Here is a 68708-nt window from a genome sequence, read left to right as displayed (position 1 = left end):
GACATTGGAACCTGGCCAGCCGGCCTGTGGTTGCTGCAAAGTTGGCTGAAAGGAAGCGGCCTTTTCCAGAACATTCTGGCTCTCTTGTCTGGTCCCGAATAGGAAGTGTCTAGCTGGGCTGAAGAATTGTTGACGAGAAATTCCAACCAGAGCGTTTTGGCAGCTGTATGTTTCAGGAAGTCAAGGACATCTCCTGGAGACTGGAATCTGTTTAAAATAGTCTGTTTTCATAAATCCACATAAATATTTTGTCTGTTCGATGCATTTAATGGCCATAGAACAACTTTCATTTCAACTCTATTCAACAAATTATTTAGTGAGCACCTAATGAGGGTCAGAACATAGAGGTATGCAGAAATTCTAACTGAGCCACGTAGGAATATGCAAAATCCACACAACTCGAACATCACCCACACCCACCCACATCTGCTGTTAACCCCCTTGTGGGATTTCAGGTACCCTCCCCTCCCCCCGGATCACAGTAACTCACAAGTTGCAATCCTTCTAATGCCCACATCCACAAGCAAAGGTTAAGTCTTTTTTCCAGGTAAAATGCCATATTTACTATAGTTGTTACGTATTTCTTTTCTTCTTTAATAATTTTTAAAACTATTTTGTTTATTTATTTTTAGAGAGGGGAAGGGAGGGAGAAAGAGAGGGAGAGAAATATCACTGTTTGGTTGCCTCTCATGTGGCCCCCCCCAACTGGGACCTGGCCTGGCACGCGCCCTGACTGGGAATGAAACCAGTGACCCTTTGGTTCGCAGGCCCACACTCAATCCACTGAGCCACAGCAGCCAGGGCTTAGTAATTAATTTTTTGAAAATTATAGTTGACATAAAATATTATATTAATTTCATGTGTACAACAGTGATTAGACATTTCTTGTTATGTATTTCTTAACCATGTTATGTGTGTAAAACTGTACTACTGTTTTTATTAGAGTCCCATCTTTTTTTAGGGTGTCACTGATGAATTTTTTTAAAGATTTTATTTATTTATTTATTTTGGAGAGAGGGGAAGGGAGGGCGAGAAATATTGATGAGAGAGAGAAACATGGATCAGGACTGGGGACCGAATCGGCAACCCAGTCATGTGCCATGACCAGGAATTGAACCAGTGACCTTTTGCTTTGTAAGAGGATGCCCAGCCAACTGAGCCACACCAGTCAGGGCACTGATGAAGTTTTGAGTATCATGTCCCCAACCCCATTTTCCCCCTCGTAAGCCTTGTGGTTCTGTTGCATGGTTTTGCATAGTACAGTAATTTTCAGGAATGCATATGTTATAGAAGAACTGACTATACCTAAGACAAAGAAACCAGCAATGGAGATGATTGCAGAATGCTTCTGGAAGTTATAAAGTAGAACAAATTGTGACTAACTGCAAAATAATAGAAAATACATATATTGGTCTCTACGCCTCGTTTCTGGCACAGGGCTCCTAAAACCCTTGTAAATTCCTAAGTGATAAGAGCACTAGGACCATCTTTTGTTCAATTGAGGCACCTCTGGGTGGGCTCCAGGATGGGGTCTGGTTACCAGAAAGACCAAGTCATGATTAGAAACTTGAAATTATTAGCCCTGTCCTCCATCCCCCCAGAGAGAAGAGGGGCTGGCAATGGAGTTAATAATTGGTCATAGGGTTTGTGAGGAAGCTTCCACAAATTCCCAATAGCATGGGATGCAGAGAGCTTCCAGGTTGGTGAACACATCCACAGTGGGAGGGTGATGCACCCCAATTCCACAGGGACAAAAGCTCCTGCACTTAAGACCCTCATCTTAAGTATCTCTTCATCTGGCTGTCCATCTGTCTCCTTTATCATATCCTTTAATAAACTGACAAATATAAGTTTCCCTGAATGTTGTGAGTTGCTCTAGCAAATTAATAGAACCCAAGGGAGAGGGTTGTGGGAACCTCAGATTTCTGATCAACTGGGTTAGAATTGAGTTAAATTATAGGACACCCAGCTGGTGTCACAGAGTTGCCTGGTGAAGAAAACCCTCACATATTTGGTGACCAGAAGTGTCAGAAGTGAAATGTTCCGTGTAAGTAGCAAAGGAGACACAAAGGGGAACTGTGGATTTTTAATACACTAACTTAGACCTAAGAAAGTTGATTATTAAGCCAGCTATGAGAAAGAAAGGAGCTACACAGAGAGAGCTTCAGAGATCTGCATGGGTTCTCCTGAAGTCTGCTGTTGAATAATGAGTCTCGAATGTGTAGAGTGACACTGAGGATAGGCAAAGAGTGACTGGGAATTGTAAACTGAATAATTTTCAGGGCTCATTCCAGTTACAATTAGTCAGAGAGGAGAGTCCTTAACGAATACCCAGAAGGGCCAGGCCCTAGTGAATGGGCTAAATGAGTCCAAAGTACAGACTACTCTAGACTCACCCTAACAGGGTTGCTCATACTGCTGGAGGACTGTGCCACCTAATCCCAAGACTAAATACAAAGCTACAGTAATCAAGAGTGTATAATATTGGTAAAGGATAGACATATAGATCAATGGAATGATAAAATCTAGAGATAGGCCCACATATCTATGGCCAATTGATCTTTGACAAAGGTGAAAAGGCAACTCCATGGAGAAAGAATAGTCTTTTCAACAAACGGTCCTGGAAGAATGAGATATCTATAAGAAAAAGAACTTGATGCATTTCGCAAAAGTTAACTGGAAATGGGTCATAGACCTTAACATGAGAGTTAACACTGTATAACTTCTAGCAGAAAACATAAGAGAAAATCTTTACAGTCTTGGGGTAGAGGGAGGTTCATTTGATAAGACACAAAAATCATGAAGCATAAAGGAAGAAATTGCATAACTTGGATTTAATAAAAATACAACCTTTTGCTTTTCAAAGACATCATTAAAAAAACATAAAGGCTAGCTATACTGGGAGAAAATAGTCATGTATTTGACAATGGACTTGAAGGCAGAATATACTATGTAAAGAACACTTGCAACTCAATATGACAAATAGCCCACTTTGAAAAGGGGTAAAATATTTGATGTACACATCACAGAATCAGATACATGAATGGCCAATAAGCACATGGAAATATGTTTAATGTTATCAATTATTGAGGAAATGAAATTAAAACCACTATAAGATCCACCAAACCCCCCATTAAAATGACTGATAATATCAAGTGTTAGTGAGTATGTGGAGCAACTGGAATGTGCACATACCGCTGGAAGAAAAGCACAGTTGCTTAGCTGCTTTGGAAGACCGCTTTGCGGTTTCTTATGACCCAGCAATTCTACTTTTAGATATTTATCTGAGAAATGAAAATATATGTCCATAAAATGCATGTATAAGAGGGTTTGTATCATCTACATTCATTATTCATAATAGCCAAAAATTGGAAACAACTCGAATGCCCACACAAGGCAAAAATTTAGCTATGTTCACATAATGGAATGCTACTGACCTGTAAAAAGACATGAAAATTGATGCATGCAACCAACAACATGGATGAATCTAAAAAGATTGTGTTGAATAAAATAAGCCAAACACTGAAGAGTACTTGCTGTACACTTTTATTTACATGAAATTCTAGAAAAGATAAATCTATTCTGTAGTGACAGAAAATAGATGAGTGCTTGCTTGGGGCCTAGGGTTGGGGGGATTGATTATAAAGAGGCATAGGGACTCTTTGGGGGTAGTGGCTATGTTCTATATGTTTATTTTGGTGGTGGCTACAGGAACGTGTACATTTATCAAAAGAGATCCAACTGTGTACTTAAAGTGGATGCATTTGATCACATGCAATTTGTCCCTCAATAAAGCTGATTTAAAAAAAAAAAAAAACCTGGAAGAGTGGTTGCAGGCTATTTAATCATACATTGAACCTTGGAATTCCCTCCTCCACTCAGAACAGCCGGACACTGTCCCGCCTCACCTCAGCAGAGGACTCGAGGTTTATTCTCTGGAAATGGTTAAACAGAGGGTCTTTATAACAAAGCGCAGTAGGGAATGTTACATTACTGAAAAGACGGGGAGTAAGAGAAAGTTTACAATCATAATGACGAGACCCTGGCCTTCTTCTCTCCTTTGTTTCCAGAATGCTAGAAGGCTGGCTTGTGGATTTCAGGGAGAGATTTGGAAGATTTTTCTGAGCAGCTGCAAGGGAAAGCCCAAGACGCTGACAGAAGGATTTTTCCACGTGAACAGCTCATCCGTCTCATGCCACAGCGACTCCAGAGTTGACGTGCCTTATCCACGCTTGTGAGCTCTGAACCAGTTTTTAGTGCTCCCCCTGGAAATGTGAGTAGGTAGCTGTGGAACAGCCATCTGAGAAGAGCCTCCACCATGAAAACTGGAGCTCAGACAACAAACAGGAAAAAAAATCTAGGGGAAGCAGAGACTAAGTAGAGAGATGAAAATATTAAAAGAAAAAAATTCCCCTCTTATTAATATTTTCAAAGAAATAATCCCAGAAAATTTCTTTAATTAAAATTTGTAGCCACCCTAAATCCCCAACAGGTATCACTAATTCATGTCACTGGGGGCATAAGTTTACAAACTTATGTAGAGGAGAAAAAAAATTCACACGAAGAATGGATTTGGGCTTCTCAGTAGTGACATTGACAGCTAGAAGATGGTGGATACCTTCAAAAATGTTTTTTTAAGATTTTATTCATTTAATTTTAGACAGAGGGGGAGGGAGAAAGAAAGGGAGAGAAACATCAATGTGTGGTTGCCTCTCATGCACCCCCCACACTGAGGACCTGGCCCACAACCCAGGCATGTGCCCTGACTGGGAATCAAACCGGTGACCCTTTGGTTCTCAGGCTCAATCCACTGAGCCACACCAGCCAGGGAAGATACCTTCTCAGAATTCTACAGCTGTGCAAATTATGAGTTGCTTTGATCATAAAGAATATTTGGACATGCATTTTCTCAACATATTTGCATCACCTTTCTCAAAAAGGTACCACAAGATCTGCTCCACCAAAACTAGGAGTAAACAAAGAAAGAAGAAGAGATAGAATGCAGGAAACAGGGAGTCCAGTGCAAAAGAGGAAAGAAGGGAGTTCCTTGGAAGATGGTGAAGGGAGATTCCAAGAGGAAAGCAATGTAGCAAGTCTAGAGAGCACCCAGTCCAGATGGAAGCCTGGGAGAGATCTTGGAAAAATGGTTTGAGATGATGAACTTGACAGAATTTTTGACATGTTTGGCCTTACTGAGTGGTTTAGAAGAGTGAAGGATAGTGTGGGATGATTTATGAATCTATATTTATATCTGTATGCCTATATATAGGTATATAGATCATTATTACCCTGCGAAAACCAGAAGTATGTTGCATGGTTCAAAAATAAGTGAAGTATACTACATGGCTCAGTTGTGAATAGCAGTTAAAGAAATAATTCTACCAGGAGGAAGGAGAGGAGAAATGTGGTGGCCGTGGGGTGGTCGTGAAAGAGGTAAACTTTCACTTTCCAGAGTGGGAAGTTAATATCACCACCTAATCCTGAAAAGACAAGAAACAGCAGTATAAACATGCTATTTAGAGATATGTATAGAAATTTAAAAAATTAAAAGTTTAAAACTTGAATGTGATTGCCTTTGGGGAGTAGAAATTTTGTGTGCCTGAGAGCTGCTATTTTTCATAAGCATGTGGTTTGTCTCTTTAACCATGTGTATGTATAATTTATAAAACTCTATCTATCTATCATCTATCTATCCATTCATCCATCTTATCTATATCTGGGGACTGTTGGGAAAATGGTGGCTGAACTGGAGAAGGGTGACTCTTTCCCCCTTTTTCTGCTGAGATATTCAACCAATAAGATAAAAAAGCTAATCAGCTAATGAGAGTGGGTGGGGAAGTTTGGTGTCTTTGCTGGAGCCCAGAGCAGGCACTTCAGAAGCTTCGAGTCCTGAAATCGAAGGCCTGGGGGAAACTTGTTTGTCTAGTAGAGCCAAGGCCCCCTGAGGCACCTGGGCTGGTTGATTCACTCCCCCAGGGCAAGGAAAGGTCCAAGCCTTGGACTTCTGCAAAAGGTCCGTAGAGAAGTCCCCTATATCTGCTGACAGTGGCTGCCCTACAGGGAATCCCTGTTTGCCTGAGCTGGGACAAAATTTTCCTTACCTGTTCGTGCCTGGAGTAGCCAAGGAACCTAGATGCTCTCCCTATTCTTCAGAGAAGAGGGACCTGTCTACCAGCCCATTTGCTGCCAGCCTGAAGGGAAGACGCCAGTGTGAACAATCCTCTTGTACTAAGAGAATAGGTACCTCTTCCTGAGGAAAATTTAATGAAACGGATGAGATATAACTTAAAAATAATGTACAACAACAAAAAATACTTTTATGGTGATTTAACAATATATTGCTAAGGAATGATCTGGGAATAAGAGAGAAGTTTTGGCAATTAGAAAAAATCCCAAATTTAAAGTTCAAAAGAAGAAATGAAAAGTAGAATATTGAGGTGGGGAGGTGGGGGTGGGTGGGGCAGGGTAAAGTGGTGGTGGGAAAATGGAGACAACTGTTGTCAACAATAAAAAGATGATAAAAAAAGAATAAATAATGCTGGATGATAGAGGAAGTCATTTAGAAGACCAAATGGAGGAATTATCTTGCAATATGGAACACAAGTATAAAGAAATGGAAATTATGAGTGAAAAGATAAGAGCAAGGATGCTAAAGCTGGGAGATTTTATCTGAATAATAGTTGTTCCAGAAGAAGACAGAAGAAAAGAACAAATAGAGGAGAACCAATAAAAAAAGAAACAATTGAAGAAAACTCTGAGCTAAAGAAAGACTTGAGTATTAACATAAAAAGCATTCTTCAGATGCCTAGCAAGATTAATAATAAAGACAAGATACATACCTAGTTGTCTCTTGGTGAAATTTTAGAACTTCAAAGAAAAAAATAAAAATCTTAAAAGCTTCTAGACATAAAACATTCAACAACAAAAACAGGTTACCTGAAAGGGAAAGAGAATTGGCCTGGCACTGGGGGTGTCATTTGCAACTTGGAAGCCCCAGGACCATGAAATGATGCCCACAGCTTCTGGGGGAAGGAACTCAGATCCAAGAATCTTGGCTAAAACGTTGTTAAGTGTGAGGTGGAAGACATATTTTCAGATCTGCAGGGATCCATGTACCATTTTTTCAGGAAACCATTCACGAAGGTAGTTTAGACAAATGAAAATAGGATTTTAAAAACAAAACCAAAAATATCTCAAGATAGGGGAAGACTAAGAGCATATAACACAGTGGAGAGCAATTGATCTGGTAAATGTATAGTAAATAAAGGAATGATGATAGACTGATTTTTAAACTAGGCCATACATTGCAAAGGATTTTGGAGATAGAAGGCAAGAGGTAAAATCCTTAGTAATAGGTTGAAACTAAAATGACAGATTCTTTTGACCAAACCAGGATGTGGCATGGAGAGACTGAGCGGCTGAGAGGAAAGAGGGGGCGAGGACTGGGAACTAAAAGGCTACAGGACTGTGCTGATTTTGGGGGGTGGGGTCACATAACTATATAATTTTGATATGTTGATAGCGAAGTGTGGGTTCAAATATAACTTGAAATATGAATGTAATTATTAGTAAATGTGAAATGGATAGAAAAACTTCCAAATACCAGGCAGGGAAACATGAATTTAAAATAGAAAAATACTGGAAGGATACCTGTAACAGTAGGGACCTTGGGGGTCAGGTAAGGGGGGTGGGATTTAGGGAAGTGAAGGAAGAACTTTCATTTTTTTTCCTTCTTTTCTCATCTTTAATGTTTGAATTCTTTTTTAACAATTAGGATGCATTAATTGCCTTAATGATTCTAGACAAGGAAGTAAGAAACACTAAAAAGTCAACAGTGTTCGGAGATGCACAGGTGATGCCATCCGCACTGTCTGGGGAAACTGCTTCCCCGACCCTCCCTTTCTGTCCTTTCTCCCTGCCAAGCGAGGGGTGACGACTGTCACTGGGCAAAAGGGCTGGACAGTGGTATGTGGCTACCTCCTGAGGCCCCACAGTAAACACTGAGGAATTATGCCATAGGCAAAGATGGCTATCTGTGTTCTGACCAGTTCTCATTTGTCGAGAAGAGAGGTGCTCGGGCATGCCCTGTGGGGGACACACTGTTCCCATCTTTAGGGAACTGGACCCCAGGTTGGAAGCCGCCAGAGCAGAGGCATGGCCTGGGTCTTCTTGACCTGGGAGTGAAGGTGCCCGAATTTTAGTTTTGTCTCTGCCCTTTGCATGAGCTACATGCCTTTGTGCAGGTCATCAAACCTCTCTGAAGCCGACTTCTCACTGCAGAAATACTATGTGGCTGCCCTTAGTCAACATCCCCTAAATGTTTGTTTTATGAATAATAAATAAATAAAAGAATGAATAAAGTGGGAGCTGGGCATGACGCCCACAAGTATCCAGCTTAACACACAGTGAGGATGGGTTTCTTTCACCTCCCTTCACCCCACCCCCACCTCACCCCTCAGCACTCTGCACACCTCCTGGAGGATCCGCTCCTGGTTCTCCACGGAGCACAGGACCAGGGTGCAGGCCACCACGTCCATGAAGCCATTGGCCACCTGGTGCATGTTCTCCCCGGCGGCCACCACAAAGCGCTTGAACTGCAGGTGTCGATTCTCAGCAACGCTCTTGATCAAGAACTACTCAAAGTTGGGGTTGGGGTCAACACAGGTCACCCTGTATCCAGGCGGATAGAACTGGAAGTTGGCTCCAGGGCCACAGCCCACCTCCAGCAGGGAGAGCTTCCCGAAGGGGCCCGCAAAGTCCCGCAGGTTGCTGAAGAGCTCGTGCTTCTTGCTCACCATCTGTTTGTTGTACGTCACACTGAACCTCACCAAGAAGTAGGGGAGCCATTTTTTGCAGATCCAGCTCCACAAGCCCAGAAAGCTCAGCAAGTACGAGGGACATACCAGGATGCAGACGGCCAGAAGGAGAGGACTGCCAGTGGGCAGGAAATAGAGCCCAGAACCACAGGGATAGGGGAATGGGAGAGGGGTGAGGGTGGTGAAGCCACCATGGATAGTATTGATGCTGTAGGCCTCCTAGGAGCACAAAGTCATCAAATGAGGAACATGTTGAGGGAGGTGACATCTTGGATCCCAGTCTCCTTGGGCTCTAACCAGCAAGGAGATGACAGGAGTCACACAGCACGACAGACATCCCCCTGGTCATCTGCCACAAGGCAACTTCCACCACAGAAACAACTCCTATCTCCTGACTCTACGTATATTTTATAACATTATCTTCTTCCATACTTAAAAGATCTCAGGGGATAGACACTATTAATTTCCCATGTTTCAGAAGAAGAATCTGAGTCGCTACAAGGCTGTGCAGCTGGGAAGCGGCAGTCTGAGTTGAAGCGGAGCCCTGGCCTCCTCCTCTGCTGAGCGGTGTCCCCGGCACTGCTGGGCCCTGGTAGGGTGTCGCTGCCATGCCAGCGGACCGAGGCCACAGAGCGTGCAGAGTGTGGAGAGTTAGGTTAGAACAGCCCCACAGAATGTTATTGTCTATGAGAAATAGCTATTCTAACCGTCTGTAGAACCTTCTCTGGTTAACTAGACTTCTGGCCCACCTTAGAATATCCTTGTCCACCCTTAGCTCCTTCTTGCCATCAAGGTAGAGGTGCTTCCTCTCTGCAGCAGGGTTGCTCTCACCTGGATCTTAAACCCACCCTCCAATCCCCTCTCCCTGCTCCATTACTTAGCTATGTACCCCCCCCCCTCCCCGCCCCATATATAACATCTCTCCTTCTGGTCTATCTCCTTTGCTGCCAAATTTCATGCTCAAATCTCTTTATCCTACAATGACCCTTTCCTGCTTTCCATTCAGGCTAACTCCCAGCGCACTTTCTTTCACCGCCAAACTTGACGCGAAATTGTAGTTGGCACTGTGTGTGTCATTCAAACCTCAGCCGGCCGACATCTGGCTTTTCCCCCCCCAGCTCCAAGGAAAGTGCATGTGGACCAATGAGAAAGCCGTCAGAGGGCGGGGTGGGGGGAGCAAGAGAGGGTGACAGTACTAGGAAGAGGTGACCAATGAGCAGAAGGGAATACTGCAGCCGAGGGGGTGAGTGAGGCTGAGGTCCAGGGCGCAGGTGCCCAGAGCCTATCCTCAGAGCCTGGAGGGAGGGGGAAGGGGCTGGTGGGCAGGTTAAGTTTGGGTGGGGGAAGGAATGTACGGGAGTTTTTGCCAGATGGCCTTGATTTTCTCAGTGAGGAAGAATGCTCTGATACCTTGTTGAGAGTGCGGGTGTAGGGAGTAGGGTGGGGATAGGAAGAGAGTGGAGAAGCTTTGCAGTAGCAACCAGGATGACTGGGAGAGGCTGCGGAGCAAAGGTGAGAGAAGTGCCCGTAGCAAGGACGATGCCCCTGAGCCCGGGGATCTGATTTGGTGGCGACCCCTGATCTACAGCAGGGACTTTCTTCACTGATGCTCCAGTTTGGAGCTTGAGCAGAGAAGTGCAGTGTTTAGGCTGAGTAGAGCTGGGGGGTTTTCCAGGTAGGGGAGACGGAAGGGTAAGGGGTCAGAAAGGGAGGGGTCTAAGCTGGAAAGAAAGCCTGAAGGAAGGTGATGGGCGGGGAGAAAGTGGAGTAGTCAGGGGCAGGACTAAGGCTGCTGGTGTGGCTGAAGAGCACATTTGCTGAGAGGGAGAGTTATGAACAATCTTGTAGTGTGAGATCAGAGTGCAAGACTCCAGAGATAAGGCAGTTTAGGGTATAGGCCATGGGCAGAGACAGGAGAAAAAGGATGGAAGTGAAAGTCACTGGAATTGAGGAGCTAAGGAATGATCAGATTAAGACGTTGGGCAAGTCATCTCCACGGAGAATGAGGGTGCCAGGGTGGAGAGGAGCACCGGGAACCAGGTGCCAGTGCTCCTGGTGAGGGCGAGGGAGTGGCCAGGAGGTCCGGGAGTGACTTGGGGTCACAGGCACCAGCTACAGAGGGTGGGGGTAGACGTGGTATAATTGGATGGCATGAACCTTGTAGGACTTTAAAAAATTACAGCGACTTATGCAATCAATATATAAAGGTAAAAACTCAATCAGTGTATAAGGGATTTTACTCTTTTCAACAAAAAATATTCCTCTGAATGTAACTGAGTGCAGGTCCGGCTGACTGTCACTGAGAAAGCCAATATTTGAGAGGCAGCCAGTATTTGTGCTGATGTAAAGGAAAGTGGTTTATTTTCAGGTGCTGGCCACCTGGAAGGAAGATGGAGGGCTCACGTCTCAGAGACTATCTGGGAAGATGGGAGACTCGTTTCTCAAGGCCTACCTCCCCCTCTCAGTGGAGGCAGAGGTTTTTATGAGGAGGTAGAGGGGAACAGAACAAGGAGATTAAGGCAGGCAGTTGAAAAGTTCCCTACGTGCAGACGAGCACAGTCCATTCCGATGAGGCAGGTGATGGTCTGGTGCGTCATCCTGGTTTAGTCATCCTGGCTTCACGTCATCCTGGATCCGTGGTTGAAGGTCAGCAGATCTCCCGGAGCTGGGATGCCTGAAGGTCCGAGTCTGTGTCTTTTGAAGTTAGTTACTAAGATTTTTATACAAACATGCTGTTTATCTATAACCTACGTATTAGTCAGAATCAGCACCTACAGAAACAATGTGAAAAGAATGGTGGGGTGGGTTCCAGTTCCCCGCTGTCACAATTTCCCACTGTTACATGCATGTACGTAGCTTGATTGATCTAATCGTTTCCCATAGATGGGCACTTATGCTCTTCCTGTTTTTCACTAATATAAACTGATGGCAGCAGAGACCACATGTGTCGTGCATGTTGATGAGAACATCTATAGGACAAGTTCCTAAACTTGGTTAAGGACACGAGTATTCGTTTTGTTTAGATAAGGACAAATGCCTTCAATTTTGATGGTTACTGCCAACTTTCCACCTAAGGATGAGCCAGTGATGACCCCACGACCAGAGGACAAAACTGCTCGCTGCCCGCACCCGAGTCAGCACTGTTGCCAGACCTTTTAGTCTCTGACAACGTGCCGGTGATCACCGATTTCCACTGCTGCCCTTGCTGTATTTCCCTCAGTAAGGTTGGGCATCTTTTCCCTGTTTGCTATAGTTTTTTCCCCTTTCTTTTTTTTTCTGTAACTACTCCAGAGGCTCAAACAGCCAAGGTTAAAATCCTGGCTTTTCTACCTGTTAACTTTGTGCACTTGGGCCACCTACTTAAATTTGTTGTGCCTTGGTTTCCCCTCTTAAAATGAGGATAATAACACACTACAATAGGGTTAGTGCGGGAATTAAATGGGCGAATAAATACTAAGTGTTTAAAATGCTGTCTGGCACATGTAAAGTATGCACTATGTAACCAATAGCTCCCATTCCTTTTTTAAAGTTTAAATACTATTTTTCAACTATGGTTGACATTCAATAGCATTTTGTATCAGGGTTAGGTGTACAGCACAGTGGTTAGATGATCGCGTAGTTTACAGAGTGACCTCCCTGGTATTTCAGGTGCCCACCTGGCACCACACACAGTTATTACAGTATTTTTGACATGTTCCCTATGCTGTACTTTACATTCACAACTACCAACTGGTTCTTCTTAATCCTTTCACTTTTTTTACCCAGTCTCCCAAGCTGCCTCCCCTCCGGCAACTATCAGTCTGTTCTCTGTATCTATGAGTCTGTTCTATTTGGTTTGTTCATTTATTTTTTTCTCTAGATTACACACGTAAGTAGAATCATATGATATTTGTCTTTCTCTGACTGCCTTATTTCACTTAGCATCCAGATCTACCCATGCTGTTGCAAATGGTAAGATTCATTCTCTTTGTGGCTGAGTAATATTCCATTGTGTGTATGAGCTACAACTTTTTAATCCACTCGTCTATTGACGGGCACTGAGTTGCTTCCGTATCTTGGCAATAGCTCATATTCTTCATGCCTGTTGCCCTCTTTTCTGTTGCAGTTGTTTGTGTTTTTCTCATGGATCCATCTATTTAGGAGAGTAGCTTGTTGGCTGTCACATATGTTGCCTCTTTGTCTTTCATCACTGACTTTTTAGTGTTACGTTTCATGCAGAAGTGTTAAATGCCTTGTAGAACAAGCTCAAAAGAGTCACAGGCTTTGGCTAGAAATAAATGACAAAAACTTATTCACGGGTCTTAAGGTTTGCAAATTGTAAATGCAACTAGGCAATACCCAATGTATTCCAGGAGAGAAAGGGAAGTTGGGGAGCTTTTATAGTAAAAAGCACATGCTTGGAAAAAAGTCAGACCTGCGTTGTTAGCCAGCGGATTGGCTAAGGCTGGTAAGCTTCCAGATGCCCGGTGGCCTGATTAATGGATGCCAGGTTGTCTGGATGAGTTTTTTCTTTAGCGTGACAAATGCTTATCTATCAGGGATATATACATCTCCAGCACATCAACATTCTTCAGGTTCCTCAGAGGTTTATCTGTGGAATTCAGGTATATCCAGGCACTGGCACACAACTGAAAGTTCAAAAGTCTAGGTTCTCGCGCTGCTTAAAGAAGAACAGAGTAATTTCTTCATGCCTAAACCTCCTTGGTTTTCATAATCTGGCCACTTGACTGTAATGGCTCCACTTTATTTCTCCCTTCTTTTCCTCAGGTTTTTGTTCTGATTTTGTAATCATCACAAGCATTTGAATTCCAAGATAATGCAAACAAATCATGTCTTTTTTTCCCTTTAAGAATCAGAGGCTGTATAATAGGGGATAGACAATGAGTGATGGCTCTGAAATGCAGGAGGGACCCCAAAACAGCGTCTCCCCTCCTCTCCAGAGAACAGGAGCCAGCCCCACCTGTGGGGACTGTGCGACCTGCTGTCCAGGCAGGTTTAGTGGGTCCAGCGAAGCCACGCAGGGCTGAGGACCTGGGCTGCTTGGTGCTTCATAGCTGGGTCCAGAGCCAGGGGGAAAGCCAGGCGGACAAGTGAGTGTGTGCTCGGCGGGTGTGTGTGTGCAGAACGTTACAGAGAGTGGAGCGAGTCTTGGTGGTAGGCCGAAGGCTGCATGGGATTAACTCAGCTCTGGATTTTGCCAGCATCCTCTGAAGGTGGGCTCGGCGAGGCCAGCAGAGGCATGGGCCAGGGTGGGAGCCTCAGCTGGATGAACCATGGGACGGTGCATTCTTGCGGAACAGGGGTTCTGATCCGCGGTCTCTCTGTGTTAACAGCTTCTCGTAAAGCCCTTCAGAGGGCACTTAATGTGTGTGGAGTGGGCTCACGGCGCTGGCCTGTGAGTACAGAGACAGGAGGAGAATAGAAGGTCAAGGACTGGAGCCACCAGGAATGCTTCAGGGAGGGGTTGGAGGGCGGACGCTGGGCAGGCCCTGGAATGGGGAAATGTCGCTCAAGGGGAGGCTGAGTCCTGGGCCTGAAAAGGGCTTGTTGTGAGGTAACAACCTGGCCAGCTCATTGGCTGGGGCTAGCAGGAGGCTAAAGGTGACAACAGGCTGGCCAGCTGTCTTTTCCAAAGGCTCCTCGGGGCTTATTCCTCTATCAGTTCTGAGTTGGGTTTGGAGAAAATGGCTATAGGGCCGTGAGGAGGGCCTGGCAGGTGTGGCTGGAGGCTAGTGGGAAGGGAGGCCCCAGCTTAGCCGTCTCTGTCCAGCACTCTCTGTTCTAGCCCAGTGTTAATGCCCATCTGCAGCTGGGTTTGAAACTGCTGGGAACTTTTGAACAGAAAAATGGCAGGGGTGGGGGAGGAGCGTTTGAGGGCAGATGGAAGACACACTCAGGCATGGGCACAAAAGGGGCAGCAGTGTGTCCACACACACTCCCTCCACCGAACATAGGCGCCCACTTGTGTAAGAAGTTAGCGGACAGGCACAACAGTATCCGTGTAGGCTGCACATGCAGAGAAATCCTGCAGAAGTGAACAGACATCCACAAAGTGTCCCGAATACACGCAGAGTCCCCTTCCCCTACAGAGGCACACGGTGGGCAGGGTAACCATTCCCACCTGCCTCTGGGCTTCACATGCCTACTGGAGTGGGGAGGAGAGCGGTGAGAAGGGGGCGTACCCCGCGCGGCCTGCCCTCTCTACAGAACAGGCGCAGGGGCATGGGGCCAGGGAAACCAGCCAGGCCAGGCACCCGCTGGGGTCAGAAAACGCAAGAACCGGTCTGTTTCTCAAGCACGAGCTGCGCCTGGAGGGAGGCTGTCAGGGAGCGCTTTTCCGGCTTCAGCAGTCTGGGGGTGGGGTGGGTGGGAGTGGACTCTTGGACGAGAGCTTTTTTGTTCACCTCTTCCGCCAGTTTTCCACCGCTGGATCTCTCTGCTCTGGCCTCGGGAATCTAGACATCTTCACCCACTGCCCAAGCCCCCTCTAGGAAGCTTCCCTGACTGAGTCGGGCTCAGGCCGTTGTTTCCTACCACTCTGGGGGACTACAGCCCTCCTTCCCACTCTGGACTGTTCGGGTTTGGACGGAAGGCTTGGGCTTGGCCGGGTGGGCGGCGCAGAGGGCGGAAGCACAGCCCTGGGAGGGGCGGAGGGGGCGAGCAGAGAAAGGTGGCAGGCGGCCAGCCCCGTCCCTACCTGTGTAAGGCAATCGGCCGGAGCCTAGCGGATAAAAGCGGCCAGGTACCCCGGAGGTCAGCGAATTCGGCTCCCTCTCGCCCACTGCTAGGTTCGCCCTGGTGCAGCCAGCATGTCCACCCACTTCAGCTCCCAGGTCTTCAGCTCGCGCTCTGCCACGTTCCCGGGGCGCGGTGCCCAGGTGCGCCTGAGCTCGGTGCGCCCCGGCGCCTCCCGCGGCAGCAGCCTCTACGGCCTGGGCACCTTGCGGCCGCGCGTGGCCGTGCACTCCGCCTACGGGGATCCGGTGGGCCCCGGCATCCACCAGGTCACCATCAATCAGAGCCTGCTGACCCCGCTGCAGGTGCACATTGACCCCTCCATCCAGCAGGCGCGCCAGGAGGAGCGGGAGCAGATCAAGACCCTCAACAACAAGTTCGCCTCCTTCATCGACAAGGTGAGCCGGCTGCAACCTGCCGGGAGCCACGCCACGCTCCAGGCCAAGCGGCTACTGAGCTAGGCAATGGGAGAACTAGTCTCTCTATTCGACAACAGTGGGATCTCCCGAGGCCAGGGCCAGGAGTTCCTCTCTTTCTGGGCCCCTTTCTCTGTGAGCGGCTGTGTGGAGTCAGAGGTGAGGTAGGGGTGAAACGCCCTTCCCAGCTGCGGAGGCCCTCCTCACCCTCACTCTCTACCTCCAGGCAGATGCTAAAAATTAAGGGCTGGAGGGAGGTAGGGAGGCGCCCGTCACACCCGCCCCACCCTACCTGGTCCTTCCGCTTCCATTTGGTCGTTGGAAGTGAGTAAGGTTACAACCGATTGGGAGACAGCCCATTTGGGGGCAATGAGGGGGAAGGGACATTTGGGAGGTGTTTTTCCTGGCTGTTTGGGTTCCAGAGGGGTGAGATTGGGGAGTGAGAGTGGGCGTTGGGAGGGAGGAGGCAGGCTTGAAGGGTGGGTCTAGATGGGGGGCAAAGTGGGGCTGGACCACGGAACTAAGGGCTAGCCCAGCTGGGCCCCACTGCCAGGGCCTCCGCCCTCAGGTGTAGACCAGGCCTTCTCTCTCTTGCCTTCGTGTATCTACCTCCCCACTTCCCCGGCCTTCAATGTCCTCTTCTCTTTCACCATGCTGACCGTACATGTCCTTCAGGTTCTGCTGAAGCCTCCCAGGCCCGAGTTCCTTTCCTCTGTCTCACTGTCTGCAACCCCCAAGGCCCACCACGCTGAGTTGCTGGTTCTGAGGAGGCCTGCTTCCCACCCACAGTCATACAGGGTGCTCCTTGGGAGCTTTTTGGGCTCCAGGTCTGAGCACAAAATAGGTGCTCATTTTACACTGAGCGGATTGTAGTGCCCTTTCCTGAGGCCTGGCTGGAGGAAAGGAGAAGGGGAGAGAGGATACGGAGGGAGGACAGACAGGTCCCAGCCTGAAGGCAGAAGGCTGGCCAGGCCCGGGACACAGGCAGAAAGGGGAACCCCTTCGGAGAGGGAGGTGGAGATCCCCTGTAATGGGATAGGAGGGAGGAGACCTTAAAGCACAGTGCCAGGGCACATGGCTGAACCAGGTACACTTGACCCCTGGGTCACCCTCTAAGACACTTGAGACAGAGCCCTGGAGAAGAGGCTTACCCAGGGTTATTTTCCTGGAGGAGAGGGCCAAGGGCTGGGCGCCCAGGTTGGAGGAACGGCCAGTGGGAGCGTGGGTTCTGCTGGGTGGCTGGAGAGCCTCCCAACCCCACTGTGGGCAGCACGGTCTGCCGCTCAGGAGTTTCCTCCTCCACTTCCCTTGTAGGTGAGGTTCCTGGAGCAGCAGAACAAGCTGTTGGAGACCAAGTGGGCTCTGCTGCAGGAGCAGAAGTCGGTCAAGAGCAGCTGCCTCCCTGGCATCTTTGAAGCCCGCATTGCTGGCCTGCGCAAACAGCTTGAGGCTGTGCAGATGGATGGCAGCCGCTTGGAGATGGAGCTTCAGAACACACAGGACACGGTGGAAGACTTCAAGAATAAGTACTGCCTCCCACTTTGACCTGGGGGGGGGGGCAGGGGAGGGGTTCGATCTGTCCCTTGCCTTGGGCCAATCAGCTGGACCTCTGCAAGTCCCCTCTGGGTAAGGGGGTGAAGCTGCTGAGTACACTAACCCATGAAGGGTCTTGACTAACACATTCCCTGCCAGTCCTAGTCCCTTTGTCCCTGGGGGTGTTTCCAAGTCTTTCTGGTCTTTTCTCTTGAGTTACTCCCAATAAAATACATCTGCCCAGTCCTGACCTACCCTTTTCCTTTCGGGTCCCTGACCCAGACCCCAAAGGAGGATAGGGCCGAAGGTATCACAGATGTACTTCAGAAGTTGCACAACTCTCACAAATTATTCTAGAACTTCATTTTGCTCAGGTGAGGAATTGGAGACAAGAGGGGTTCAGGGACTTGCCTGAGCTCACATAGCGATCATTGGGAGAGCTGGGACTTGAAATTTGGGCCCCTGATTCCCAGGAGGAGACATGGAACCAATCTGGGCTGGAAAGAAGCAAGGAGAGGGAATGACCATTGTGAGCCAGGAGAGGGGGTGCAGGGGCTGAAGGGGGGTGTGATCAGGGCAGGAAGGGGAAGGAGGCTGTGAGAAGGGGCCAGGAAGGCTGGGGTTTTGAGGACAGGTCTTTGAGATGCGCACTGAGTTTTCCTTTCTCACTGAATAGAAACCAAAGCTTTAGGCTTGGGCTGGTCCCCACCCTGGCATGCCTGCACCCTCGGCAGTGGGGGTAGTGCGTGAGTTCTGCCCTCTGCCTGGAGGTGCATGACTAAGCCAGAGCAGGGGCACTGCCACTGACTGGAGGCAGAACAAACAAAGGCCTCCGTGGAGAGTGCCCACCCCTTACTGCCCTGGGGCAACAGTCAACAGGATAAATCTCACGGTAGGTGGCATGAGACAGGTGCTCGGCAGGGAAGGCCTGAGAAACCAGCGAGCCCCTTTTGTTCTGTGCCTTCTCAGATGGGGGCACTCCTGCTTCCCCGCCCCAAAGCCCACAGAGCTTCCCTGTGGAGCCAGGCTGGGCGCTGGGCTGGGGCTGAAGGAGGCACAGGGAGGGCCCTGCATGCAGCTGCCCAGAAGCTCCCATCCGCTCACTCTCTGGGCCCTGCGGAACATTGCTGAGGCAGTGGTGGACAGACAGGCATATGCTCGAGCATATTTCCATGACTATTCTGCAGGACTTGAGGGGGCAGCACATTGAGAGCCCGGAGGGCCTCTGTCTGCCCAGACACAGACTGCTTAGTCACAGTTGTTCCCCAGCAGCTCTTGGGCACTGCTGAGTTTCTGTTTCTGACACCTTTTTATTTAAGTTTCCAATAAATTCTGGGTTAAGCCCACCTGCTCTTTTTGCTCTGTGCCCTGCTTTGCTGGTGTCCTCCTATGGGTGGGGCTGGCTCCTTGGGAGAAAGATGAATGGGAGGGATGATGGGGACAAGACCACCCAGCTGGGGCCTGGTTATTCCAGGAATAGCCACAAGATTCATCCCCTTCAGGCCCCTTCTTCCCCTCAGAGGGTAGGATTAGACAGTGGTTAAGGCATGGGCTTAGGTCGGACTTCCAGGTCTCAAGTCTGGGCTTTGCCACTTAGCAGCTTAGTGACTGGACAGATTACTCTGCCTCTCTGTGCCTCTGTCCGCTGCCCTGCTAGTCACCAAACCATTGTTGTAAGATTGTTGTGAGGATTAAATGAGCTAATGCGCAGGAAGCTCAGAACAGGGCAGGCCCCACATGAAGAGGTCCCTAGGCATAGCTTTTATTCTTCACTTCCTCCCAGAACATGCAACCTTTGTCCTTGAATTCACATGTCCCCTGCTCCCCCACCCCCATCCACTGCAAGACTCAAAGCCTTAGGAATGGAAAAGTCAGGGACGTTGGGTTTCATAGCCAACACCTGTTTTTCCAGACGTGTCATCAAGGAGAAGGTGAGGGTGATGCAGGGTAGATTTTCACACCTGCATCTGAGGGGGATGGAGGCAAAGCTGCACTGATGCCATGCCCGCCTCCTCTACTGCAGGTATGAAGAGGAAATTAACCGGCGCATGGCTGCTGAGAATGAGTTTGTGTTGCTGAAAAAGGTGAGGGGGACAGAGAGGAGAGAGGGGGATGTTGTCTGAACACATGGGACAGGGGATCACATGGCCCTCTGACCTGAGCAGTCAACAGGGACCTGTGGCCAAGGGCTGGCCTGGGGGACTATAAGAAGGGAGTGATGGGCTTGGAGGAGATCTGGAAGTCAGGCCCTTATAGTGGAGCCTGTCTTGTGTGTGTGCCCTTGTGCGTGTGTGTGTGTGTTGGTGTGTGTCTGGTTCATTGCTAGACTTGTTTCTGGGCTCGGAGGGGTTACAATTAATACCAAAGGATAAAGGTTAGAAGGGGAGATTCCATCTCCAAATAAGGACATGTTCAGTCATAGTCCGAACATTTCATTACAGACAAGGTAGCATATCGCAAGCCTGAGATATTTGATGAATGAATGGGACAGGCTGCCTTGAGGCAGAGTAAGTTCCCCCGCCGTCCCTGGAGACAAGCTGAAGTTGGAAGGTCTTGGAAATACGGGCTTGACTTAACATTCTGATTCAATGTACATTCACTGAGCAGCTGAGTTTTCTAGGACCATCCGCATAAATGCAGCCTGCCCCCAGAGTGCTGGCCCTTGGAGATTCAGGGACGGGTACAAGTGGGTGCTACCCATAGGAGTTTAACCAAAGGAAAGTGTGGCGGGGAGACATCCAGACATCGCCTGGACCTGCAATGTTATCTGTGGCCCGCCTATGCCAGAATCAGCTATACTGCAAGTTAAATACTCATCTGAGAGTGGTGCCCTGGAGTCTGAATGGTTTTATGCTCTCTTATTTGCCTGATCAGAAGTTGAAGGTCACAGAATCGAAGTGATTTGTTCAAGGTTATATAGTTAGTAGCAGGTGGCAGAGCCAGGGGTGTGTCCAGACCACCAAAGCATTTAAGAACTGGTGAAGTGCTGGGGTTGGGGCTTTAGGGCGCTCTGGGCTACTGGCACTAAGGGCATCTCTGGTCCTGGGGCTTCCTGGACATGATGCCCGTCATGCAGCCTAGGAGGGTCGAGTAGAGGAAACTTCCTGCCGTGGGCATATCAGGCAGCCTGGAGAAATTGTGTGTTTCTTGGTAGGGCAGTGGCGTTTGGCCCTGAGGTTGGACAGTGCTGCCTTACTCCCACCCCTGCTAAATGGTCTGTACTTCTCTCCCCCTTGCGCCCTCCCAGGATGTGGATGCTGCCTACATGAATAAGGTGGAGTTGGAGGCCAAGGCAAATGGCCTGAATGAGGAGATCAACTTCCTCAGGAGCTTCTATGAGACGGTGAGGACCTCAGGGCTGGGAGGCTTGTCCTGTCCCACATGTCCTAACCAGGGAGCCTTCTGGTCCACCCCCTGCCTCTGGGCTGGTCTGGGTGTGTGCTGACTGTGCGGGGGTGCCTTTGTCCTGCTCTTCATCCTTTCTGGGCTCAGGAGTCCTTGATGTCGGGCAGTTCAGGAGGAGCTGGCCTTGTCAGAGCAGGGTGGTAGGGTCCATCAGGATTGGCCTTTTACAGATGTGGAAGGACCATCTGTCTGGAAGCGTGTTAGGGAGGGGCTGAAGGAGCCGGGCGGATGTCGCGGGGCCCCAGGCTGTGACAGAGTTCCGTGGTGGGCTGGGTGGGGCCGGCGAGGTAGCCCGAGTCGGGCGAGACTGGGGAGCCTGAGAGTTTCCACTCAGAGGGGCTGGGCAGGAGGCCACTCACCAATGAGCCACTCTGTCCGTCCACCCTCCCATCTCATTCTCTGCCACTCACCCTTGCCCTGCCCTGGGCTTCCAGCTCTTTCCCTCACGGGACTTAACATCCTTTTCACTCCCATCATTGTGAGGCTGTGGCCTTAGGAGGAAGATAGGGTGGCCAGTCATCTGGCAGGACTGGCCTGGGACATAATTACCTGTGGCCCTACATACAGTTCTCATTTCTCAGGCCCGTCTGTGTCTGAATATTCCGCCTCCAGTCGCCTCTCAGAGTGAGTTTCCAAGGGGCTGGATCCTCGAGGCTTTCTCAGCATTTTTAATCTTAGTGCGGGTCTTCATGTGTCTGTCACGTGCCATATATATTTGTGTGCCTATCTGTGTGTACACGTGTATATATATTTTCTTCTCGTTATGAAATGTGTGCTCGTTGCAAAAAATCCAGAAAATTAAGTTAAGTATAAAATTTAAAAAAAGTCACTTACACCCTCTCTTATCATCTACCTCTTCAGATTTTTTCTGTGCATATATATACAGAGGTATAGAAACATATCTTTTAATAAAAATAGAACCGTACTCTTTCCATGTAACGGTATGTCATGGGTATATGTCCCTGACCATAAGTACAGCCATATCATCCGACTTAAAGGCTGCAGAGGGTTTCATTATTGGGCAGAATAGGACTTATTTTACTCCCCCCTCAGCGACCCCCTTCACAGTAGAGCTCATGCCCCCAGGCAGCACGTCACAGCGGGGCCACCAGAACTCCCACACCTTCTCACTTTTTTACCTGCTATAATCCCACCAGACTCTTATTTGAGAAGTTGCTAGTGGGCTCTTCAGGGAGCCCCAGTGGGATGGACTGTTTAGCAGGTGCTGGTCTGTGGCCCCTCCCTGCCTGGTGACTCACACCCACTCTGGCCTCTTTTCCCTTTTTCTTTCCCTGGTGTGTGGGGAATCCCAGGATGGGCCTGGGAACAGGGATGGGTCCTGCCCCAAGTCCTCAGGTTCTGTCTGGTCCCTACAGGAGTTGTCAGAGCTGCAGTCCCAGATCTCCGACACATCTGTGGTCCTCTCCATGGACAACAGCCGCTCCTTGGACTTGGACAGCATCATCGCCGAGGTCAAGGCCCAGTACGAAGAGATCGCCAACCGTAGCCGGGCTGAGGCTGAGACCTGGTACCAGACCAAGGTGTGCAGCCACCGGGGACACATTCCCTCCTCCTTCAGGGTCCTTGGTGGCAGTTTCCCTTACCCCTTACCTTGTCTCAAGCCTTTAGAGCCTGGTCCCACTGGTCTGACAGGCACCGGTGTTTAAGTCTGTGGTGTTCTCTGGTGTCCTGGGAAAAAGAAGAAGCAAAGGACAGGACCCTTCCCTCATGGGGGTGCAGGGCAGAGGAAGTGGGCATGGTTTAGTAATTATAATGGCCAAAATGTGGCAAGTACTCATAGTGCTAGGCAGTGTTTCATATGTTTTGCCTGTACTGACTCATTTAACCCACAGAACAGCCCTACTAGGTAGGCACTGTATTATCCCCATTTTATATTTCGACGAGGAGATTGAGGCTCAGAGAGGTTCAGTAATTTGCCTAACTCCACACAGCTAGTAGATGGAAAAGCAGGGTCCGAGGGCCGCAGACCAGGCACAGTGTGGAGGCAGCACAGCTGACTGTGCAGGTGCTGAGGGAATGGGTGGGGCTGCTGGGGGAAGGAGCCTGAGGCAGGTTTAAAGCAGCTTAGAGGGAGTCATCCATGGTGCACAGGTGACAACACAGGAATGCCAACAAGGAGACCTGGTCTCAGATTTGCTGTGTGGTCCTTGGGCAATGCCATCATTCCCTGGAATTCATTCTTGCAATCTGTGGAGGGAGTGCTTGATAGGTGAAGATCTCAGACTTCCGGGGATTCTCTAGCACTAGGGTGTGATGGGAATAGGAAGAGCCCCGGGATCAATGGCGATGGGCCCTGGGAGCCATCCTTGTCCTCTCTTGTCCCAGCTGGGAGGAAACTGAGTCCCTGAGCCACCCCACTGCCCTATGTCTGGCCTCTGAGCATTGGGCGAAGGTTGCTGGGAGTCATACTGTCTCTCCCTGGGAAGATAAGCTGAGAGGGCTGGCCATTCAGAACCATGGGCCTTCCTTGGGTGGGGAGAGGGACAAGTCCCCTGTGATCATCGCTCACCCGCTGCCATACCTCTCTGTGTGGCTGTTCCAGTTTGAGACCCTCCAGGCCCAGGCTGGGAAGCATGGGGATGATCTCCGGAACACCCGGAATGAGATTGCAGAGATGAACCGGGCCATCCAGAGGCTGCAGGCTGAGATCGACAACATCAAGAACCAGGTGGGCACAAGCTCTCCTCCTTGCCTCTCCCTATTTCTTAGGGCATGGGCAGGGTAGCCAGCTGACAATCAGGAGCAGGAGGCTGGGGGTGCGGGGGTGTCAGCTCTGCCCGTCTTCCGAACCGCTCCGCCCGCCCTACCAGGCACAGGCTGTTGCAGCTTATACCCACTTGTGAGAGCTCCAGGACAGAATGTTCTTGGCCAGGTTTTGGCTCAGGCCAAAGGGAGGAGAGGAGTCCTAGCTGGGCATACAGCTGTGGAAGAAGCCTCAGGCTCGATGGCCAGAAAAGAACCACCTTGTTACCACATTGGTACTGAGCACTCTCCTTGCACTTTGCTTTGGGTACAATATGGTATACCTAGGAGCTCACACTTGTGGGGAACAGTGGGGACAGTGGCCAAAAGAAACCCTTATTACGGCTCACAAGGCCTGTGCCAGTCCTGACCTTACTTTCCACCACTCCCTCATTCGCTGTGCTCCGGCCACACTAGCCCACTTCCTGTACCTTGCATTTGCCAGGTATCTGCATGCTTGAGGGCCTTTGCACTTGGTGTTCCCTCTACCTGGAATGTGGTTCTCCCAGCTCTGTACGTGGCTGCCCCTTTCCTATGTCTGGAGTTTAGGACAAAAGATCTCAGAGATAGCTATTTCAACCACTGAGCTAATCTGTTAGTCGTCTGTCCGAAGTTCCCTGAAGCACCTATCACTATCCGAAATGTTCTGTCTTATTAAATAGTTTGACTGTGCCCCACACTGCAATATAAAAAATGCCTTAGAGCAGAGGCCCCATTTGTCTGGTTCACTGCTCCTCCCTTCCTAGCACCTGGCACATGGTTAGGGCACAGGTCTCTGACAACAGACTGATGGGAGAACATGCTGTGAAACTAATGTGGGGGTGTTGATGAGGGAAGGGTCTCCCTAAGCCCTGGTGGAGGCACCGGTGGGGGTGGGGCGGGGAGGGGCAGCAAACCTGAGCAGGTGTCTGCAGTGGGGAGGAAGGGAAGGTGACCAGTGTGGCAGCTTCAGAGACCTAACTTCCAAATGAGCTGGGGGATGGGATGTGGGGGTGGTTTGCCCAGAAATGTCCTCCCCTCGAACCCCTGAAGGCCTGTTGATGTGAGGGTGGAGGCTGCCTCCTGGCACAGATGTGGGACCATGAATCACCAGGGAAGCAAGCCAGCCTCCAGGCCAGTGGGGAAACTCAGGATAATGAATGGCAGGTGCCCAAAACCCTGCAGCTTCTGCCACATCCGGGTCTCCTCTCATACAACAGGGCAGAACCAGGCCCCAGAGTTGGGGTGTCTGCCACCATTGAGGGGCCCAGAGGCAGTAGGATGGGCTTGGCCAAGGGGCACCAGTGTAACAGGGGGAGGCACTGCCAGGTGGTTGAGTGGCAGACAGCACCAGAGGGCCTCCTGAGGAGGATTGGGGGGGGGGGGGCACAGAAGCTGAGTGCATACGCTGAGGGGAGAGGATCTGAGGGCAAGCAATGGTGGGTGGGAAAGAAGGAGAAGGAGACTGGGGTAGGGCGTGGGGATGGTGGTCCTCTGAGCTGACAAGAGGAGGCCCAGCACTAGATAAGCTCCTGGTGGTGGGGGGTGAGCTACACACAGGGGGAAGGCCAAGGCCGGGCAGGAAGTGGCCGTTATTGCTCAGGTCCATCATGAATCTGATTACTCCTCCCAAACCCTGGGGGCTGTTGATCATGCATTTTGGGTCTGGGGGTACCAAGTAGTGTCCCTGCTCCAAGTCCCCCTATTCCAAACTGGTGCTTGTTTTGAAGGTGCTTTTGGTTCTTATCAGCTGCCTGAAATTTGGGAATTTAACTAGGATCCAGTGGCTTTGGAAGTGCTCTTGTGGGGGCTGGGGAGCTGGGCATTTGCACATCGTAATAGCATTTATTAATAATAGTAACCCTAATGGTATTTATTAAGTGCTTACTGTGTGCTGGACACTGTGCCAAGGATTTGTGTATTACCTCATTTAATTCTCACAATATCCATATGAGGTAGACACTATGATTATTGCTATTTTAGAAAAGAGGAGACTTTGGCTCTGGCTGGTATGGCTTGGTTGGTTGGAGCATTGTCCCATAACCGAGGGGTTGTGGGTTTGATTCCCTGACAGGACACATACCTAGGTTGTGGGTTTGATCCTTGGTCTGGGAGCATTTGATCTCCGGTCTGGGCACATACGGGAGGCAACCAATCGGTGTTTCTCTCTCACATCAATGTTTCTCTTTCTTCCTTACTTTCTCCCTTCCTTTCTCTCTAAAAGCAATAAAAAAATGCCCTTAGGCGAGGAAGAAAAAATAAAAAGAGGAGACTTTGGCTTAGAAGGGTTGATTTATCTAAGGTCACATAGCTGGTAAGTGACGGAGACAGAATTGGAACCTAGGCATTGGGTATTAGAACCCATTTTTTTATTGTTATTCAAGTACAGTTGTCCCCATTTCCCCCCACTACTCTCTCTGCCCTACCCACCCCCACCTCCCATAGGGAATCCTACCCCCCAGTTGTCTTTGTCCATGGGTCCTTTATACATGTTCCTTGACGACCCTTCCCCTTCTTTCTCCCATTATCCCCCTCCCCCTGCCCTCTGGTTACTGTCAGTTTGTTTTTTATTTCAATGTCTCTGGTACTATTTTGCTTGCTTGTTTGTTTTGTTGATTAAGTTCCACTTATAGGTGAGATCATAGGGTATTTGTCTTTCACCACCTGGCTTACTTCATTTAGCAGAATGCTCTCCAGTTCCACCCATGCTGTCACAAAGGGTGGGAATTCCTTCTTTCTCTCTGCTGTGTAGAATTCCATTGTATAAATGTACCATAGTTTTTTGATCCACTCATTTACTGATGGGCACTTAGGCTGTTTCCAGAACTTGGCTATTGTAAGTTGTGCTGCTATGAACATTGGGGTGCATAGGTTCAGAACCCATGTTTTTAACCCTTGGGATCCTTCCATGCTTGAGGAAGTAGGCTGGTGCCAAAGAAACCCCTTAAGCAAGTTGCCCAGCACAGGATGGGGAGGCAGCAAGACAGTGACTGGTGAGGCTGGCCCCCGCCTCACAGCTCCTCTACTGCCCACAGCGTGCCAAGCTGGAGGCCGCCATTGCTGAGGCTGAAGACCATGGGGAGCTAGCCCTCAAGGATGCACGTGCCAAACAGGAGGAGCTGGAGGCTGCCCTGCAGCGAGCCAGGCAGGACATGGCACGGCAGCTACGTGAGTACCAGGAGCTCATGAATGTCAAGCTGGCCCTGGACGTGGAGATCGCCACCTACCGCAAGCTGCTGGAGGGCGAGGAGAGCCGGTGAGAAACTGAGAAAGGGATCCTTCTAGGGCTCAGTGGGGCCTGGGGCTTGACATTCATCAGTCGACAAGCATTTCCTATGTGCCCTTTTCTGCAGGGCCCTGGAGGTGTGAGGTGCAGGGAGGGTACAGCTGATGCTTACTTCTTTGCCCTTGATGAGATGACCCAGAAGGAAAGACCATGTGGTGTAAAGCTCAGTGGAAAGTTGAAGTAGTAACTTCATTTGTGTGGCCATTAGCAGGGTCATCTTCTTTGATCCTTAGGACACATTCAGGTAAACAGGTCAGGTAGTGTTAATACAGAGGAGAAACTGTGGCTCAGTTTTATTAATTGAGGGGACAGGGCTGGTGCGCAGTCAAGCTCTGCTGATTTCTAGTTCAACCATCTTCCATAACTCCAGGCTGCTTCTCACTCTACAAAGTGCTAAGTCATGTGGTATTGACTGAATGTGGTGGAGGAGGTTAATTGCTCCCTGCCCCCAGAGATATCTGCATACTCACCTGCAGCCTGAGAGGTGGCTGGGATGGGTTAGTCTCAGGGAATTCTTCATGAGAGACAGAGAAGCTATGTCCATGAAGTTGTGCTTTCATTCTCGCCTTGGTGGGTTGGTTGATTCAATCGGCCGATAAATGGTTTTAGAGTAGGCCCTGGGGGAAGGTTAGCATTTGGTGAGGGTGTGTGGGAACAGCATGGGCAAAGGCCTGGAAGTAGGTCTCATCATGTTTGGCTTGTTGGAACCCAACAGAAATAGATAATATGGAAGACATGTTTCTGCCCTCAGGGAGCTGGCAGAGGGGTAGAGGAGACAAAATATCTTCAAAGGAAGCACTCAGAGACCAGTAACTCGGACCTATAAAGTGCTGAGTTTTCTTTGCTGAGAATTATCCCAGAGGGCTGGGGACAGAAGATGGGAGATGAATGGAGTGGAGAGGAAGGAGTTGGGGAACAAGAGAGTAATGGGGACAGGGTGCCTGAATGCTGAGGCCCGTCTGGAAGGAGCGGTGGGCAGGAGGAGGAAGGTTGGCTCCTAGTCTTTGTGGAAGAGGAATTGAACACCAAAGGCCTCTGGGAAGAGAGAGCAGCTGATCTGGGGCATAAGGCAGCACATGAGCCCAACTGTCCCAGCCAAGGTGCTTCTCTCTGCCCCTCCTCCACTGTGGGGGCAGGAGCTTTATTTTCTTGGGAATGTGTACCCTGGGCCTCTTTTCCTCCTATAATCAGAGCTGGGGGAGCCTCAGAGTGGGGCCTGATCTACTTTCTCCTGTGGGTGAATGAGGGAGCTGAACAAGCAGAGACATTCCTCCTGAAAGCCTAGCCTCAGACCAGGCTGCTGTCATCGGGGCTTAGATCCTGGCTCTATAGAGGAGACTGTCCCCTCTCCACTGCTTAGGGGACATGGAGATGGACACCTGGTTTTTATCCCTTAATCCCTCTGCCCTTCCCAGGGGCAGGTCTAGGATTTAGAAACTCATCCAATTTGGGGAAACTTTTGTTAGGAATACAGTTACAAATATAAAGTTAGGCACAAAAATGAATATTTATTTAGGATCAGAAAAGAAAAATCACGCAGATCACTGCAGCCTGAGACATTCAGGTTCCCTCCTTTCAAGTTCTTTAGGAATTGAATCCTTGAATGGAATTGTTGCCCCCTGGGTGCCAGTACTCCCAGCACTTGCAGGGACATTTGAACAAGAGGCCTGGAAGCCTCCTAGTATACCCTTCTCTCGCTCTTGGCCTTTGCTCAGCCCCCCGGACTTGGGGCTGCTGAAACCAGGTGGCTCCCCCACTCCCTCCACAAATGTGAGGTGTCCTCTCCCCTATACTCATCTTCAAGTCCAAGGGGCTTGGTGACAATGGGGCTGTGCTTCACAAAGCAAACACACCCAGCTGTCTTGGGTGAATTCTTAATTGCCAGTGCAAGACGTGTTTCAGCCCCACAGTCTGCTTAAAGCCAGCCCACGTACCTCCCCATTCCCTCCTCAGTCCCTGCGGCAGCTGCATTCACTCAGTCAACAATACACTAATTATTTCGATACATATTAATCATTACATGCCAGACCTCATGCAGGGACTGGAGATGCAGTAATCGGTAAGCTACCAGCGCACTTTGAGGATCTTGTGACCTGGTTGGGGGAGGCAGCTCTCTATGTTATAGTAAGAGTGACTACCATTTCCTGAATCCTGTGGGCCCAGAGCTTCAGGTGAATTATGTCATTTGATCCTCACAAACAACCTTGTGAGGCAGGTACTGACTAAGTTCGGCCCTATTTATAGGTGAGGAAATGGAGGTGCTAAGAGGTTCCCAAGGTCATGTAGCCAGTAGGTGGGAGGGCCTAAGTGAACCCTGGCCGCCATTCCTCCTTGCTCATTTTGCAGCAAGGCTGAAGGAAGGCTGGTAGTGTGGGGGCACAGGAAAGAATACCAATCCTGCTTGGGGCCTGGCGGGAGGGGTGCCTGGGAGTGCCTCCTCCAGTGCTGAGGAGAGAGCTGCTCTCACAGGTCTGGCCTCTACCCCCAGGTTGAACGGAGATGGAGTGGGAACCCTGAACATCTGTAAGTCTTTGGCTTCGGCCCACCCCTTGTGGTCACCAGACTGGGTGGGGTCTATAGGATGGCACATTGGCCTGGCCTCCTGGGGACCTGGAGCTCCCTTGCTTTCAATAGCTTCCAGCAGGCACCCTGGAGCCCCCAGTCAGCCAGACTCAAGGGCCCAGGGAAGTCTTGCAAGAGGTCAGGGTTGGGCAGGGTCAGGCAGGGGACATGCCCCATACCCCACCATCCGAAGCTCCTCCTGGGCTGGCCCAGGGTGAGTGGTGGGAGAGGGAGGTGTTGGTGGGGGCAGAGGGAAGGGCAACCACAGCAGGAGGGTGGGGTGGAGGGAAGGGATGGGGCCTCGGTGGTGGGCCCATGCTGACGGAGTCCTCCTCTCTTCTCTCCCAGCTGTGGTGAACACCACTGGTGGTGGTGGCAGCAGACTGACCTACGGGGGAATTGGTGGTGGCAGTGGGCTGGCCTTCGGGGGAACCATGGGCAGCAATGCCCTGAGATTCTCCAGTGGAGCCAACAAGGCCTATTCCATGAGGACCACATCTGCCACTCACAGGAGTGTCCTCAACTGAGCCCCACATATGGGGAGACCCACATCCCTTCCCCCACAGTCACAAGAAGATTCCCTCCTATCCTGGTCCCATCTGTGGTCCCAAGACTGAAAAGCAGTCTGAAAAATGATGTCAGAATAGCTTCCAATAAACAGTCTCTTTCTGAGGCCTGGGTGAGCCCATGGCATCCTGGCTTCATTTGGCTGGGCAGAGAGGGGGCGGGGAGGGAGGAGCCCTGGAGAGGGCAGGTCTGTTCTGATAACTGGAAACCTCTTGTGCAGGAGACTGGGGGTGCTGCTCCACGGAACTTGGCTCTTTTTGGGTGTGAGGCCTTGGCCCCCCTCCCAGGGCTGGGGCCAGTTCCAAGTCTTCTGAAGAAGCCCAGCAACACCCCAGGGAAGTTCTGGCTCTGCCAGGAAGTGGGCAATTGAGTCCTCTCCTGCTGAGGGGGCGGGGCTGTCGCAGTACATTCCTCAGGCCCTGGTCTCTGGGTGGACCAGTCAATGCAGAGAAATCACTCTCAGTCCTTCCTGGTGCTTTGTCTGCCAGGCCCCGGGGCCCTGGACAGCGTGTGTTTTGAGGCCCTGGAGGAGGCTTTCTGGGTCTGGGATTCTGCGGGGGTTGTGGCAGTGGGAGGAGGTCTGAGTGTGTGGGAGTGGGGTAGAGTCTGGGTCGCTGGTAGTGGCTCTGTGGGCTGAGGGAGCGCCTGTATATCTGGGCCCCTGAGAATACGTCTGTGTTAAGTCTGTGCTGAATGGGGCACCCATGCGTCAGGTCTCTGACCTGGGGTCTGTGTAACTGTGGGTGTTTTTGTGGTCTGTGCTTGGGAATGTCCATGTGGTGGGTGCTGGGGAGGTGGTGGGAGGTCTCTGTGTCTGAGCCCCTCTGGGAGTGGTGGTGGTATGTATGTGGGGGGGTGGGGTCTATCCAGGGAGTGTCGGTTTCTAAGGGTGGCAGGAGTCTGTATATTTGATCCATGGTCAGGAATTTTCACATGTTGATGTGGGGGTGGCGTAGGGGAGTGAAGGAAGTGGACCACTTGGTGTCCCAGCAGCCCAAGGTGTCAGGAGAGCCAGGCCCTCTCCCTTGCTAAGGCTCCTCCCTGTTTCCCTTCCAGCTCCTTCTGTGTGTCTGGGTTTGGGGGCTGCCAGCCCATGCCCCTGCACCCTTCAGGATGTGGAAGTGAGGCACCATGGGTAACATGCCTCAGAGATAGCCCTCTCTGCCTCGGGCTGAGAACAGCTCCTCTGTGGTCTCCAATGGGGGTGAAAACTGGGCCAGAAGTCCACAGGAGTAAGCACACATGTGCACAGGGAGCGTCTCCAGGGCCTTATATATGACCCCGAGCTTCACTGGAAATGTGGAGACCAAGTGCAGGGAAAGGGAGAGGGAGCCCAGGGCAGCCAAAGAAAGTTGTCCCCTGGGGGACACAACTTGCCACTGAGTGTGGATTTATTTATTTATTTATTTATTTATTTATTTATTCCTCACCTGAGGACATTTTTCCCCCCTGATTGCTTTTAGAGAGAGAGGAAGGGAGAGAGGAAGGGTGGGGGGTGGGGGAGAGAAACATTGATGTGAGAGAGGAACATGGATTGGTTGCTTCCTGCATGCATCCGGACTGGGGATCTGATGGACCTGGATGAGGGATGAACCTGCAACCCGGGTATATGCCCTGATCTGGAATCAAACCCGCAACCCTTTGGTTACAGGACAACTGAACCACACTGACCAGGGCTGTGTGTGGGTTTAGAGGGCAGGGGAGGCACAGCACCAGAAGCATTCACACACCAGTAGGGCCCTGGGGCTAGCCCTTAGAAGCCACAGGAGCTCAAGTCCAAGTCCAGAGCAGCCCAGTCAGGACTGGACCATTGCCTAAGGTTTCAGGAAGGCCAGTCATTCGGACTCTTGGGGATGGGGAAGAGCTGCCAAGATGTGCCAGCACAGAGAGCCCCACCTCCCTGGAAGAAATGAAGAGACAGGAAGAAGGGTGGGGGGTGCGGAGAGAGAAATTAAGACAGCAGTGTGGGCAGGTCAGGCCAACTGGTTCCCAAGGCTCGTCTGTCTGAAGCCCAGGCACTTTCGGAGCCCCGGGCCGGTTGCTGGAGTTGGGGCCCTTTCCCTCGCGTAGCTCTGAACCGTGTCTGCACAGGGTCGGAGGCACTACGCAAACCGCACCAGGCGGCCACTGGGGCAGCTCTGTCCGCAGGGCGCGCACAGTCCAGTGCTCACCGCTAGGTTCCCGCTGCAGGGGGCGCTGCAGGCGCTGCTGGTCACAGGCCGGGAGCCCGACACGCAGAGGTCCCCGCAGACAACCCCGCCCCGGGAGCTGCTGACACCTGCGAGGATGGGGGGGGGCAGGGTTTAGTTCCTGTGCGGGCAGGGGTGGGGGCAACAGCTTCTGCCTGCTGACCAGAGCCCACTTCTCTTGTTCAGAGCTCCTCCCCTTAGTTTTTATTCCTGGCTTCCCCTCATACCTGGGCAGTCCTTCCCACAGTCTAACCTCAAGGATCATCCTTGATAAACTGTTAGCCCAGGCCCTCCCTATAGGCAGAAATAGCTATTAAAGTTATAATCATTCACTGCCACATTCCACTCCTTCCTTCCATGTCTTCAAATTGTGGTTATATATTTGTAAATAAAGTTTTATTGGAACCCAGCCAGCCCTATTTGTTAAGTATTGCTTATGGCTGTGGCTACTTTAACCTTACAACGACAGAATTTAGTTGAGAGACTGCATGACCCACAGTCTAAAATATTTACCATCTAGCCCTTTAAGAAAAAGTTTGCCCTTATTTCAGAACCCATAGTAGAGATTACTTACAGACATTTACAGCACCAATGCCTTCACACAACCTTGTGGGGACAGAAAAAAGACAAAAATTAATTGGGGTAGTGCAAAGCTTGCAAATTCTCTCCTCCAAGTAATCCTGATGCAGATTAGATGAAAATAACACGCACACATGTTCCTGGCTCTAAGCACAGTTTGGAAAGATTGAAGAGACACCATTTCCACAGGTATGGTCCCCACCTCTGCTCCTCGCCCTCCAGCAGGCGCCTGTAGGTGGCGATCTCGATGTCCAGGCCCAGCTTAGAGTTCATCACCTCCTGGTACTCCTTGAGCAGGCACGCCATGTCCTGCTTGGCCTTCTGCAGGGCGGCCTCCAGCTCGGCCAGCTTGCAGCGGGCATCGCTGATGGCAGTCTCACCCTGCTGCTCCGCCTGGGTCACTGCAGTCTCCAGCTTGGTGTTCTGGGGACCCAGAAGAAAACAAGGTGGGTTATGGTCCCCAGGTCTCTCAGCCTATTCCTGGGTGTGTCCAGTCTCTTGAACCCTGTTGGGATCATATCAGGAACAGGCCTCTCACCTTCATCGCCTAGGTCTCCCTGAGTGACCACAACCCACAACCCTAGTCACGTAAATGGACTAGAGAATGAACGGTGAGGTCCACATTGCCTGTGGGACCCTGGCTAGGCCCCCAGCCTCTCTGCTGATCTAGGACGCAGAGGTCCCGTACCTGGCACTTGGCGTTCTCAACCTCAGCTGTCAGCCTCTGGACCATGCGGTTCAGCTCGTTGATCTCCTCCTTGGTGCGGCGCAGGGTCTCCCCATGACGGATCACTGTGGCCTTCATCTCCTCACACTGGGCGGAAGCAGAGACATGGGACATAGGATATGTCATTCCACTGAGCCCCACAGCTTGTTCATCTGCCACCCCATCCTGAGAGCTGTATGCCCTTCCCTGGCCCTTTTAGCATCCCTCCTGCTGGGGTGCTGGGCACTCACCTTGCTGCGGTACCAGGACTCGGCCTCGGCCCGGCTGCGGCTGGCGATGTCGTCATACTGAGCCTTGATCTCGGCAACAATGCAGTCCATGTTCAGGTCTCGGCTGTTGTCCATCTTGACGACAACTGAGGTGTCTGAGATGTGGGCGTGCAGGACGCGGATCTCCTGTGGGGGCAGGGGAGTGTAAGAGCTTCTTTGACCAGAACCCTGCTCTCAGCAGCCCACCCCCTCCCTGTTCCCTTCCTCTGCTTCTTCCCCAGACTCACTGTCTGAAGCCCCAACCTCCAAGGTGAGGTCTGCCCCTCCACCCTGGGACCTCTCCGTGCACCTCAGACCCAGAGCCCCAGGCTGAGAGGATCCCATGTCTGAGATCCGTGCCTGACTCCTGTCAGGGCCCCCTGTCTGGATCCTTGGAGTGTAGGACCAGAACTTACCAGTTTGTGGTCATTGTTACCACAGTAACCAGGGACACTAGCTTGTCTGGGCCATGGCAGATAAGACATCAAGCTAGACTTCTTTACTTGTGACAGTAAATCTGCCTCAGGTATCTCACCTCTGCTCCGCACTGTCCCAACCCATGAGGTTCAAAAGCCAAATGGCAGCAAGTGCTTCCCACCGTCTAACTCATATCCTCCTTGCTGCTCCACCGTTCTGTGTTCCCTCTCACCTCTTCGTACAGTCGCCGCAGGAAGTCGATCTCCTGGGTCAGGGCCTCTGCATTGGCCTGTAGGTCTGACTTGCGCAGGTAGGCGCAGTCCACGTCCTAGAGGACAGAGAGTGGCACAGGAGCCTCACTGGGGGGACAACGCAGAGCTCCTCCCACCAGGGAGGTGAACTCCCTGGAGACCCTCCTCCACTGGTCACCCCAGTGCCTGGTATCGTGGCGTTGGTAAAGTCCTTGTTGCAGTTAGAGGGGTCAGGAGCAGGTCTGGGTGAGGGAGGGAGACCCCGAGTTGTCCAGGCACAGCCTCTGGTACCCACTGGGGTGATGCCTCTAGAATCCACATCTTGTACCATAGCTGAAGCTTAAGATCCAGTGTAAGCTGAGTGAATTCTAATGATGCCCCACCCCTCTCTGCTCTGGAATCTTGTGGAAAAAAATCTAGATCAGTGGTCAAAGAGGTCTCAGGGATTACTTCTGTTCCTTTTAAGCCACTGTGACACAGGGCAAGACCCCTGGCCTCTGAGCCTCAGTTTCCTCACATGGAGGCGGTTGGGAGGACCCGGCGAGAGTCCTCATGACGGCACGTGTACCCAGTCAGGTCTAAAAGGTGAGGCACAGCGGCCCTGTTTATGCATTTCCCAACTCTCGCTGGTCTGAGGATTTAATCTTCCCCTTGCATTAGTGTGCTTCTTCATCCATAAATATTTTTTGAGTGCCTACTCTCTGCCAGGCACAGGCAGAAGGAGGTGGGAAGCCATCAGCCAGATGGGAGTTGCCTCGGATAGAGAAGACTGCCCTGCTTGAAGCAGGCAGTGTGCTCTGGTGTCCAGGGCCACCGGGGGCATTGAAGCATTTGGGAAAAAGAACAGAGGAAAGGTTGGGGTATGGTATTCTGGGGGAGTTGCTCAGCCTCTCTAATTACAGAGAGCTCGCTCCTGCCTCTGCCCTTGATTCTGAGTGGCAGGATGAGTATTCTGGGGTCACTCACCTTCTTTAGGGCTACAAATTCATTCTCAGCAGTGGCCCTTAGTGCCACCTCCTCTTCATACCTGGGGACAAAGAGCACAGGTTCAGTGGCTAAAACTTCAACAGGCTGGGATTTGGAGAGAATAAACGAGAATTAAGGCCTAGACAAACACACTCCAGGACACGGATCATTGGGAGGTGGTCATAGAATCAGAGTGTTGGATTAGGACGAACCTTGTTCATCTCTTTCTTCTTGGTACTCAAACCAACCCACGTCACCCAATGTTCTCCTGATTCGGGAATTCTTACACAGGATGTGGGCACCTTGCATGCTTTCCTAGGCCTTCTTTCTGCTTCTGGACTGCAACTCCAAGGCGGGGCAGGAGCCCTGCCCTAGTTCTGGTATCCGCCACCCCCATTACTTTCTTACCCCTCCCCCACCTCAGGGCCCAACACAACACCTTGAATATAGAGTAGATGTTCAACAAATGTTGGATGGATTAATGAAATAAGCACATAATAACGAGGTCACTGGGGTGACTCTCGAAAGTTTAAATTCTCATCCCAGAAAAAAAAATTTCCCCGCAAACTTCCTGTCACTGTTTTCTTCCTGTTGGAAAGTTCCTCTTGTGGTCTAATCCAAATCTACCCTGCCTTGACTTAATCCCATTCCTCCTTCCTGATGCACTCACTTCTTCTTGTAGCCCTCCATCACCTCCTGCACGTGGTTGAGCTCGGAGGCCAGCCTCCCGCTGTCGGCCTCCACGCACTCAGCCTCCCGCCTCAGCGTCTCCACGTAGCCCTCAAACAGCGGCTCCAGGTTGCTCTCACAGCACTTGCGGTTCTGGTAGAACTGCCACTTGGTCTCCAGCAGCTTGTTCTGCTGCTCCAGGAAGCGCACCTGGTGTGGATGTGGGAGAACAGCCGGTGGGAGGAGTCAATATCCCAGACCATCCTCAGAGAGCAGGCAGAGTCAAGACAGAACAGGAAACAAGTTGTGCAGAGGCGAGGGGTGGACAGCACAGGGACCCTGCTGGGCTTCCCTGGCCTGAGGACGCCCAGGCAGAGTCCTCGTCTCGAGGTTGCTTGTTCAGGCCTGATTGAGGGTCTGTTCGGGTGGGCCTGGATGGGATGAGCGAGAAACTGAGGGGCATTCGTACTGTGCTGGATTACAGTTGGGCTGAGGTGGCAGGTGGGGGTGGAAGGTAGCCATACTCGGGAAAGGCTTCCTGAAGGAAAAGAATGTAGAGCAGGGGTGGGAGGATAAACTAGGACTAGGACGAAAGCCTTTTATTCTGAGCTTTCCCAGGGCGGGGCCTATGTCTCCTTTAACTATGTCCCCAGGGGCCAGGCTGGGGCAGGGTGAGCAGTAGTTTGAATGGATGGTCAAGCTGGGAAGGGCTTCCTAGTTGCGGAGGTCAGAAGGGAAGGCTGTCACCAAGCAGGGTGGCTGAGGCTTCTGGTTTTAACTGGCCAAAACTTCCTGTTGGACACTCAGATGTCTCTGGAAGCCAGGCAGGTAGTGTGAATGGGGGAAGATTTTGGGAAGTAGGGAGGGTGAGAACTGTAGGGAAATTAAGCATGCAGGCCATTAGTGGAAGTCATTCAACCTGGAGAGCTGCAATGGCAACCACGTGTACACTGTGCGGGCCAGAAAGGACATCCGCAAACAGGACTAGGTGCCTGGCCTCCAGGTTCCTGTTTCATATATTTTGCTGGAGTTGAAACATTACCTTGCCTTTTGTCCTGGTATCCTTTCATCCAACTCAATAGAGTGCAGCTGGAAATTCCCTGGTTGGAACAAACCTCCAGAAATAGGGAACCAGGACTGCTGATACTATAAGGGATCATTTTAGGTGGTCTTAGCTGATGGAGCTCCAGCATGGTGGGGAGTCTCATGGCGGCCTTGTCTCTCACCTTCCCTTTCAAAGTCATGGTCAGCTCCCACACTGCACCACACACAGCTCTGGTGTGGAGAACACTGGGGCCAAAAGGGGATACTGCTGCCCAGAGTCACACAGCAAATCAGCGGAGAAGCTGGGTGCAGAGCCCAGGCGCCTGCTCCTAGGCCAGGAGCTTTTCCAAACTCCATTCCTGGCCACCTTTCCCAGGTGTGAATGCCAGCACACTCAGGATGCAGTGTCTGCTGAGGTGGAGCAGCTCTTGAGGGAGGGGAGCGGGGCACTTGACTCCAAGCTTTGGGACCTTTAGCTCCTGGGGCCTGGGGAGCTGGAGAGAGCCTGGGCTTGGAGTCCTGCTCTGCCACCCAGTCTCCGTGGGCCCTTGGGCAGGCCCCTGGCCCTGTCTCCTTTCTATTCTGTCTATACTCTAAGGGCTGGACTGGGGGTGGCAGCAATTCTCAAATATGAACCCTTCACAGGCTGACTTCAAAATTTTGCCCTCCCCCTGTATTATTTTACTCATGATTTGTCTATAAGTGGATTTGCTTAATATTCACACTTAAATAGGGTTAAAGGAGTAACTTTATATTACCATTGGAGTTGTAAAACCATTATCACTATGCATTTGTAAAAGGGAATCATAAAACAAATTGTTGTTGAAACTGTTGCCCCGCACAGCTCTGAACCCGAGGCTTGCTCTCTTTATTAAAAGTGGGAGAGCAGCAAGTGTTAGAGGGATGTTGAAGATACATTAGCACCCAATGGGATTTTCTCCGTTAATCTAAAGGATTGAAACATTTGTGAGAGGAGAATGTACCACTTAAAATTACCACGTAAAATATCAGCACTTCCCATTCCTATTTCTAGAGAGACTGCCTGCCTGGGAATTCCCAGGTCCTCCCGGGACTTCCAGGCTCTGGAAGGGCGAGCTCAAGAACACCCACCTTGTCTGTGGCGACCCTGCCTGCCTGGACAGAGGTTGTGTATAACAGTGCTGTCAAATCGAGAGCCCTGCCGGATACACATCTCTCTGTGTCTGCCTGTGCTCTGGATCTGTGTCCATCTCCTCCACCTACTGGGAGCCCACTTGGACCATTTCCCTCCTGTCCCTGACTCCCCTTCAGTGCCCAGCCCAGCAATGGAAGGTTCAGGAAAGGGCTGATCAAGGACACGCACCTTGTCGATGAAGGCAGCAAACCTGCTGTTGAGACACTTGATCTGCTCCTTTTCCTCATGCTTCACACACTGCGCGTTGGGGTCAATCTCCAGGTTGAGGGGCGTGAGGAGACTCTCGTTGACCGACACCGTGGTGATGCAGGGCGGGCTGGGTCCGCACACGCCGCCAGAGCGGTATCCGAAGCTGCGGCCACAGGAGCCAGAGCGGAAGCCCCCGCAGAGGCTCTGGCTGCCAAAGCCCCCTGTGAGGCCGCGGTAGCAGGAGACGCCGCGGTAGGGGGCGGCGGTGATGCAGCAGCGGCCGGGCCGCGGCCCGCAGGCCGAAGCGCAGCCGAAGGCGCGGACCCCACAGGGGGCTCCCAGGCGGGAGGACAGGCAGGACATGGCGCGGCGGCGGTGGCAGTGGCGGGCGCTGGACCTCGAAGTCCGCGTGGCGCCTTATATCGCTGCCTGCTGGCCCGGGGAGGGAGCGAGCAGCCAACGCGTTTACTAGCTTGGAGGTCGGCCCTTGCTCCCCGTCCCGCCCGGAATCAAAGCGGGCCCGCCGCCCGCCCGGCCGCCTCCATAAAACCGCGTTTGCTACCCGCCCCCCACTCCTCCCTTCGCTTTATGGGGCCGGGAAGTGCCTGGTCAGCTCCGCCGGCCCTGCGCCCCTCTGCCGGGCTAGGCCCGAGTAGCGCTGGGTCTGGCTCCACGCCGGGGCTGGGCAGCTGGGCAGCTGGGCATACCCGGCCCCTGCTTGGCGCCCAGGCCCACGAAACCACCCTTTAGGCTGCAGAGCCTTCGTCTTAGTTATCTGTGCTTCTCCGTATGGTGTGGGGGCGTGCGTGTTTGTGTGTGTTGAAGGGCAGGGTCTCTGAACTCAGTCCTGCATTTTGTCGTCATAATGGTGCGAGGCGAGTATTTCCTCCAGTGCAAAGTAGGGTAACAGTACCCATCTGAGAGCTGTTAGGAGGACTCATGAGGTAATGGAAGGGAAAGCATTTAGGGCCCTACCTAGCACTTAATAAGAGCTCTATAATTGTTTGCTTATTTGTTTGTTCTGTTTATTGTACTATTATGAATTTGCCATTCATCCTGCCTCTCGTTGGGAAAGACTCTCTCTTCTCTCTTTGTCAGAACTCAGCTTACAGCTCCTCTCCTTGTAAGCACCCCACCGTCCCGTCCCCCTCTCCACTCTGCCAGGTGGAGGGGAGGGAGTTGCAGTTATGGAGTGCCTGCAGTGTGTGGGGACTTCAAAATGCATTATTTCATCTAACCTCCAGCCATCCTTCTGAGGTTTACCTGGTTGTGAAGGTGAACTCAGGGTGGTCCAGTGACTTGTTTAAGGTCACGCATAGAAGGGTCCATACAGAGGCAGAGTCAGAATCTGACAGGCGGCTCCCAGCCCTCCCCCACACCGGCCCCTCTCAGGGTTTGAGTCTTTGGGGGCTGAGGAGGGTTGGGTTCCTCTGGGAGGCAGGAGCTCAGGACTGCCGGGCTTTGGGCCCTTAGAGAAATCAGTCTGATCCAAAGCCTTTCTTTCAACTGGTGCTTGGTCATGGCCACCAACTCTTGAAGGCCAAGCCTATCATAATGAAAGTTAATTATGTGTCCAGTTACAGACAGAGGTAACCAAAGTATAAACTCAGCAGTCAGTATTAAAAAGAAACATGTAAATCATCCTCAGCTTCCTTTGTTTTAAAATATGAGTTATTATTGTGCAAAGAGTGATTAAGTCCTGGGATCCCAGAGGTCGTGATGGCCAGCTGTGCCTGGCTTTGGGCTGCCAGGCATACCATTTCCAGGGAGTGCCCCACTGCCCCCTTTGCTGCCCTTCCAACACTCCTGAGAGCCCAAATCCCTTTGATCCAGCCTTGGTTAAGCAGGAATTTCAGCCCAACCTTAGTTCTGTCCTCTGTAGAAGACAGAGCCCAGCTCCACAGCGTCTTCTGCTTCTAGCTGCAACTGGAGTTGCCAGCTATGTGACCTGTGGCTTTAGGACTATGTATTCTTACTCCATGTTTCTCCAGGGAACGCTGGTAGTAATGGAGACGTCCCCCTTTGCTGTCCCCCTCATGCGAGGAAATGAACCTACCCTGAAGCATGGAGGACTTAAATTAGTCCTATGGAGGCACTTACATGATGCTTGCTTGGACCTCTTTCTGGGTTCAGGTGGGTAGATGGATCAGACTTTCTGTGCTATCACAATCGATGAGGGGGTTACTAATCAGCTTTTGTCCACATAGATAATTAAATGCATTAAAATCCAGAGAAACCAGAGGGCTGCAGGTTGATCTGTGCCCACTAAGAACATAACCCGGAGGGGAGGGAATTGAAAGTTTCGACAGCTAGAACACAGTGTCCCCCAAAGTGTTAGTACTAGTCTCTGACCTAGCCTCAGGGAAACACACTCCCTGGTGTCCTCTTTATCATTCTTGGAACCCAAGCGAGAGAGAGATCGGCTGCAGCATGAGAGATCAGACACAATCAAGAAGAGATTTCCCCCAGAGAGGGTTGGTAGTTACCCTTCCTTGGGGGAGAGGAGGGCTGCTCCATTCTTGGCCAGCTCTTCTAGAAATCATTCTCTTATCCCTTTTATCACCAGTCCACCAGTCTATTGATGGAAAGCAAATGCTCTGTCTTGGTTGTCAGGTTTCCTGTTAACTCCCACGCCCTCCCAAGGGGCCCCAGGAGCCAATTCAAGGCAGGGAGCAAATACCTGCTGAGCACTCAGTAGGAACCTGGCTGAGAGCATGAAGGAGGAGACTGCATTCCCCAGGCAGGGCAGGCAGGCACAGAGGGCCTTAATGCAAAGCTGCAGGGTGTCTGGCTCTAATGGAGGAACACCATGCCAAGGGGCTTGGGGCCAGAGGTCAGGGCAGGGTCTTTGAGAAGATGACAGTTTGATTGGGCCTGAAGAATGGTGAAGAATTGGATGTGCTGAGATGAGAGAGGGAGGGGGAATGATGTCAGCAAAGACACAAAGCAACAGAGGCTGTAGATGTGAAAGGAACAGCTGGCAGTCCACTTTAGCTGAAAAATAGGGGATGAATGAGGGCAGGGGAAAGGAAGCAGGCTCGGGCTAGATGGTGGATATGGCGGATGAACAGGGCACGCTTGGAATGCCAGGCTGAGCACCGGAGGTGCTTGGCCTGGAGGGGCCTGTGACCAGAGGTGTGCAAGCCAATGGGACATGGAGGGAGTATATGGAGTAGATGAGTGTGCAAGTGTGGATGTGTGTGAAAGGGTGGATGTGTGTGTCTAGTTTTGGTAATCCAAGGCATCATTATGAAACATCTTGAACATCACAGTGCCCGTTTTGGAAATCTTTCTTCCTTCTAAATGCTGTAGTGGTCTGGAATCAGACACAGTTAGGTTCAAGCCTGGGCTCTGCCACTTACAATCTGGGTGAAAAATCCCACAACCTCTCTGAGCCTGTTTCCTTTCTATCTAGAATGAAGCATAAAACTCACTCAGGGAGGTGGTGAGGATAAAGTGAGGTGTGTATGTAAAGCGTTAGGAGAATTCCTGGTGCATAGTAAGTGGTCAACAAATTCTAGCTGCTGCTATTATTGTTGTTACTATTATTTCCCTTCTACTGTCCACTGGTCACTCCAGGTACTTGCCCTGGTAACCATCCCCAGCCTCCCCCCAACTCCCCATGTCAACCTGATCTTCCAGGTCTGGGTGTGGCTTGAGACCAGCTCCCCACTCCCACCAAAGGTTCTGAGTTATTATTATTGTTCCCATGCCAGTATGAGCAGCTCCCAGGATGGTGTTGTTTGTGGGGACCTTTCTGCCACCTGTACCTGTGATACAGGGAGATGGGAGTCTGTAGCAGCAGCAGTAAGAAGTGTTAAGTTGGCAGGGCTTGAGGAAACACCTGAGTCCCCAGCCTTCTCCCCCCGCCCCACTAGAACCCCAGCTGGCCCTTGTGCACAACCCAACCATGTGCAGCCTGGTGGTGGGTACATCTGGCTGATCTCACCCTGAGCTGTCTTCCCTGTTGTCCACTTCTCATTTCCTGTCATGCGAGAAACTCACTCCTGGTCCTGACTCCCCCAGGCCAAGAACCACTACAGGGAAGAGTGACATGTGGATGTATTCTTTTTTATTTATTTTCTTTAATTTATTTTACATTTTTGGTTTTAATCTTTATTGTATTTTTTCCATTACCATTTAGTCCCCTTACACCCCCTCCCCCCAGCAATCACCACACTATTGTCCATGTCCATGCGTCCTTTTTACTTTTTGTTCAATCCCTCCACCCCCCAACTAGCTGTCATCCTGCTCTCCATTTGTGAGTCTGTCCTCACTTTCCTTGTTAGTTCAGCTTGTTCATTAGATTCCACATATGAGTAAAATCATGTGGTATTTGTCTTTCTCTGACTGGCTTATCTCACTTAGCGTAATGTTCTCCAGGTCCATTGATACTGTTGCAAAGGGTTAAATTTTCTTCTTTTTTACGACTGAGTAGAATTCCGTTGTGTAAATGCCCCATAGTTGTTTTATCCACTCATCTACTGGTGGACACTTGGGCTGCTTCCATATCTTGGCCATTGTAAATAATGCTGCATGAACATAGGGGTGCTCATGTTCTTTCTAATTAGTGTTTTGAGTTCCTTCAGATATATTCCCAGAAGTGGGATCACTGGGTCAAAAGGCAGATCCATTTTTGATTTTTTGAGGTATCTTCATACTGCTTACCACAGTGGCTGCACCAGTCTGCATCCCCACCGACAGTGCCCTAGGGTTCTCCGTTCTCCACATCCTCACCAGCACGTGTTGGTTGTTGACTTATTGATGATGGCCATTCTGACAGGTGTGAGATGACATCTCCTTGTGGTTTTAGTTTGCCTTTCTCTGATGATTAGTGATGTTGAGCATCTTATCATGTGTATTGGCCATCTGTATGTCCTCTTTGGAGAAGTATCTATTCAGGTCCTTTACCCATTTTTTAATTGGGTTTTTGGGGTTTTTTGGTGTTGAGTTTTGTGAGTTCTTTATAAATTTTGGATATTAATCCTTTATCAGATGTATTGGCAAATGTGTTCTCCCATTCCTTTGGTTGTCTTTTCTCTCTTTCTTTCTTTCTTTCTTTCTTTCTTTCTTTCTTTCTTTCTTTCCTTCCTTCCTTCCTTCCTTCCTTCCTTCCTTCCTTCCTTCCTTCCTTCTTTCTTTCCTTCTTCTTTCCTTCTTCTTTCTTTCTTTCTTTCTTTCTTTCTTTCTTTCTTTCTTTCTTTCTTTCCTTCTTCTTTCTTTCTTTTTCTTTCTTTCCTTCTTCTTTCTCTTCCTTCCTTCCTTCCTTCCTTCCTTCCTTCCTTTCTTTCTTTCTTTCTTTCTTTCCTTCTTCTTTCTCTTCCTTCCTTCCTTCCTTTCTTCCTTCCTTCCTTTATTTCCTCCTTCCTTCCTTCCTTCCTTCCTTCCTTTCTTTCTTCCTTCCTTCCTTCCTTCCTTTCTTCCTTCCTTCCTTCCTTCCTTCCTTCCTTCCTTCCTTCCTTCCTTTCTTTCTTCCTTCCTTCCTTTCTATTTTTCTTTCTTTCTTCCTTCCTTCCTTCCTTCCTTCCTTCCTTCCTTCCTTCCTTCCTTCCTTCCTTTCTTTCTTTCCTTCTTCTTTCTCTTCCTTCCTTCCTTCCTTCCTTTCTTCCTTCCTTCCTTTATTTCCTCCTTCCTTCCTTCCTTCCTTTCTTTCTTCCTTCCTTCCTTCCTTCCTTCCTTCCTTTCTTTCTTTCTTTCTTTCTTTCTTTCTTCCTTCCTTCCTTCCTTCCTTCCTTCCTTCCTTCCTTCCTTCCTTCCTTTCCTTTCTTCCTTCCTTCCTTCCTTCCTTCCTTCCTTCCTTCCTTCCTTCCTTTCTTTCTTTCTCTCTCTCTCTCTCTCTCTCTCTCTCTCTCTCTCTCTCTCTTTCTTTCTTTCTTTCTTTCTTTCTTGATAGGTCTGTAACGCAATGGATTTCCCTCTTAGGATTGCTTTCCCAGTGTCCCACAAATTTTGGATTGTTGTGTCCTCATTTTCATTTGTTACAAGGTGTCTTTATTTCTTCCTTGATCTCGTTGTTGACCCATTCATTGTTTAATAACATGTTACTTAGCTTCCATATCTGCGTGCTTTTCAGTGGTCTTGTGATTGATTTCTAGTTTCATAGCATTGTGGTCAGAGAAGATGCTTGAAGTGACTCCCATCTTCTTAAATTTGTTGACACTTGTTTTGTGTCCTAACATGGTCTAGCCTAGAAAATGTTCCATGTACACTTGAAAAGTATGTATATTCTTTTGCTTTGGGATGAAACGCTCTGAAGATATCAATTAAATCCATATGATCTACTGTATCATTTAGGGCTGCTGTGTCCTTGTTGATTTTCTGTCTGGAAGGTCTATCCATTGAAGTCAATGGGTGTTAAAGTCCCCGACTATGACTGTATTTCTGTCGATCTCTCCCTTTATGTCCATCAATATTTGCTTCACATATACAGGTGCTCCTGTTGGGTGCATAAGTGTTTACTAGGGTTATATCCTCTTTTTGGATTGTTCCCTTTATCATTATGTAGTGTCCTTCTTTGTCTCTTATTATAGACCTTGTTTTAAAGTCTATTTTGTTGGATATAAGTACTGCTACTCCAGCTTTTTTTCCTTTCCATTTGTATGAAATATCTTTTTCCATCCCTTTACTTTTAGCCTGTGTGTATCTTTTGATCTGAGATTGGTCTCTTGGAGGCAGCATATATGTGGGTCTTGTTTTCTTATCCATTCAGCTACCTTATGTCTTTTGGCCGGAGAATTTAAGCCATTTACATTTTTATATTTTATTTATTTATTTTTAGGGAAAGGAGCAGGGAAGGAGAAAGAGAGGGAGAGAACCAACGATGTGCGAGAGCTACTTCGATTGGTTGTCTCTTGCACTTCTCCAACTGCGGACCCAGCCCATAACCCAAGCATGTGCCGTGACTGGGAATTGAACCAGTGACCTTTTGGTTTGCAGGCCAGCACTCAATCCAGTGCGCCACACCAGCCAGGGCATCATTTACACTTAAGGTGATTACTGATAAATACGTATTTAGTGCTATTTATTGTTAGACTATTTTCTTCTGTTCTTTTCTTTCTCTTTTCCTTCTCCTTCTTAAAGCAAGCTCTTTACATTTGTTGCAGTACTTGTTTGGTGTTAACAAACTCCTTTAGCATTATCTTGTTTGTGAAGCTCCTTGTTTCTCCTTCAATTTTAAATGATAGCCTTGCTGGGTAAAGTAGTCTTGGTTGTGGATCCTTGCTTTTTTAATCACCTTGAATATTTCATGCCCCTCCCTTCTGGCCTGAGATGTTTCTGTTGAGAAATCAGATAACAATCTAATTGGTGCTCCCCTGTAGGTAACTATCTGATTTTCTTTTGTGGCTTTTAGGATTCTTTCCTTGTCTTAAAACCTTGTCATTTTAATTATGATGTGTCTCGTTGTCAGCCTCTCTATGTCCAACTTGTTCAGGACTCTCTGAGCTCTCTGGACTTGTGTGTCTTTTTCCTTCACTAGATTAGGGAAGTTTTCAGTCATGACTTCTTCAAATAGGTTCTCGATCCCTTGCTTGTTGTCTTCTACTCTGGTATTCTCATGATGCAGATGTTGTTTTGCTTCACGTTGTCCAAAATGTTTCCTCAGCTCTTCTCATTTTTTAAAATTCTTTTTCTTGCTCTGCTTGGGTGTTTTTTCTACCTTGTCTTCCAAAACACTGATTTGATCCTTTGCTTCATCTATAACCTACTGTTTATTCCTTCCAGTATATTATTTATTTCAGATGTTGCATTCTTTATTTCTGACTGGTCCTTTTTTATGGGTTCTATGTGTTTTTTCATGATCTTGAGTATCCTTATAATCATTACTCTAAACACTCTATCTGATAAATTGTTTGCTTCCATTTCATCTAGTTCTTCTGGACAATACTCTTGTTTTTTCATTTGGGGTCTGATTCTTTGTCTTCCCATTTTGGCTGCTTCCTTGCATATTCTGACTTAATTGTTAAACTGTTCAGTGATATAGCCTCAAGCTGTAATCAGCAGCCTGGCTTAAGTACCAGAAGGTGGAGCAGAGTAATTCCTGGGGGTAGGGCTATGGCTTCCTTTCAGCTGCTGCCACTCACAGAGGAGTGCTCTGCCTGAGAAAGATGGCCTCTGCAGTATAGGGAATGACTCAGCACAGGGGTCCTGGCAGCTGTTTGTTCAGTTCTCTCTCCAGAGCCCCCAACCCCAGACTCTCCTCAAACATCTCTAGTCCACTCTGCCCTCCCTCTGCTGGATGGAGCCCAGGGTAAGTGGCTGCAAATGAAATTTTGTGTGTTGGCTCTTTAAGAGGCTCTCTGGGTCTCCAACCATTTATCTCTGGCAGACAGAATCCCTGCTGCTTTTCACAGTTGGATGTTATCTGGGTTCCTTTCTGGCTCTGGTGCTGTAGGCTGGGGAGCCCAGCTTGAGATTTAGACCTCATACCTCTCAGGGGAACCCCCTGCCCCAGCTGCTGAATTATCTCTTTGGAACTTAAGCTTCCACCAGTGGGAGCCCAGCTAGCGCTCTTGTGCCTCCCCTGAATTCCTTAGGAGGCTCGTTGTGGTGAAGTGGTTTCTACTGTCTGTCCCTCATTATAAGGCTTCTCTCCAACTAATGTTCAGTTGGTTATTCAGGATGATTTCTCTACAATTCAATTGTAATTCCAGATTGGTCCTGGGAGGAGGTTAGTGTAGCTTCCACCTACTCCTCTGCCATCTTGGATCCAAATGTGGATGTGTTCTGTTGAAGATTCTGGGCTGCCTGAACCCACTAAGAGGGCCTCCCTTCAGCCCCGCCTCCCGACCTTCCCCTTCTCTTGCTCTCTTGCTCCTCCCTTCCTTTCCCAAATCTCCATTTCCTCCTTGCTCTCTGTGCTTAAAATAAAGTCACACAGTTCCAGTCATACTTGTCACTCTTTTTTGTCCATTATTTCAGGCCTGGAGGGAGTGGATGGGATCTCCAGAAGGGCATTCAATATGTTGGGGACTGCTAAGGTCATGCCAGCTATTTATTCATTCATGGCCTTAGGGCTGGGAACACTGAGGTTGGGTGCTTTCATGGCTCAGGGATCCCTGGGGTAATTCTCAAGTGCTAGGAAGTGTCTGGCACAGTGCTGGCTCATAACAGGCACTGAGCAATGTTGAAAGAATGAATGAATTCATCTGTAAGCTTTCCAATTTCTCATAGGCCAAAAAATAAAATTGCTTGTTGTGTTGGAGAGGATATAATTTTTTACATATTGCTGATCAAAGTATAAATTATTATTATAATGACTTTGGCAAATATATATTTTTTGTGTTGTAACATTGAACATTTGGCCATTCTATGATCAAGAAATTCCACTCCTAGATGTATATAAAAAAGAGAAATCCTCACATGCATATGTCATAAGACATTTAGAAATATGACCATAGCAGTAGCTTCGTAAGAGGAAAAACAAAACAAAAAAATAATACAATTACATCACGTGTGGTATATTCACTCATTAGAATACTAGGAATCCTAGTGGAGGAATCTGAGTTACACAATTTAAAAAAAAAAAGAAAAGAAAGTGCCTTTTTTTGTTTAAAAAACAACCAAAAACAAGAACAACCCCAGAAAATATTATTAGGTATATGCATGTTTATGATAAAACTAAAACAAACAAACAAAAAGCAAGGGAATGATGACACAAATTCAAGGTAGTGTGTAGGTAGATATAAATTATTAGTAATGTTGTGGTTCTTGTGTCAGCAAGTGGGCTCATGGGTATTTAATTTTTGTTATATTATTAAATAAGGAATAAAATCAATATGCTACTTATAAAAAACTAACCTAAAATGTGAGTTCATAAGTTGAAAGTGAAAGAGCACGTTAAAGTAATTGGTTAGAGGATCAGAGTGCATTGTACAAAGTAGGGGTGAGTAATTTTTCATGAAACTTATTTCAGTTTATCAGCATGGATATGTATGTAGATACTGATTCATGATATAAAATAGATTTCTTATTTTGAGTTGTGGTTAAAAAAGTTTGAGGGACTTCTGATCAAGGTGGAGGAGTAGGTAAATGCCCCTTACCTCCTTGCACAACCACATCAAAATTACAATGAAAATATAGAACAAACATCACTCAGAACTGTCCAAAATTGAGTTGAATGAAAGCCTGACAACTACCGAATTAAAGAAACCACATCCATCTAGATGAGTAAGAGACAAGGAAATGAGATGTGAAATGGGTGGGCCCATGTGTGATGGATAAAAATTTGGGAGGGATATCTCAGGAGTGAGGAGTCCCAGCCCTATACTATGCCCCCCAGCCCATGGTCCCAGTGCCAAGAAGATAAGTCCCCATGACATCTGGCTGCAAAAACCAGTGGGATTGAGTTGGTGGAAGAAATTTCTGGAGTCCCAAACAGTTCCTCTTCAGGAATCTATACATGGACTTACTTGGACTCATTCCCTCTGAGCTCCAGCACTGGGGTAGCAGCTTGAAAATTACCAGTGGCATATGGAAAGGAGCTGAAGTGTCTGGCATCAAGGTGAGAGCAGGGAGACAGCTTACTCCCAGACAGAAAAGCAGGCAGAAACCATTGTCCCTTTTCTGAACCCTTCCTCCAACAGAGCCACGGAGCCTGCAGGTGGGTACCATATCTGAGACTCCATCAAACTGGCTAACACTGCCATGCCCTGGAGATCACCTGAGACTCTGCCCCACCCAACTTCCAGGCCCACCCAAGCTGTTAAGAGTGGCTTTTCCATATGAATGGCTGGTCTTGGCTCATGCTTCACAAGTTCCTAAATCTTCTCAAGCAAGCAACAGCCAGCCTCTGAGCCTCTAGCCCCCACACCTCTTGCTAAGTGGCCCCAGGTATGGCACTAGTAGCAGCCAGGCTAAGTTCACAGCTTGGCCTTACCTGGGAAACTTTAAGCCCAGCACAAGTCAGCAGCCATCTCAAATTGCTTTATAGCTCATGCAGGGTGGCCCCAGACAGAACATAGGTGGGGGCTGACCTTGGCTGCACCACCTGGGAAACTCCAGAGCCTACAAACCCAGCGGACAACTATAAACCATGTTGGCATACCACCACCCTGACCATGAACAACTGATTCTCCACAGAGGTAGTTGTTGGTGGTCAGTGGTCACAGCCAGTCCTTGAAACTGACTGGCCTAGGTAATTCCCTCCCATTGATCTGCCAACAGCAATCAAGCCTCAACTACAAGAAGAGGGTGTACTCAGTTTACATGAAGGGCGCATCTAAAGTACCCAGCTCGGGTGATAGGGGAGGCTACCACTGGACCCTACAGGACATCTAATGCATTAGTTCATGTTACCAAGACAGGAGTCATAGCAGCTCTACCTAATACATAGAAACAAACACAGGGAGGCTGCCAAAATGAGGAGACAAAGAAGCATGGCCCAAATGAAAGAATAGATCAAAACTCCAGAAAAAGAACAGAACAAAATGGAGATAAGCAATCTATCAGATGCAGAGTTCAAAACACTGGTTATAAGGATGCTCAAGGAACTTAGTGAGGACCTCAATAGCATAAAAAGATCCAGTAAGTAATGAAGGATACACTAATTGAAATAAAGAACAGTTTACAGGGAAACAACAGTAGAGTGGATGAAGCCAAGAATCAAATCAATAGTTTAGAACATAAGGAAGCAAAAAACAACCAATCAGAACCAGAAGAAGAAAAAGGAATCCGGAAAAACGAGGATAGTTCCGACATTCTCATCATAGGGGGACCAGAAAGAGAAGAGCAAGAAATTATCAATCTATTTGAAAAAAATAATGAAAGCAAACTCCCCTAATTTGGTGAAGGAAATAAGCATGCAAGTCTTGGAAGCACAGAGAGGCCCAAACAAGATAGATGTTTGGCCCACTGCAAGCTACATCATAATTAGAATGCCAAAGGTTAAAGAGAAAGAGAAAATCTTAAAAGCAGCAAGAGGAAAGCAGGTAGTTACCTTCAAGGGAGTTCCCATAAGACTGTCAGCTGATTTCTCAAAAGAAACTTTGCAGGCTAGAAGGAATTGGCAAGAAATATTCAAAGTGATGAAAAGCAAGGACTACAACCAAGATTACTCTATCCAGCAAAGCTATCATTTAGAATAGAAGGACAGTTAAAGAGCTTCCCAGACAAGAACTAAAGGAGTTCATTATCACCAAATCATTATTGTATGAAATGTTAAAGGGACTTATTTAAGAAAAAGAAGATCAAAACTATGAATGATAAAATGGCAGTAAATGCATATTTATCAGCAATTGAATCTAAAAGACTATCTAAGCAGACAAGAAGAACAGGGACAGAATCATGGATATGGAGGGTGTTTTCATGGTTGCCAGATGGGAGAGGAGTGTGGGGGAATGGGTGAAGAGGTGAGGGGATCAAGAAGTACAAATAGCCATGGGGATGTAATGTACAGTATAAAAAATGGAGTAACCAAAGAACTTATACACATGACTCATGGATATGAACAATGGTGTGGGGATTGCCTGAGGGAGTGGGGGGTGCTGGGTGGAGGGGGCAAAGGGCGAAAAATCAGGACAACTGTAATAGCATAATCAATAAAATATAATTTTTTAAAAAAGAAGTAAAAAATGTTTGATAGGCTCCTAAAGAAACTCTTGCCAAGGTATGCCAGTAGATATGTACCAAAAAGTTCATAGCTGCATTGTTTGTTACAAGAACAAAAATACACAGATGCATACCCATAGGAGAGTGGAGGATTACTCATACACTAGAATACAGAGACTAATGGGCAAATCTCACAAATGGGATGTTGAGGAGGAAAAGCAAGTTACAGAAGCATACAGGGTAATTTTACTTGTATAAAACATAAAAGTAGTCAAAATTAAATGATTGCTTAAGGGTTCATTCGCTGTGGTTTCTGATAAAATAATACAGAAAAGCGAGAGAATGCTTAACACAAAAAACCAGGATAGTGGTTATTTTGGATGGGGTCACAGGGGGCTTTGAAAGTACTGGTGGATACACAAAGATGTTATTATTTTTGCATTTATATTATTAAATGTATGTTATATATAACCTTTTGACATGTATGAGAAATTTATAAACAAAAAGAAATGCCAACAGCAGCTGTGCTCTCTAGTCCTGTGGTTACTTCAGTTTAGAGTTATAACCCCAGATTTCTTATGTAGTCTTGAAACTGGAATCCCCAGTCCCAGTTTCTCTCCCTCTTGTCTGTCTTCCACATTGCTACCAGAGAGGCCTCCCCAAATTGCATATCTGGTAGCAATGTGGCTGGTCTGCTCATATACATTTTGTGGCTCCCCACTGCCCACTACATAAGCCCAAACTCCTCATCTCCACACATTTCTCCTACCTGAATTACCCTTTCCTCCCCTTCCTTCTCCTTCTTTAGGCCTATTTCAGGCCAGGGACCTCCACTTTTCCATCTGAGCTCACAGAATGGCCCTCTTGTCCTCCATGTCAGAACTCTGCAACTGTAACAGGGTGAGGTCACAAAGCCCTTAAGAAGGAGAGACCTTGTTCTCAGAGGCGAGGATTCTGGAAGCTTCTTGGACTGGAGCTTGGCTCAGTGCTCACGGGAGGCTTGGAGACTATAGCTCTGATCATCATGGTAAGACTTTCCCACACGGTTCATAGGCTCACATGGGATGAAGGGTCTTGGACTTCATCCACGTCTGGGACAAGCTTATCTGCTGTGTCTATAGCTTTTGGGAATGGGAGCAGAAAATGGTGGGAAGTGAGGGGAGGATGAGGCAGAGATTCATGGGAGATGATGTTTCTTAGCCAATTCATATCTTTTCCTCCGAACCTCATCTTCCCTAGAAGGAAGTTTGCACTGAGCTGGTGTGAATGGTTCCTATTCTTTGGGTGGAAGAGGGGTGTGACTTTATCCGTCCCTCAGAGTGTAAAGAGCATGGGCTTAAGATTTGATCTGGCTCAGCTGTTGATTTGCTGGGTCATTCATGTCCCTCTGCGTCCCTGCTTCCTAGTGTAGTAGATGTTATGAACATCAGCTTGCCCAAGGAAAGGCAGTGGAGACAGTAACATCTACCTGGCCCACTTCACAGGTGGTTGTGGGCCCCAGTGAGGGGGTGGAGGTAAAAGACTTTGAAGAGGGTAAGGCATTGTGCCAGTGCCACTTACTGTGCCTGGGCTGTTTATATGTTGGTCTGTGGAGACAGGGTGCGGGAATGGAAAAGCCACTGATTTTGTTCCTTGTAGACAGCCCTTCCCATCCACATTCTGGCTCCTTCCCTTCGGTTTGCAGGAGGAGCCGGAATCTGGATCCGTCTCTTATTGACATTCATCAAATTAAGGAAGTTTATTCATACTTAGGTTTTTTAAAAGTATTTTTAAAATTAGAAATTATTGAATTTTGTTAAAAACTTTTTGTATTCATTTAGATGATATATAAATGGTGAACGCCAATTGATTTCCTAGAGTGGATTTCCTATTCCTGGGATAAGCCCTATGGGATCTCAGTCCAAAAACAGAGCTCAATAGATCGTTGCCCTGCATTGTTGCCCCTTGTCCCTGAGTTCATGCTACTTCTGGATCTCCAGGCCTGGTGGAACACCCACCACTATGCCAGCTAAGCTCATTTCATCTTCCCAACAACCTTTGCGGATGGGAAATATTATCATCCCCATTTAACAGATGGAGCAGCAGAGGCCCAGAAAAGTTAGATGATCAACCCATGTTAGCAGGTGGGCGGGTGGGTAGTTGACTGTTTTATTGGCCTCAGTCAAGTGCCCTTATTTATTCTCCTCACTTCGCTGATCCTCCCCTCACTGTGCTGCCCCTACCCCCAGTGTGAAGAGACAAAGGTGACCATGCAGAGACACACGCAGAACCTGAGGCACAGCAAGGAGGAGCTGAACAGTCTTAACCAGGCCATCCAGCAGCTGACTGTGGAGGTGGACAGTTTGAAGAGTCGGGTGAGGGGTGCGAGTGGTAGGGGGCACCATGGTGGCAGCAGGGGTGTGTCCATTATTTGTGACAGCTAGACTCGGGCCCCCCATCCTTTGAAATAGAGTTTCTATTTGTAAATGTCTGAGCAAATAGGAGTGTGGCTGTATGTGTTATGTCATGCTTACATTTGCCTTGCACTCCCTGTAGTTCATGTGGGTAAGTGATTAACATGCAGATAAATATGTTTGAATAGGTATGCTTGTTTGTATATTGTTTTTTATGTATTTGTACATTTTTATGTCTGTGTGTTTTGTTTGTCCTACGTAGCATTAAATCTGAGCTCATCTTCGGAAACTGCAAGATTTTACTTGTAAATTCAGTTTTCTGGGTTCTCTAAAAATGTGCAGACCTGGTGATATTAAACTATGATCCCACATGGTAACATTTGGCTAGAGAAGAGAGGTCCCTGTCCCCCCACCACATGGGGATATGCCTCAGCCCCCCACTCCGGGCTGCCTCCTTTGACACCCAGGCAGAAGGTTCTTCGCCACTTATCTCCCCTTCCCTGTAGAAGAGAACAGGTGCTGAAGCTATGTCTCTTCCCAAGGTTGAGAAATGAAAGACAGAACATGAAGGAGGTCCTGGTGATTTCAGGGCAATGAGAGCAGGCATGCTTCTCTGTGGAACTGGATACTGTTGTATATAGTTAGTATTCGACCTCTACCTTTTGATGCCTCCAGCCTCACCTCTGTAGGCATTTGTGTTTGCGACTCAGGCTGCAGGCCTGAGAGAGGAGAGTTCCACATGAATGCTTTCTTTCTCCTGACTTCTCTCGCTGTCAGCCTCCTCTCTTTTCTCCCAGCATGTGCTCTGTCAAGCCCTCCCAGCTCCACTCCACACTATTCAGGGAAAGGGTTCTGCTTTGGTCTTTTCTTGCTTTTTGCAGTGAGGTGTCTCAGGCTCTGAGGGAGACTTGTGGGGGTTCTCCCTTCTCCAGGAACTGATGACTCTGAGGGGACAGCTGTACAGGTTCCAGGGGTGGCATGTGAGAGGGTAGAGAGTGAGAGGGTAGGCATGTTGGGGTGCAGTTTCCCACCAGCCATAGCTGCTCTGATCCCCTCTGCTGGCTTCCTAAGCAGCAAGCACACCTCCCCAAGGCAAGCAGTTATTACTATTATTTTTCCCCAAAGACTACAAATTTTAGTCTTCTGTGAGAACAGGATAGCCTTCTTATTAGTTTCCCTGATAAAACAATAATGCCAGCATTTTGTGCTAAGGAGCATTTGATGCTTTTTGCATCTGAGCTCATATTAGAAAGTGTCACTATACTGGTGTAAAAGGCTTTATCTCAACCATCCCTGATGGCTGGTGCCAAACCTCCATCCTGATAGCATTGCGGACACGCACGCACACACACATTTCACAGCAGGCATGTTCACCCTACACAATGATCTGTAATCCTCATTGGCTTTCCATCCTCTGAGGAAGGTCTGGACCCTTGAGGGGAAATGGGTGAGGACCAAGGATGACCTTCTGTCTGTGGTCTTCCCTTCACCCTTAGCCCTGCAAACTAGAAGGAGCCAAGCACCCACCGGCTCTGCAGGAGGAGGGTACCTCAGGCAGTGCCAAGGGCAAGCTGGCCTCACTGGAGGCCGCCCTGCAGCGAGCGAAGCAGGACATGGTGCGGCAGCTGCGGGAGTACCAGGAACTCATGATCGTCAAGCTGGGCCTGGACTTTGAAATTGCCACCTACCGCAAGCTGCTGGAGGATGAGCAGAGCAGGTGAGGGGTGCTTCAGATATAGCAAGCATACAGGTGGGGTGGAGGGGGGTCACCACCTGGGTCCTCAGCAGTTGGGGGCAGGGTGGGGAAAGGTGACCTGAGTATCCAGGGACTTGTTTTCCTGGAGCCAATTTGTTCCCACTATTCAACAGCCCCATAGACAAAGGCTCCAGCTAATGAGCACTGTGATGCCTGGGTTGGGGCAACTCATAAAGTCATTCATCCCCAGGATCAGACAGCAGGGGTGAGTTTGTTCAGCCAGGGGGAGCAAGATCTCAGTGTGAAGTGCCTTCTCAGTTTTGCCCCCCTTCCTAAGCCCTGGGGAAGGCAGTGTTTGTAGGAACAAGTAGGGCCTGGCTTTTACCCTGAGGCAGCAGTAGAGACTCAAGGACTCCCAGTTCCACCCAGCTGGGGACACAAGGCTTAGGGGAGGGGGACGGAATCCACCATGCAGCAAGCATGCTATATTTATTATCTCCTTTAAGCCCACAAAACTCCTGGGAGGGATGCTTCTATCCCCATTTCACAGATGAGGAAACTGAGTCCCAGAGAGGGCAAAAGGATGACTTCAGGGACGCACAGGTAGAAAGGGATTAAGTGAGGCTTGAACAGTATCTTTCAGATAATTGAGCTGTCTTCTCTGTGGTATCCTTTAAAATGCACCCCCAACCATGGTCTCCCCTTTCAAGATGTTTAGGTCCCCCCAAATGTAGGTCTCTTGCTTTCTTCCTCTTCCAAGAAGTCATCAGTATAAAAGTGAGTTATTTAAATTTACTCAAAAGTCTGTGGGGATCTGAGAGAACCAAAGAGCTTGCAGGATGGAATGATTTCTGCCTTTCTGGAGAGGGCCAGGAATGTTTTGTCTTGGCGAATGGAGACTATTACACCTAAGAGACAGATATACTCACCCATTTCCTCCTCCCTGCAGGCTTGGCCTAAGACTGGCAGCAGGGAGCCTCAGTAAGTAAATAGTAGGTATAACTTGGGTTAGAGGGACCAAATCTTATTCCCCCTCCTTGTGTGTATCCTTTTAGGAAGGGAGAAGGAGTCTGCTTCCTCTGCCTCCCTTTGTCAGGGGCTATTTCTTCTCTTGGGGGTCTTTGTGTTTGTGTGTGTTGGAGGGAGGGGGTCCTATGGTCTGCCCTTTGTGAGGAGGTTCTGTTGGTTTTGCCTGGTGTGGGGAAGGAAGTTCTGTGAGTTTATGCTCATGGAAAAGACTGTTTTATTCTTGGGTGGGAGGATCCTGTGTCTGACTTCAGGGAGGGACAGATTCTCCGGTCTGTTTCTGGGGGAAAAGGGGTCTGTATCTATTCCTTTGGGGATTTTGCATGTCTGTTTCTTAGTGGGGGGGGGGGGGGTCTGTGCATTGCTTCCTGGTGGAATTGTCTGTATGTCTATCTTCTGGGGCAGGAGGAGGGAAGGGGGTATCCTCCCCTCCAGCAGCTGTTCTCTGCTCAGCCCAGGGTAGCGTTCCCACCAGCCCGCCCAGCTCCACCTCGGGCTCCGCCCGCCTGCTGCCACCACAAGCGGGTTCCAACACCCTGGATACGAGCGCCCCTGGCGACGGCTGCGCGCTCTGCAGCAACTCCGGCTGTGTCGGGGATTTCAGCGGCAGAGGCTTCCGCGGATGTTGAACACTTCCTGCCCCGCATAGAAGTCAAAAAACCCTAGCTTTTGCCCCAAAGACTTGGTCTCAGATGCCCTTCCCATGGATCTGGCCCTCACCTCACCTATCGCTCCTGCCCCTCATCTCAGAGCATAAAGTCTCTGAATGCTGTTTTGCCCCTCTAAACTGCTCCCACCCCTCTTTTCCTGGGACCCCTCTTTTGCAATAAAAATGTTCTGCAGTGGACTGAGCTGCCAGGCTCTTTGCACCTGGATTCTTCAGGCTATTCCTAGAATGAAGACTAAACTGCCCAGATTTGGGGTTGGGGGCACTACCAAGAAGCAACCGTCCTAGTTCTACTTGGCAGAGGAGCGGAAAATTGCATTCATCCATCCACTCACTCACTCTGCAAACACTCACTGAACGTCCTCTGAAGGTCAGACATGGTGCTTGGTAAGCAAGACAGCACTCTAGTCCTGGCTCTTTGGAGATGACATTCTGGTGGGGAGGCAGGCCACAAACAAGGCAACAGACCAGAAAGAGAATATAGTGGGAGAGGGATGAGGGCGAGCCTTTGACTGCCCAGGCAGGGGCACTGCAGGCAGGCCCATGGGAAGATGGCCATTGCAGACTGGGGCTGGGGGATATGAACACAACTGGGTGGCTTAGGCCGGAGTTCTAGTTTAACCACTGATCTAATGGTGGGCTGCAAGCAACATAGTATGGTGGAGAAAAGCTTGTCTGTGGAATCAGACCGAGGCTCCAGTTCCGCTTCTACCCCAGGTCTATGTTGTAGTTTATGTTTATTTTTCACAAGGTAACTGGACTTTAGGGGGCAGAAGATAGACTAGTTTGGGGGGTAAGGTGGCCAGCGAAATTCTGGGTTTCTGAGCTCTTTCCTTGCCACACAGCCTGAGAGATGCCTCCATTCATGAAGCTCACATTCTTTTTTATTGCATAAAGGTTACATTATCAACGCATCTGGGGAACAAAGGTTCCTGCTTTCTAAGTCCCTGGGTAGGGCTAAGGTGCTTGATTGGCCAGAGGCTCTGGCTTTACCTTTTAAGGCATACCAGTGCCAAGGTGCCTGCTGTGTTTTCCTGGTCCCTGCCCAAAAGTGTCTAAATGGCTCCCTTCCTGGTTAAACAGAGCAATCTCATGCTAGAGGAATGGGATGGAAACTTGTCTGGCAGGCTGCCACCAACCTGAAGGGTAGGGGACCTGGTCTTACCCAGCTCTGGCAACAGCCCCGTTTGATCCAGACTGATTGACACTATATAAATGTTCTTACCAACGCTCCCAGTGCAAAGTAGCTCTTGAAAGCAGAGCTTGCCCTTCTGCGAGATATTTTGGTTGGGTTCTGTGTTCCCTGCATTTTGCTAGGTAATGACACTCTGTGATTTCCAAAGTTAGGTTTTATTCAGCTCCTGCTGCGCTGATCATTTGTGGGAAATGCAGAAGGAAATATCCCCAAGAGCTGTAGGCAGAATTTCTGACGAGCCTTCTGCAGCCCGCATCACAGAGGACTGGTTGTTGCCTGTGTTTCTCCTTTCTAAATCCCAAGCCTGACATCAGTCCAAGAGATCCCAGGGGCTGTGGGGGCAGGTTTGAGTGTCTTGCTGAGCCAGGGCCATGTGGGCCACCAGCAATGTTTGCAGTTTGGGGACTGATTCTTTGAGCAGGCTACCTGGCCTTGGGCCACATTCCAGGATGGGGTGGGAGAGAATTACTTGTATATTTATGGAGAGTCATTGACCAGCCCATTTATAAGCTTTATGAGTCGGGGTGACTTCTGAAGGGAGGAGGGTGGTCACCAGTGCAGTCATCGCTTTGGGGACCTCAAGGGGTCAGCTGTCTGTTGCTTCCTGATGTCTGTCTCACATTTAATTGCACTTTAAATGTCAGATGCAACTTCACTGTGTTAGTGTCTCTGTTTGAGCCTCAGGTCTGGACTCTTGACAGGGCCTGCTTCTGAGCTGTGTGGTGTCACAGCACAGAGGGCTGGTTAGGACAACTACACACTCTGGAACTCTCCCAGGGCTCTGTCCTGCTCAGACTTCCATCAGGAGAGTGGAGGAGCCACACTGATGGCCAGGACACCTGGGACTGATACTATTCCTTAAAAGAGCCTTTTTGTTTTGAAACAAACAAAATACAACCAGAGACATTGAAACTAAGAACAATCTAACAATAGCCAGCTTGCTTCTGGTCTCTCACACGTTTTAGTAATTATTTCTGTTGCCCTGAGGGATGGGGGCTAACATTTCTGCTACAGTTTTCTGGGCCTGGGACTGAAAATTTAGAGATTCACCCTGCCATACAGATGTATGTTTAGGGACTCACCTTGGTCCATAGTGAAGCTAAGGGGCTATCTCCCCGCTCCCACCACCACTTATAAGATCCTCATCAGCATTAGAGTTGGGGGCATGGAGGGGGACATTTCCCTGAATGAAGGAGCTCATGACTTTGGAAGACATGGAGATTTCTCTCTGTACTTGCAATCTCTGATCACAGGTATAAGTGCAATGAGAGGCTGGCCATGGCTCTGATTTCTGGAGGGGTGTCTACTTTACATTCTGCAAAAAAATAATACTAATGATAAACACACCATGGTGATTTTGTGTCGGGCACTGTCTGAGCATTTTACATGTATGAAATTCTGCAATCCATCGACCCTGAGGCAGGTGCTCTTTTTGTCATTCTCACTAGAGATGTGGACACTGAGGCACAGAGAGGGTAAGTAAATTGTCCCAGGTCACTCAGTGAGGAAGGGACAGAGCCCAGTTCGGGGCCCAGGCAGTCTGGCCCCAGAGTCTGTGTGCTTACTTCTCTGCCACATCATCTTGTTAGGTGCTGTTTTCTGTTTTTGAGGTAATTTATCAGCTATGGCAGGTCGCCAAACCTCAAAGGGACTCCATTAAAAGGCAGGTCGCCATATCAAAGGCTTTTTGAAAGCTTAAATCATGTTCATGTGTTCACTCCTTAAAGAATTCTAATAAATCACTGCAGCATGAATCTTCCCCACTACAGCAATGGGGGATTTTCCTTAAGCATTGAGTAATTGGAGATCCTCATTTTCGTTATCCATCAGTTCAGAGGGGTGCACAGGGATCGTTCTGGGAGGCATCTGTGGTTTGGTAAAATGGGCGCTAGAGATGCACACAGGTTCAATCCCCAGCTGTGCCACTGAACTTAGCATGGGGCCCAATTACTGAGTGTCTCTGAGCGCCGGTTTCTTCATCTTCAAGGTGTACCATAAAAGGTGGTGTGGACAAAATCAATAAGCTTGTGTAAATTACACGGTGTGGGGGTCTAGCACAACCCTTGGCTACATCTGAGACTGCTGTGAGCCCAGGCACAGAGGACTGTACCGGAACTCCAGACTAGGCCTTATTCTGCTCCATGTTACTTTTGAGACCTTCCCAAACCCTGGCCCTTGAGGAAAATAGAGCTGGAGACCAAGGCCCAGTGTTGGCTACATTGATTTATTGGAAACACAGGTCAAGACAGAGGTGAACAGAAGGGGAAGGGGAGAGGCTGGGGGACTCGGGCCACTGGCCCCATGGCAGCCCAGGGTAGGGTCCTGGTCCTAGTCCTTCCTGCCATGGAACCTCCTTTCCGTGAGCACTAAGGGGACTTCTTTCTGGGGTAGCCTTTCCCAGTGCAGGGTGGGGTGAGTAGGTGCGAGAGGGGCAGGATCAAGGGAGAGGGGATCACAGATACATATGAGTCTAGGAGCAGGATGGACCTTTCAAAGTGCAGAAGTAACCCAGTGCTTGCTCTGCCCCAGGGCTGGACCAGGCCCTACTGGGCGGGAGAGAAGCAAGGATGGGACTTGAGTTGGGGCGCCTAACATCTGCGGCAGCTGCTGGCACAGGAGCCCACGCCGCAGGAGCTGATGCCACAGGAGCCCACGCCGCAGGTGCCCAGGCCACAAGATGTGATGGAATTGCAGGGGCCGCAGGGTGCACACATTCCTGTGTTCACCGCCAGGTTCCCACTGCAGGGGGCGCTGCAGGCACTACCTGTCACCGGCCTGGAACCGGACATGCAGAGGTCGCTGCAGACAACTCCACCCCGGGAGCTGCTGACACCTGCCAACCGCAAAGTCTGAGTCAAAATTCTGAAGGCAAATTATCTTATCCCCGGACAATGCCCCTCCCCGAGTATCTCTACTTGACAACTCCAGGTCCACCAGTCCTACAGCTGTGGTCTTTCTGCAGTCTGACTCCAACCTCTCCTGCTGCGATGACAGCCCTTCCTTCTCTAGTTAGGTCCCAGTGAAATCCCTCCTTCCAGACGCTGTCATCACTTTTGGGAAGAGAGTACATCCACCCACTCAGAGCCTATGTCACTTACAAACATTCACGGCACCAACACCTTCACACAGTCTGAGAAGAAAGAAGAAAAAGGGCAGTATTAGTGACTCGACCAGAGTGGCAGACTGAACTCCACAAATTTGGGGGTAGGTCAACAGGTCAAGAAGGGATGAGCAGAGGTCTCAGGGAAGTCCTCCCAAATTGACCCCACCCCCAAAGCAATAAAACACAGGTTTATCCCAGACTCCTGGCCCTTGCTCAGCTCTGAGAAAAGGAGGTCTTTGTTTATGGAGCAAAAATGGCAGCTTAGCCAGGTAGGGTCCCACCTCTGCTCCTCGCCCTCCAGCAGGCGCCTGTAGGTGGCGATCTCGATGTCCAGGCCCAGCTTGGAGTTCATCACCTCCTGGTACTCCTTGAGCAGGCACGCCATGTCCTGCTTGGCCTTCTGCAGGGCGGCCTCCAGCTCAGCCAGCTTGCAGCGGGCATCGCTGATGGCAGTCTCACCCTGCTGCTCCGCCTGGGTCACTGCAGTCTCCAGCTTGGTGTTCTGGGGACCCAGAAGAGAACAAGGAGGGTTATGGTCCCCAGGTCTCTCTGTCCATTCCCTGGGTGTGTCCAGTCTCTCTCAGCCAGCTGGGAAAACCCCAGGAACAGGCCCCTCGCCTTCATTATCTGGGTCCCCTGAGTGACCACACCTTGGGACTCTAAGTTTTGCAAATGGACTACAGAACAAATGGAGAAGTACATAGCCTGAGAGCCCATGGCTAGGCCCCCAGCCTCTCTGGTGATCTAGGGCACAGAGGACCCATACCTGGCACTTGGCGTTCTCCACCTCGGCTGTCAGCCTCTGGATCATGCGGTTCAGCTCGTTGATCTCCTCCTTGGTGCGGCGCAGGGTCTCCCCATGACGGATCACTGTGGCCTTCATCTCCTCACACTGGGGGGAAGCAGAGACTCAGGATGGCCTGTCCCACCCATTCAGGGCACCACAAATGACTGTGGGTTGTACAGCACTCAGTCTGTGCAACCTTCCATGGCAGCCCCTCTGTGTCACCTCAGCCTGAGAGCCCTCTGCCCTTCTGTTACCATCCCCAGGGACCAGGGGTCTTTCCAGACAACAGAAGCCTTTTCTAATATTTATATCCAATCCCATCTGATGCCATGACTAGGAGGCAGGGGTCCAGTGCCACTCACCTTGCTGCGGTACCAGGACTCGGCCTCGGCCCGGCTGCGGCTGGCGATGTCGTCATACTGAGCCTTGATCTCGGCAACAATGCAGTCCATGTTCAGGTCTCGGCTGTTGTCCATCTTGACAATGACCGAGGTGTCTGAGATGTGGGCGTGCAGGACACGGATCTCCTGGGGACGCGAGAGGAGGAAGCATCCTGTTTATGCCTCAGCCTCACCCACCCTAGCGTGTACCCAACCTTCTCAGCTCTCCCCTGGTGTCCAGCCCCCTCATCCTCATGGCCTGCAGCCCCCTGCCCAAGTCCCTGTCCTCCTCCTGTCTCAAGCCAAAGCCAGCTGCCTCTCCTCCAGGCCAGCTGCCAGCTTTCTGCCCAGACCACAACCACTCACCTCCTCATACAGTCGCCGCAGGAAGTCGATCTCCTGGGTCAGGGCCTCCGCATTGGCCTCCAGGTCCGACTTGCGGAGGTAGGCGCAGTCCACGTCCTGGAAAGGTGGGCAGTCTTTGAGCTCAGAGGACCCCTGGTGACCGCCACCCCAAACTCCTCCCTCTTCTCACCCATTCATGGAGGCTAGGTTGGGGAGAAGGGCTCCCAGGGTTCCCATTCCCATCCCATCTCCATACCCTCTGACCTTCCTGGGATGGGCCTCACCACTTCCTCCCCATCTGGGAACAAACCCCTTTGTGCCTTGCAGATGGGACACCAGCCCTTCCACCTCCCAACTGACACAGCTTACCTCCCATTTCTCCTTTGACTCACCCTGCTCCAGGATGCCCACCCAGACTCACTTCCCACTCAGCCATCTTGACCCCACCCTGTCCTCTCCCTGTCCTCCCAGACTCCACCAGGCCACTACTGGTTCTGTTCCTTCCTCCCCCGCACCCTGGGTCTCGGCCCCTCCTTTTGCTCTGACATCCCACAGCTCTAGACAGGACACTGTCCCTCAACAGAGACTGAAGATGCCAGGCCCCATGGGACCCACAGACCACAACCTCTGAGGCAGAGCAGGACATCCAGAGGTAAACCCAGCCATCCCCCTGCCCCAGACAGGTGCTAGAGGATACTCCAAGTTATTGCCCTCTGTCAAAGCTCTGGATGTATCTTCCATCACCTGATCTCTGGGAATCCCCCACCTGATCTGGCAAGGTCACTGCCAGAGCCACACTCGCAGCAGTTGAGAACGCCTGGGTCTTTCCAAGAACAGTCTGTCATTCGGAGACCCCTTGGGTCTCTGCTCCTCGACACCACGTTACTCACCTTCTTCAGAGCCACAAACTCATTCTCGGCTGTTGCTCTCAGAGACACTTCCTCCTCGTACCTGAGGCAGAGGAAGCAGAGAGGGAGGTCAGGGAAGGGCAGGTCTCCCAACAACCTCCTCCACTTCATACCAGTGAAGGGGACAATCACAGCCGGACCCCTGGCAGCCGTGTGGGGTCCTGGTGGTTGGATTTGGGATGTCTCCACTTTGCACTGAGGAGCCATGGGGTTAATCTTCTGGGACCTCATAGCCCTGCGTCCCCAAGCTGTTCTGAAGTCACCTCTGGAGGCAAATAAGGCCTCAGCATGCAGCCCCATGCTAGGAGTGGACAACATCCACTCTGGGTCACTGCAGCCCCTGCCTCCCCTCACCTGGGTGTCCATCCTAGCTCAGGTGAGTGGCCTATGAGTCCCAGAGGCCCTCAGCACTGAACACCCTAGGCAGTAGGACACCCAGAGCCCCAGGACCTGTCAGCCCTGATGAACTGGGGTTCATATCACATCCAGGATCCATGGCTATAGGTGGGAGGTGAGGCATGGACACCTGGAAGATGGCAGAAGCCTCCTCCCCACAGAGCAGAAGCGACAGCTGCTGGGTGACCAGGCTCTGTGAAGAGAGGGCTGTAGGAGGGGAGACATCTCCCGAGGGAATCACAGCCTTACTCCTAGGGGGGGCCTCTGGACAGCCATTGCTCAGGTGAGAGGATCCTGCTGCACACGCCACCCTGGCCTGCAGGGCTGCTCACCCTACTTGGAAGTTCTTGTCACGTCTAGTCCAATGGGCTTTAAGCTCAGTCATTTCCCATGCCCAACGTCAAACCCAGCACACTGCACTCACTTCTTCTTGTAGCCCTCCATCACCTCCTGCACGTGGTTGAGCTCTGAGGCCAGCCTCCCGCTGTCGGCCTCTGCACACTCGGCCTCCCGCCTCAGCGTCTCCACGTAGCCCTCAAACAGCGGCTCCAGGTTGCTCTCACAGCACTTGCGGTTCTGGTAGAACTGCCACTTGGTCTCCAGCAGTTTGTTCTGCTGCTCCAGGAAGCGCACCTGCCGTTTGGGTTTGGAAGATGAGTGAGATGTCTCTTGGTGCCCCAAAGCCATCTGGGGGGCAGGTCCTTTACATAAATTTCCAAGGCTAGAGTTTGGTAAAGCTTAGACAGGGTTAAGCAGTAAAGACTAGGCAAGTTCTGGATTTCCTGATTTTGATCCATATCTGGTTTTCCATTTTAAGCATGGGAACTAGGAGATTGGAAAGGTCAGTTCCTGCTCCAGGTGAACTGAGTTATCCAACCTGATGAGTCCAGGTGGCCTGTAGTCAGGTTGTTTTGCTTTTGATTCTCCCCTCAGTGGCTCGCCTGAGTCGTGAGCACGTGTGAGTTTCAGGAAGGGTGTGATCAAAGACACCTTCCAAAGAGCGTCCCTGTGGTCCTGCTCCTATTTCTTATGTGCATTAATTGTGTCTTGTGTGTGTGCAGCCTCCTCCCTCTGACATAGCTCCAAGCCTTGTCCTCGTCTCTCTGTGAGGATTCTGCCTGTGTGAACAAAGGGTATGTAGATAAAATATAGGATACTATATATATATACTATATTGTTTTTCAAATTAGGCGCTCCTACCTCCCCCCTAAGCACCTCCCTGTGTCTGTCTGTGTCCTGGATGTGTGTCCTCTCCTCCCTCAGACTGGGAGCTCACCTGGGCCACGTCATCTCTCGTACCTTGCCTTGTCTATCCTTTTAGTGCCTTGCAGAAGAAGTGAAGGTTCAGGAAAGGGCTGATCAAGGACACCCACCTTGTCAATGAAGGCAGCAAACCTGCTGTTGAGACACTTGATCTGCTCCTTCTCCTCATGCTTCACACACTGCGCGTTGGGGTCAATCTCCAGGTTGAGGGGCGTGAGGAGACTCTCGTTGACCGACACCGTGGTGATGCAGGGCGGGCTGGGTCCGCACACGCCGCCAGAGCGGTATCCGAAGCTGCGGCCACAGGAGCCAGAGCGGAAGCCCCCGCAGAGGCTCTGGCTGCCAAAGCCCCTGGTGAGGCCGCGGTAGCAGGAGACGCCGCGGTAGGGGGCGGCGGTGATGCAGCAGCGGCCTGGCCGCGGCCCGCAGGCCGAGACGCAACTGAAGGTCTGGCCGCAGAATCCTGATCCACAGGTCATGGTGCTCCTGGAGGTTTGGGTTGCAGAGTAGAAGACGTGAGATCTGGAGTCTTGGTGGAAACTCCAATGTGTTCTTCAAGGTGCCCCAGTCCTATTTATGCTCCGATGGGAAAGGGCTTGGAGTCGGTGCAATTTGTGCTTTATGGGCTTGGGCGGTTAGTGCAGTCCAACCCCTCTCTAGAATGTGCTTTAGTGGTGGAGTGTCCCGCACCCGCCTCTGTGTGAAGGATGCCAATCTCCGGGCCATAGGGGGACTCGGCATGTTTCATCTTCAAAGTGTCCTGCCAGCAGGGCATGCACTCATCTCAGGGTGCTGAGGAGAGAAGGGCAGGGCAGGGGAGGGGAAAGGAGGGAAGGATAGGCCCAGGAGAAGAGGAAGAGAAGAGGGGCCAGATGTTGGGAGAAGCAAGGAGGAGGGGCCTGTGTGTGTGTTGGGGAGTGAGTGGGGAGGACACCCAGGAAAGTTTGAGGTCTAAATTCCATTCCAGGAGTGAGTGCCACCAAAACACAACTCTGGATTTTTCCCCTCTCTGGATTGTCCGGTGGGCCGCTGCAAACATCTGATTTTTCTTACTATGGCAGCAGCTACTGCATTATTAAATACTTGATATCTTTTTCAGCTTTTATTATGAGAGTTTCCAAACATAGAAAAGTTGAAAGAATAGTATAACAAACATCCTGAGATGTTTCACCTAGATACTTAGATTTGATAGATGTTAACATTGTTATATTTCCTTCCACATTGGCCTAATTATTTGACAGTTACAGGCAGCTTGGCATATCACCATTAAATATTTCGGCATGCGTTTCTTAACAATAAATGCAGTACCATTTTCACAGTCAAGAGAATGAACAATAATTCCAAAGAGTCATCAACTATCCATTCCATTTCGATTTTCCCAACTGTCCCCAAATTTTTAAAAATAGGCTTAATGTGCTTTAACTTGTGGCCGTAGCCCTTGCATTTTCTATAAACTGGACGTTCACTCTGGAGCTGGGCCGTTCACTATGGTAGCCAATAGGCTCAGGTGGCTAAATTAGTTGACGCTAAGTGAATTCAAAATTGAAATTTTCAGGTGTACTGGCCACATGTCGTGCAGGACTAGTGGCCATGTTCCACAATCACTCCAGGATCTATTGGATCGCACTGGTCTAGAGGCTCGACTGGGTTTAACTGAAACATTTTGGGGCAGAATACTTCATAAATGATGCTCTGTAACTCTTACTGTATCACCCAAGAAGCACAAGGTGTCCGGATGCTCTGTGTGGGTAATGCTAGATCAGATCACTTCAGTGCATTTCCCCTCGTACAGTCAGAAAGTGCTCTGGAGGGAAACATTTTGATTAGAGGATATTTTCTTTTGATTAGTCACCTACCATCATTACATGCTATAAATGATCTCTAATTCTCACAATCCTATGAAGTAGGCACCATTATCCCCATCTTACAGATGAGGAAACTGAGGCTCAGAGAGGCTGAATAACTTGCCCAAAGTCTCCAGCTTGTAAGTAGTGGAGCTCAGGAGATATCGTGCCTTCTCACCTGAAGCTACGACAACCCTGGGTTGCCTAATAGCTGGGAAATCGAGGGGGTACAGAGAGTTGCCTAGGAAGGGGTATCTGTGGATTTAGGGTTGGGCAGTCAGTCTAAGGAAGATGGGCAGAGTCGGTGGGGGTGGAAGGGTTAGAACCAGGAGGGGAAGTAGGGTGTGAGTGTGGCATAAGGGCAATGTGAGGCTGGGGGCTGGGGAGGGGTATGTGTTACATTTGCAGAATCCTATGCTGAAGAATTGAAGGGAGGGGTGGAAAGTGGTAGTTTTAATTATTTGTATACTTATGGTGTGTTGTAAGTAACCACGATAGATCGTACTGTGTTCTATTTATACATGAAGCACCCTGACTCTGGCAGAGCAGCTCTAGAAAAATTATCTCATAAAGTAAGAGGTTTGCGTAAGTGGATGGGATGAACAGGGAAGTGAAATGACTTGCCTGGCAGACCCCTGTAGCTGCTGGGCCTTTGTGGGGGGTGGGGCAGAGGTAGGCAGAGCAGCTCAGGGGGAAAAGAAGGGGGCAGGGTGGACGGGAAAAGGGAAGAAAGGAGAAGAAGAGAAGAAAACAGGGTTTGTCGGGAGTCAGGCTCTGGGTGTCTGTGCAAAACATTCAGGAGTGGGACCTCGTGACCGGACAGACATGGGGTAACAGACTGTGTCAGCCATTTGGTCATCCCAGAGGAGGGTGTGGCACCTGCTGTCACTTTATGTGTTTGGGGAGCTGGCCAGCACTTCTGAGGCCCTTTATAACCCCTTCTGCAATCTCGGGCGCTGCCCACAATGAGCAGTGGCGCTTGCAGCAAGCCAGCTGGCTGGGTGTCCTGAGGAGAAGCACAATGAGTCAAGGTGCCTTTCACACTCACTTTACCTTCTCCGCCATATAACTCCTTATAAAAGTGGCATGCAGAAACATGAGCCAATGACTAATGGCTGAGCCTTGCTAAGCAATTTTTAAAAAGCAAGAATAAGTTTAAAACCAGATGGGAAAAAATGCAAATGGGACATCATTTTATTAAATTCAGACATTACTAGTTGAGGTTGCTAATTTGCAAAGACCTAAAGGGACATTCAACCTGCATGTTTCCTTTGAGTGAACAACTTTTCTGGGGGAGGGGTGGTTGGCAGAGTCATCACTTTATTGTCTTGGCTCTGGCAATGTGAGCTTTATAAAAGTTAAAATAGTTTTTATTATTGTGAAATATGTCACTCACACAAAAGGCTGTATAGGTGGAAGAATGAGAACCAGATTTTTCAGTCTATAAGACGCACCCCCAAATGTGGGAGGCAAATGAGGGTGAATGTGGCTTACCTGGCTCGCTGCGCGGGTGGGGGCCTGGCTGTGGAGCGGGTTTTTTTTCCTATTTTCCTCCTCTAAAACCTAGGTGCGTCTATAGTCCGAAAAACACGGTGTGTAACTTAGCACCTCCCTGTGAGCCTCCTGATCGTCTCCCCTTCCTGC

General features: G+C 49.7%; 4 protein-coding genes and 1 pseudogene across 4 annotated transcripts; 2 read left to right on the top strand and 3 right to left on the bottom strand.

The window, feature by feature from the left end:
- Positions 1–8432: 8432 nt before the first annotated feature.
- Positions 8433–9153, bottom strand: LOC112318608 (thiol S-methyltransferase TMT1A-like; annotated as a pseudogene).
- Positions 9154–15284: 6131 nt separating this feature from the next.
- Positions 15285–30178, top strand: KRT7 (keratin 7). Its single transcript, XM_024575470.4, has 9 exons — positions 15285–15949; positions 17282–17493; positions 19524–19584; positions 20748–20843; positions 22282–22446; positions 23469–23594; positions 26683–26903; positions 29422–29456; positions 29844–30178. Exons 1-9 carry the CDS (start codon positions 15626–15628, stop codon positions 30020–30022), a joined length of 1419 nt encoding a protein of 472 aa, XP_024431238.2. The 5' UTR covers positions 15285–15625; the 3' UTR covers positions 30023–30178.
- A 782-nt stretch (positions 30179–30960) lies between these two features.
- Positions 30961–38878, bottom strand: LOC112318609 (keratin, type II cuticular Hb1-like). The gene is made up of 9 exons (XM_024575830.3): positions 38495–38878; positions 36110–36318; positions 35440–35500; positions 34455–34550; positions 33788–33952; positions 33519–33644; positions 33033–33253; positions 32826–32857; positions 30961–32340 (listed from the first exon to the last, which is right to left on the bottom strand). The coding sequence occupies exons 1-9, from the start codon at positions 38876–38878 to the stop codon at positions 32165–32167; spliced, it is 1470 nt and encodes a 489-aa protein (XP_024431598.2). The 3' UTR covers positions 30961–32164.
- Positions 38879–52021: 13143 nt separating this feature from the next.
- On the top strand, positions 52022–56805 carry LOC112318610 (keratin, type II microfibrillar, component 5-like). The gene is made up of 5 exons (XM_045184359.2): positions 52022–52088; positions 53290–53394; positions 54951–55171; positions 56100–56131; positions 56630–56805. Exons 1-5 carry the CDS (start codon positions 52086–52088, stop codon positions 56803–56805), a joined length of 537 nt encoding a protein of 178 aa, XP_045040294.2. The 5' UTR covers positions 52022–52085.
- Positions 56806–60257: 3452 nt separating this feature from the next.
- LOC112318284 (keratin, type II cuticular Hb1) lies at positions 60258–65747 on the bottom strand. The gene is made up of 9 exons (XM_024575469.3): positions 65331–65747; positions 64382–64590; positions 63544–63604; positions 62675–62770; positions 62291–62455; positions 61908–62033; positions 61423–61643; positions 61137–61168; positions 60258–60871 (listed from the first exon to the last, which is right to left on the bottom strand). The coding sequence occupies exons 1-9, from the start codon at positions 65697–65699 to the stop codon at positions 60627–60629; spliced, it is 1524 nt and encodes a 507-aa protein (XP_024431237.2). The 5' UTR covers positions 65700–65747; the 3' UTR covers positions 60258–60626.
- Positions 65748–68708: the final 2961 nt, after the last annotated feature.

The sequence above is a fragment of the Desmodus rotundus genome, chromosome 3, assembly GCF_022682495.2.
Source record: "Desmodus rotundus isolate HL8 chromosome 3, HLdesRot8A.1, whole genome shotgun sequence".
Taxonomy (NCBI): domain Eukaryota; kingdom Metazoa; phylum Chordata; class Mammalia; order Chiroptera; family Phyllostomidae; genus Desmodus; species Desmodus rotundus.
The sequence above is the reverse complement of the archived record's forward strand: the minus strand, read 5'-3'. Positions and strand labels throughout refer to the sequence as shown.

Excerpts from the sequence above, each read along its gene's own strand:
- KRT7 (XM_024575470.4), top strand. The coding sequence starts at position 15,626 with ATGTCCACCCACTTCAGCTCCCAGGTCTTCAGCTCGCGCTCTGCCACG. Across the intron at positions 22,447-23,468 it reads AGACCTGGTACCAGACCAAG|TTTGAGACCCTCCAGGCCCA; the intron begins GTGTGCAGCCAC and ends TGGCTGTTCCAG. Across the intron at positions 29,457-29,843 it reads AGTGGGAACCCTGAACATCT|CTGTGGTGAACACCACTGGT; the intron begins GTAAGTCTTTGG and ends CTTCTCTCCCAG.
- LOC112318609 (XM_024575830.3), bottom strand. The coding sequence starts at position 38,878 with ATGTCCTGCCTGTCCTCCCGCCTGGGAGCCCCCTGTGGGGTCCGCGCC. Across the intron at positions 33,254-33,518 it reads TTGAGAACGCCAAGTGCCAG|AACACCAAGCTGGAGACTGC; the intron begins GTACGGGACCTC and ends CTGGGTCCCCAG. Across the intron at positions 32,858-33,032 it reads CTGGAGGGCGAGGAGCAGAG|GTTGTGTGAAGGCATTGGTG; the intron begins GTGGGGACCATA and ends TGTCCCCACAAG.
- LOC112318610 (XM_045184359.2), top strand. Across the intron at positions 53,395-54,950 it reads TCCAGCAGCTGACTGTGGAG|CCCTGCAAACTAGAAGGAGC; the intron begins GTGGACAGTTTG and ends CTTCACCCTTAG. Across the intron at positions 55,172-56,099 it reads CTGGAGGATGAGCAGAGCAG|GCTTGGCCTAAGACTGGCAG; the intron begins GTGAGGGGTGCT and ends TCCTCCCTGCAG.
- LOC112318284 (XM_024575469.3), bottom strand. The coding sequence starts at position 65,699 with ATGACCTGTGGATCAGGATTCTGCGGCCAGACCTTCAGTTGCGTCTCG. Across the intron at positions 63,605-64,381 it reads ATGGAGGGCTACAAGAAGAA|GTACGAGGAGGAAGTGTCTC; the intron begins GTGAGTGCAGTG and ends CCTCTGCCTCAG. Across the intron at positions 61,644-61,907 it reads TGGAGAACGCCAAGTGCCAG|AACACCAAGCTGGAGACTGC; the intron begins GTATGGGTCCTC and ends CTGGGTCCCCAG.